The sequence below is a fragment of the Platalea leucorodia genome (assembly GCF_965183815.1).
Source record: "Platalea leucorodia genome assembly, chromosome: 7".
NCBI classification, from domain to species: Eukaryota; Metazoa; Chordata; class Aves; order Pelecaniformes; family Threskiornithidae; genus Platalea; species Platalea leucorodia.
In genome coordinates this window covers 19112296-19172511 of record NC_138829.1, presented here as the reverse complement: position 1 = coordinate 19172511, position 60216 = coordinate 19112296, and the positions used below count along the sequence as shown (strand labels likewise).

General features: G+C 39.4%; 2 protein-coding genes across 2 annotated transcripts; one reads left to right on the top strand and one right to left on the bottom strand.

Annotated features, from left to right (window-relative positions):
• Window positions 1–6601: 6601 nt before the first annotated feature.
• On the top strand, window positions 6602–36245 carry DGLUCY (D-glutamate cyclase; the record flags this gene model as incomplete). The annotated part of the gene is given in 14 exon segments (XM_082317335.1): window positions 6602–6646; window positions 7549–7660; window positions 11136–11191; window positions 11193–11380; window positions 12652–12850; window positions 14476–14626; window positions 16156–16278; window positions 18598–18795; window positions 20911–21171; window positions 21648–21747; window positions 23533–23681; window positions 28585–28704; window positions 30377–30528; window positions 35992–36245. Coding segments are annotated over 14 exon segments (1998 nt in total). The 3' UTR covers window positions 36136–36245.
• Window positions 36246–40621: 4376 nt separating this feature from the next.
• GPR68 (G protein-coupled receptor 68) lies at window positions 40622–41692 on the bottom strand (the record flags this gene model as incomplete). Its single annotated transcript, XM_082317749.1, has 1 exon — window positions 40622–41692. The coding sequence occupies one exon, from the start codon at window positions 41690–41692 to the stop codon at window positions 40622–40624; it is 1071 nt and encodes a 356-aa protein (XP_082173875.1).
• Window positions 41693–60216: the final 18524 nt, after the last annotated feature.

Sequence of the window (60216 nt, the reverse complement as noted above, 5' to 3'; positions counted from 1 at the left end):
GACGTGACTGGGTGTAACCTAGGCGGTGACATACTTATCAAAATAAGCACCTATGGCTGATGCCTTGCAAACAAAGTGGTACAAGTCACTGTACTTTGTCCTGTGGACTTCCACTTTCATTCTGTGTGAGTAAGACTGGGAGGAAAGATTTTCCTCACTTTAGGAATTGTTATCCAGCCGATGCTCATCGCCTTGGCTCCAATGCACAATACCCTGCTACCCTGGGCAGTGCTGCTTTGGGGAGCGGGGGAGAGGCTGACATTGGTGGCCTGCAGGCAAGGTCTTCCTTCATCCTTGGGCTGTCTCAGGGCCAGAAGAGGCCAAGACAGAGAACTGGTGGCTGGACCAAGCCCTGAGAATTGTGGAGCAATTCTAAAGATCATCTGTAGCTCAGTGTAGATTAGGAAACTATATTTAAATGCCACCCTCATGTTTTTTTCAATTTCTTGAAGTTGAATAAGCACTTCTTGTCATCTTATACGAAAACAACCTCTGGTAGATCACTTGCTGTCTCTTCTTACTGCAGCTGGTGAGTATTCCTGTCAGCAAAGTCAAAGGCATGAAAGTGGCATTTTTAAATCTCTATAAAGGTCCTTGTCTCCTCCTATGTGTGTACCGTATCTTGCCAAAAGTGCACGTAAATGAGGTGGCTGTTCTAAAGCTTGTTGGTCATGTGTTTTTGTAAGATGATGGGGCAGGGTATGCAGTTATTAGGATATGACCCAAGGGGTTGGAAGGGTGCAGGAACTCATGAGGCCTCATCCTTTGCAGGATAAAAAAGCCTAAACAACCGAGGTCTTGCAGAGCTTGTGCCCATGCAAGGGCAAGGCCCCGGTGTGAACTATTGTCTAGTCTCTGCCCGTATTTCTCCACCTGAGAAACAATTTATTTTATCCCAGACATGTCACACTAACACACAGCGCTATCTGAAATGGCTGCTTTGGAACTGGTAATTGCTTTCTGTTATTTTTTCTTAATATACTGGGAGAAACTAAACGTTGTATGTCTTTTTTTGCAAGTAAACAAGATTGCATCAAAGATACATTGATTCTATCATCAGTTTCTCATCCTGACACAATCTGCAGGATCTTGAGTATAGGCTAGTTGCTTTAAGCAGCAGAGAGAACACTAATGGAAACTATTTTAAATTTCTGTTTGCAGCCCTCATCATCAGGTGCATAAACTTCAAAGGCAAATACCCTGTATTTCAAATGTACAGTTAAATCTTAATTTGCTGGATGAGCTGCTGTCTGAAAATACACAAAGCACTTCCTCTTTGGAATGATGCACAAAGCACTTCTGTGCTTTGAAATGATTCATAGCAGATGGGGAGAAAAAGGATCATTAATTGATTCTTCAAATAAAACATCACAAGTATAACTGAGACACCTGGTTGGAAAATCAAATGGAGTAAATTTTCAGAGAAGTTTGTACTTTCCACAGAAGTCTCTTGGCAGAATTTCAAATCAGCTTGATGATTAAGCAGCAGGTCATTTTAAACCATATTTGCGTTAACAAACCTCTGTAACTGTATTCATACTAAGGCAAGGCATAGTACACAAAAGGTTTGTTAGATGATAATTAGTTTAGATTACTTTCCATTATGTATCAGTAAAGGCAGCCCGTGGGCTGGCTCATGTTTCCAGTCACCCTGCTGTTCCTGTTAGTGCAGCAGTGGCTTTGGGTAAGCTATCTGCGTGACAGTATCTAGAAAAACCTGCCCAGCAGTGTTAAGTACTGACCTCTGCACTTTTTTGGCCGATGAACCTGTACATGCCACCACCCATTCTTATTATCAAACTTTAAACTGAAAATAGGACAAAAGTGATATAAACAATGCAAGATTGTATTTTGTAAGAGTCTTTGGGCTCCTTGCAAGCAAGTCTCTAGATTACACTTTGAAAAGTCACTGCATTAAACAATATTCTTATTAGTGTATCAGTACCACTGGAGAAACAAACCTGTAATCTGTGACATCAGAAACTGGTATTAACTGCTTTGCAGTCTTCAAGCCAACTTGTTTGTTACTCTTATCAGCAGTACTTTTTACAGGCTGTTTATTCTCAAGTGATCCGTTTTTAAAACCAGAGAAATACTATATGTTTTTAGTTTTATTTCATGAATTTACTTGACACGTGTAAAGGCGAAGCAGTTACACTGACATTTCTGAAGGATGTTTTAATCCTTTTGTGTTATTATATAATTTTTTGATTCATTTTTATCTGGTATGGTTTAGCACAGCGGTATGGACACACCCACTGCATCTCAAAGTGTAATCTTTCTGACACTTAAATGACATTTTTCCATTTTCTTGGGTAATGAATAATTTACAGTGTGGGCCTGGAAAGAATCTATGCTCATATTTAAATATCTCCAAAATTTACAGATTTCACTTTTTCATTTTGAAAGCTCTAAGGTAATACAAAATAATACAAAATGTTTCACTTACTGCACTTCCTTCTGTTTCTCTTAAGAGATTATGCTCTGCAGATTGTAAAAATGCTTTATAAACTATAGCTCAATTTAATGTACAGATACATAACTTTGCAACACTGGTTTGTGGTTCTGCTGTGAAAAATTAAGGAGGAAATAATTAGAAAAACTGTGCTTAATCCAAGCCTATCTGTAATATTAAAAGGGGATCCCTCTCTCTCTCTCTACATGTAGGTGTAGATATTGAGGTCCAGAGGAGCCTGCATCTTACAAGTCTAGGAAACCATTTGTGCGTTTATTGTGTTTTATGATTTCTGAAGTTAGATTATTTTGTCTCAGACTGAGGACAGGAAAAGCTCATTTAAGGTTGCAAATTGAGAGAGAGCTGGAGGTACAACTGAGAGATACAGCAACTATGTAAATTAAAAAGAGCTAGTGAGAGGAGAGAAGACATCCAAACTCCTGTATTGCCAGAGGATGCCGTCAGACAAACCAAGGAAGCAAGCCCTGCGAAGGTCAGTCCTGCTTGGGGTTGTGGAGATACAGGTCTCAACTCAGGGAAGAAAAAGGCAGAGACAGAGGCATACTGTAGACAAAAGAAAGAGGGAGGAACAAGAAATAGCCCGAGACATGCAAACGATAAGGGGGTGCAAAGAGGCTACTCTGTCCATCATACAAGTCCTCTGAAAGACAAGGCAACCTCTTTATTAAATCTTGTCTGGAACTGCATTTTTCTCGCTTCATGTTGGGTTGGAGATCATTTGGCAAAGGTGGATGGTATTGGTCACTTTTTCCAAGCATTACTGTTGAATATTTAACTCTTACCTAGATATACAGTAACTAACTTTGTTACCAGACAAGGCTTAAAGATAGAAACTAGGGAGTCTCTAAGTGATGTGACAGGCAACGGTACACCTCTTGAGAGCAGCAGGGTTTTTTAACAGGATAAAGTAACATTCCTCTCAACATGCCTTTTTCCTAGCATGAGTTGTGGGATTCAGGGGAAATAGAGCACATTCTTTACAATCAGCGATAAAGATGAGGCTTAGAACCAGTCCCATTTCAATCACCTCAGCAAAGGTCAGCACCTCATGGCACACAGTCACCCGTACTCAACTAGTGCACTGAGAACAGCGTGTAGAAATGGTTAATGACTTAGAGCTTCATGTGGCAACAATTGATCACAATTTCTGAATTTAAAAAAATACCTTCCAAATCTAGCCTTCCTGAAAATTGTTGTTGTCTAGGTAATAGGATATTTTGCAAATCAGCTGGGCCAAATTAATCAGGTAGTGTGTATCTGCTTAACTCTACTGGAGTGGTGCTACACAGGTATATACTAAATGGAGATCTCACCTAACAATTTTACCTTACTTATTAAAACCAGACCCAAGATCCGTTTAGGACTTTTACCAAAGCTGGTACATATCTGTATTTCCTGACTGCCACTTCGATGCAAAGAAAATTTTTTTCCTGAATATATATATATATTTTTAACATAATGTCATTTAAATACGATATTGTTTCTGACAAGTTGATTCATTATTCTGAACTACTGATATGGCATATGCCATGGCACCATCATTATCTGATCACACAGCTACTTACATCATTCTTATAGATCATTCTTGTACATTATCATTTCTTTCCAGCTTTGAAGTTTGATCATCCTTGTCAAGATCTGGAAGTGCAGCTCAGAATATGGCAGTGCCCACAAACCAATAGCAGGTAAGTGCCATTTTAATATGTCAGACAGCAAAATATTTTATTCATTTAAGTTCAGTATGTAGAACTCAAAATGCACGTGAACTACATTGAATCTTCATGTAAACCTCTAAAAAGAAAAGTGTTTATTGTGCTTCTAACGTGGAACCAAATGTTCAAGAAAAGGTTCTTTAAGAGTGATCTTGACACTTCAGTGCTACGAAGCTTTACAATATTTGTTGTTGGTATCACAAGTCAGGGAGTCTGATGTGAGCAACCTGACTTAGAACAAGGTTTTTTTCAGACTGGGTGCTTTAAATATGAATTTTGTCATTATGCAGCCAGTAAATGACCTGATTTTCAAATGCTGGTTACCCAGGACTATATCTAGTGTGCTTTAGAGGTTCATTCCATTAAAGGCAACCCAGACTGGAAAGCCAGATCTTAGGGTCCCTTAGTGAGGGGACGCCATATAGGATGCTCTCAGGCACAACAGCCATCTCATAAGCTCTGTCAGCATCTTCTCTTAAGGTTTTTTTAACACTTATCCTGCACCGTCTTATCTGTATCATAATCGAATGTACCCCCATGAGATAACTGATACTTCCTGTTATCTGAAACTTTCTCAGAACAAAATGAAGGAGTTGACAAACCTCTGCCAGGGGACAGATCCTGATAACTGACTAACAGCTGTACCAGGCTGTTTGGTTAGAGTGCTGCTTGAGGGCCCCATGAAGCCAGTCTGTACGCTTCTTTAGGCATCCTGATGGAAGAAAATGGAGAAGATGCTGTAAGACCTGAGCTATCTTGGTGCTTCTCCCCTATCATTCCAAACAGGCCGTGGTCATGATGGCTCTGGTGATTTGCCAGGAGGTCCTAGAGATGGTTGGGGAATGTAAACCTGATGATGCCCCCTAGCATAGAAAAATAACATACTGCATAGAAACTAGCCATTCCTGAGGAACTCAAATAGCAGAAGCTAGGTTTTACTACAAACATCTAACAGTTTTTATCATCTATCCAAATTAGCAACTAATAAAGAAAAACAGCAGCATAATCTGTTACTGATATTGTATAGCAAATACAGCGGTCTAAAGTTATAGCTCAGAATGTTAATCCTATTGGATTTTCCCTATAGTTTTATTAATCACCATAGGAACTTTAGTGATAGCAAATAGTGATAAGGTGAGTTTTATTTCTCATCTGAAAGAGATGAATCAGTCTGCTTTTATACAAAGCTAATGTTTAAATTATTCACTTCCTACCCAGTCATCAACAATATATGTTGCTTTGCAACTAGGGGCTAGGTTCTTAAATAGGATCTACAAGCCCAAGTGTTTCTCTAAGGTACTTACAGCCAACATTTTGGCAGCACTACTCATATTCACAGTCCTGTAGCTTGTTAGCCACTTGCTGTTACATGAACCTAAAACTTTTAGGGCCCTAAATATTTGCTGATAAAATCCCATAGGTACTTCCATTTCTGCTACTGGGCACACACTTTATGAGGGAAGAATCAGGCTTGCCCAACATTAGACCAGGGCATTTGTGATAAAAAACCTAGCTGAAGACAGCTTTTGTCCCAAACTAGTTTCCTGAACTTCAGACTGTCTTTCGAATCCAAGTAAGCTAGCAGTTCTCAAGGCCATCAATCCTATAGATGATTTAGATGGTTTCAAAGATGCTCAGAAATAAAGAAAAACAATCTGAAAGAATCTAATAAACACACCTGGAATTTTTTATTAGGATCACTGTATTTAATTTGAAACCTCTTGAATGAATAATTCCAGACTGGTGTCGGAAATTGTCTTTGCAGTAAGAGTAATGTCTCTAAAATTGACACTTACAGGCCTGGATTAGAGCTCAGCTACATTTCTAAATCTGATTTCTTGTTATCTTTAAAGTGTGTATTTGGAATTGTTCATGATTTTGTAATGAATGCTATTTTTTGTGCAGCATACGGAGTGATAATGTAAAAGCAGAAAAGATGAGAAGAGTTAGAAAGTAGTAAGTTAGAGTTCAGAAGAAAAACCCAGACTGATTTCTTTTGCCTGACAATGTTATATAAAGATTTCAGAATTAAGAATAGATAAAATGCTTACTCTAAATTTCAGTGCACCCAACTTAACCTCTCAGGATTCTGCAAGCTTTGGGAAACATTTTGGACAGACAAGCTACAATGAGAGTATAATTTCAGTCAAAACGTATCACTACTCTTACTTCAAGTTAATTAATGAATGAGTTGCTCAGAGATATACATTTTCACAATAAAGCGTGTCACTTGTATTCCACTCCACTGTGAGAGTGCAACTTTGTACTATCATAGTTATAGTACAAAAACTGTGGACCTTTAACAGAAAAGTTAACTTTTGCTAGAAGGTTGTAACATCTCATTGTACATTAATTTACTGGCATCTTTTATAAAAGGCAGCATAGCTTCTATCGTATTTATTACTTCTTATGAATGACATCAAGAATGGCTTCTTCTGAATTAAAGAAAAACTTGGAGGTTGGTAATTTGATTACTTGGAGGATAGTTCAGTTTCTTTACTTAAAAGTGACCAAGGTTAAAATCATAAGCAGCCAAGTTATTATTTTACCCTGAGCTATCTTTTACTTTTTCCTAATAGTGATATAATAAACCCTTTTTTGTTATTAGTTAGTTTAGGTTGAGGGAAAAACTATGTGTGAACTCTGACTAGATTGCAGAAAAAAGATGTCTTAAATCTCCAAAAGATGTAAAAAGAGTCAGATATTGATATAATTAGTGTACTTATCTCTTTTCCTACTCCAGATTGTATGACAAGTGACTTAAACATCTATATGTCTGCTTTCCCAGTGGAAGAATAGTCACGGGAGTATTCACTTCTACATACTTAATATTTGAAAAGTATAATACGTGTGGAATGTATTAAAATGACATTTTCTGAATATAGTTATTTCTTTACTGCAAGGTTGCATCGCTAATTGTCTAAAAGCATTTTGAACAGAGAAGTAACATTACAGATTATAGCTTGGTAGGTTAATCCATTTGTGCTTTTGCAATTTTAAAGTTACAATGCATTTTGGAAAAGTGAATACTTTAGGAAATGAATATTTATCAGGGAGGAAAGAAATCTGTTTCTTACATTACAGGCCAGCAAAACTTTGCATTTTATCCCGAATGTTAAAGTGCATGTCTCTGGCTAATTTATTGAAAGATTCAGTTTGCATTTAGTCATAAAATGTCAGTGAAATAACCTTTTGACTTTGATCTGCCTTTTGGGTTATAACTTAGAATTTTCCAGTGATAACAACTTTGGTGGAGCACAAAGAGGAAACTTAAGCTAGGTTCTTTAGCAAATCAGAATTTAAAATGTAAAAAAAAAAGAAGTGCTTTGTGTTTAAATTTAAAATTATCTTTCTGTTAAGGCTGAAGAGATGATTTTGACAGGAGGCTTGAAATCTCTCCTTCCCCATGTGCTAAGAAGAATAATTCGATGCAACAGACTCAGTATTAGTAATACTTCTGGAATGGCGGAGGGTAAGTAAACCTAGCAGTTCTCAGTAAAAAAGTGGCTCCATTTTAGATTCATAGCTACGGTTTTTGGTTTTTTGTTTGTGAAGGAGTATAGGAATATCAAAAGCACTGAAGTAAAACAGAAGAAAATGTTAAGTTGGCTTATGTTCCTAAGTCACTTGGGTGTTTTTGAAATCACATTCTAAGCACGTGACACTGTGTTCTTAAATTATAAAGCTACATCAGAGAAAATATATCATCCTACCTGTGTAAAGTACATGGACACTGTGTTCTTAAATCATAAAGCTACATCACAGAAAATGTATCATCCTACCTGTGTAAAGTAGATGGACTTTGTTCTCAAAGTTTGCAGTGCGTCCCTCAGCTCTCAGTTATGTCAGTCAGAAATGATGGATGCAGAAAATATTTGAAAAATCTTTAACCAAATGTAGCTTTTCTTGTATACGTTGTTATCACATTTGTAGGATGACATACTATGTTCTTCACAGAGACCTTGCTTTACTTAGTGCATCAGATACGCTTTGTGGAAGAATTAGAGATATATAGTTACAGAAGTGGTTTTCTGCTTCATTTGTTGTAGAATTTGGAAATTACTGACTCAGCAAGACTGGGAGTTATAAGGGGGAGGGAAAAATAGTTTTGTACTCGGATAACTGAATGCATTCTAGAAAACTCATTTCTGTCTTGCCTCTCATAGCTGGACTTTTACAGAAGCAGAGTCTGTGTCATTGTTCTGATCAACTTTAAAATGTAACTTAACTAAAATTACTGTAGCAAGTAGCTGATGAGCAAAGCTGTGTGTAGTAGCATTGCTGTAACATAAGAACATCGTTAAGGGTCATTTTATAGAATCATAGTAAGTCTTGAAATTATGATTTTCTTTTCCATCAGTACACAAGTGGAAAAATACTAGCAGAAAACATGTTAGAATGTTAATAATTTGCAGTTTGCCCCAACTGTATTTTTAAGTGCTTGTATTGCTGCAGTAGTTTTAAATGTGTTAGTTTTAACATTTGAAAAAAGTATTGTTTGCATACAAAACAAGTTCAGACTTCTAGCCATGAGCATACAGCTCCGTTATGCAAAGACTAAAAAAACTCGGGTAATTGGAATTTCTCAGAAGCCTTAGAATTGTCTTATGTTGTTGGGTGATGTGCTACTAAAAAAATTATTTCTTACTGCCCTCACTGTCATTCACTAAAGAAATTAAAAACTCTTTCTAAACTTCTCTGAATTGGGACATGAGTGTGTTGAATTAATGCATAGGTTGATCAGCATGTCCAGCTTCACTAGCATTGCTTGTGAATATATTAATAATGATGGATACATAATGCAAGTATATATGTAAGCTGATATGGGAAGGGAAAAATATCTTTTCATCTATAAAGAAAGTAAGAATAGTTATCAGGAGCAGTAAAGTTGTCAAAGAGTTTTAACGAAGCTTCCTGAGTGTATAGAATACCTCAAAGTTACCTACAGATTCAGTCTGTCAGCTGTGACTAGCATTTTAAATTCAGTGTTGTCCAAGTTGAATGCACTGACTAAAACCATAATTTTAAGAATTTGTGAATATCACCAGCAAAGTAGAAAGTGCCTGTGGATTTTGCATGGATGGCAGGGAATGAAGTTGAGGGGCAACTGAATGTAGTATTTTATTCAGTGGTAAATTTAGCATGTTTATCTAACAAAAATGTATTTCTGTATTTAGCAAGAAACTGTTTCTGTATTTAGTAACTTTTGCTAGTAATAAAATGAATTTTTGTGCTGAGTACTCCCAAGAGAGCAGTTTGTGGGCACATTCAGTATGCAAATACAGGCTTACCTCAGCCTTTGCTTTGCATTTTTCCATCAGGAATAGAATTTTATCTTTTGGTTTCTTTGTTAGCTTTGGTCAAGAGTAAGATTTGGCTGAATGTCTACAGCCTTTTAAGGCAGACCACTGATTTCAACTAAATGATTGCCTCTTGGATGACAGACAACCTCAGTATTTAAGAAAGTGAGAGCTTCTATGCAGCCTATCTGATATCAGACACGGTAATAACTTTTCAAGACAGTATCAATACAGGAGTTAGGGACTGTTAATTGGCAGTTTTATACTTCAAGACTAGTTGTACTCTAAATTTCTTCTCTGTATTTGAACAGCTGGTATTTACATGCAGGAAAATTAAAATGACATTGGTATTAACTACTACAGTTTAGAAAATAAATTTTTGCTAAATAAATGAATGTGAGCTTTCTTTATTGATACTCAATGCAAAAATGTTGTCTTTAGAAGCTATTGCATGGTAGTATTCAACAACCTTTTAAATCAAAGTGATTCCAAGTGAAGAATGTGTAGCAGTTCTGTTCATTGTAGTTTTTTAAATTAGAAATAGTAGAAATGACTGAGATTCAGTGTGACAGGCAAGAGTTTATTCCTGAGCTGTAATTATGTCTGTTAAATTGCAGCTTACAGTAAAATTCCATAGCCAACAGACTCTAAAGAATGGGCTACATAACGTCAAGATACCAGGAGTTTACTGTTGGACTGGCCATGATTTATAGCTTGGTATTAAATTAAAAAAAAACGGTGGAAGTGTGGTATGCAATAGCCTTTCTTTGGCTCCGTGCTAGCATTTGCAAAGTAAAGCATTTTCCTATAGAATACTAATTTCCCAGGTTAGGTAATAAATTATTGTTGTGGTTTAACCCCAGCCAGCAACTAAGCACCACACAGCCGCTCGCTCACTCTCCCCCCCAGTGGGATGGGGGAGAGAATCAGAAGAGGAAAAATGAGAAAACTTGTGGGTTGAGATAAAGACAGCTTAATAAGTAAAGCAAAAGCCATGCACACAAGCAAAGCAAAATAAGGAATTCATTCACTGCTTCCCATCGGCAGGTGGGTGTTCAGCCATCTCCCGGAAAGCAGGGCTTCATCCCACGTAACAGTTACTTGGGTACTTATTACAAACGCCATCACTTCAAACATCCCCCCCTTCCTTCTTTGTCCCCCAGCTCTATATGCTGAGCATGACATCATATGGTATGGAATATCCCTTTGGTCAGTTGGGGTCAGCTGTCCCAGCTGTGTCCTCTCCCAACTTCTTGTTCCCTGCCAGCCTGCTCGCTGGTGGGGTGGGGTGAAAGGCAGAAAAGGCCTTGACTCTGTGTAAGCACTGCTCAGCAATAACTAAAACATCCTTGTGTTATCAACACTGTTTCCAGCACAAATCCAAAACGTAGCCCCATACTAGCTACTATGAAGAAAATTAACTCTACCCCAGTCAAACCCAGCATGTTTATATATAAATTCATAGAAGTATTTATTAATTATGATGTCTTCATATTCTAGTACTACCTGTGTCTGCCAACTATTTTAGCTGTGAGCTACTTCACATACAGAGTACATCTAGCTATGATTTTAAAAATATTTCAAAAAGTTGTTTAATTTAATTATGGACTTCTGAATCAAAAATTTCTTTGAGGTGATTTTTTGTAGACCGTCTAAAGAAATCTATACAGAAAAGTTACTGTTTCACAAACAAAAAGCTGTATTAATAACCAGTCATTCCTACCTTCCACAATTTCAGGCTATAAACAGGCTAATGTTGTGATTTTGCCCAAGTCCTTGGCTGATGACTTTGAGAAGTTTTGCCATGCAAATGATGGACCCCTGCCACTGCTCTACAGAAGCAAACCAGGTGATTGGAAGTGTCCTTCTCTGAGTAGTGATTCTGATATCAGGTAACTATGGACCAACTCTGTTTCTCAGAGTTCTGCAGTGAATGCTGGTGGTGATTAGGTTTCAGGGAACAGCCTGCTCACTCTATTGTACATTTTGAACAAGTTTCTTTTCTTGGAGTTATACCTTTGAATGAAAACTGTGCATGAGTATAACAGCCTGATCATCTTGTTCTTGAGGAACATGTTATGATAATTGTTGGTATTAGAATCGTAGAATTGTTTAGGCTGGAAAAGACCTTTAAGATCATCAAGTCCAACCGTTAACCTAGCACTGCCAAGTCCACCGCTAAACCATGTCCCTAAGCACCACATCTACACATCTTTTAAATACCTCCAGGGATGGGGACTCAACCACTTCCCTGAGCAGCCTGTTCCAGTGCCTGACTACCCTTTCGGTGAAGAAATTTTTCCTAATATCCAACCTAAACCTCCCCCGGTGCAACTTGAGGCCATTTCCTCTCGTCCTATCGCTTGTTACTTGGGAGAAGAGCCCGCTACAGCCTCCTTTCAGGTAGTTGTAGGGAGCAATAAGGTCTCCCCTCAGCCTCCTCTTCTCCAGGCTAAACAACCCCAGTTCCCTCAGCCGCTCCTCATCAGACTTGTGCTCTAGACCCTTCACCAGCTTCGTTGCCCTTCTCTGGACACGCTCCAGCACCTCCATGTCCTTCTTGTAGTGAGGGGCCCAAAACTGAACACAGTACTCGAGGTGTGGCCCCACCAGTGCCAAGTATAAGGGGACAATCACCTCCCTGGTCCTGCTGGCCATGCTATTTCTGATACAAGTATTTCTCTAATACAAAAGTGATATTTGGTGTAATTTCTAAATGCTTTGCAGTCTGAGACAGCGGAGTTAAATAATAGGGTTTTACCTTTGTTTTATTTAGTAGTAACGCAAGCATGGTGACCGTGTGATATTTGTATGGTCTCTGAAATTTGAAAGATGTCCTCCTGTGGTAAACACTAAAAACAAGACTTACTTAAAAGAGCTCCCTAATTTTTGAAGCCCTGAGACAAGATACATATAAGGGACATTTACCTATAAAACCTAAAAAATACCAAACTCTAACATGTTCTGTTTATTGGCTTGTTTTTGTGCAGAATAAGGGCTTCTGGGGTTTTTGCATGTGTTGGTTTCATTGTTACTCAGAAAGAAAAGAAATGGATAAAGTAGGCTGTATCTTGTGGTTTGATACTGGCTTACTGTCAATTCAAACAATTCACCTTGTTTTCAAAAAATATGATAAAGCTGTGATAACTTCTTATTTCACTAGAACTGACTGCCTACAGTACAGAATATATGAGCACGGAGCTTGTACTGGATCACTGAAAAGCCTAAAGGAGTACTCTGAACAACTTAAGGACATGGTGACTTTTTATTTAGGCTGCAGCTTCTCTTTTGAAAAAGCAGTCCAAAATGCCGGCGTTCCCATAAGAAACGTTGAGCAAAAGTGTAATGTAAGCATGTATAAGGTAAGCATATGCACGCACACATAGTCTTTGTCATAACTTTGCCTTTGAGTATTTGTCCATATTCACATTATGTGCATATACCTATTGCTCAAAATCAGATTTTTTTTTCCGACCGGCATAGTAACTTTAGGCATGTGCTAGTGCTGAGTGCATAAAAATACAGGGTAAAATATGCCCAGCCTCAATTCAGTGCTTTTCTCAACTTTCTGCAAGGCCAATCTGCTTTTTTTATTCATTTATGGTGACAAAGTTTTTCCCTGTGTGCTGTGGCAGCCATTTCATTTAAATTCTGTTCTGGTTTGCCTTCTCTGTTTCAACCAATGACCCATGCACTATTCGGAGCATGCCTTAATACATGTCCTGCTCTCCATACAAGCTCCGGCTTGCAGTAGGAATATTCTTTTTATAAGCCGTGACAGTAGGAGTTTCTTCTTCATGTATGACAGATGATGTTCCCAAAAACTTGAGGCATCCACTGTAGCACTGAAGATTATAACTGTGCTCAGAAAGTTTATAGTGCGGATTTTAATGTTGGCAGAAGTCCTAAAATAATTCTGGCTCCAGTAGGTAGACCTTTTAATATTAAGAACACTTAAGTACACATCTGCATGCCTTTTTCATATAGTTCATGTGCTTTTCTACTAGGCACAGGTTATTGTTGTTTTCAGTGTTATCGTTTCACAATTTTTTTGCTATACTCCTGGTCAAAATGAAGGCACAAATGTATCTCATAAGTGAGTCCTTCTACCAAGCTTAAAGAAAAAAAAATGCAAACGTGTATCTGCTTATAACATTTCAGAATTAGGAAAATGTCATAGTTTATAGCACGTCAATAACGCAAAGAACTGTACAGTGTGTTTCTTCAGTGACAGATATAATGATTTTTATTATAAAGATTGTTAATGAACATTTTCCATGTAGCTCTAGTTGTCTACATATCTTGTTTACGTTCAAATGCAACTTAAATATCAGACATTTTGTTCTAAAAAGCCAGGCTGCTTTATTTCTGAATAGAAAAGGTGCTTCAGGATCCCAGTCAGTGAGGATGATGAATTCCATACAACCTTTCTAGAGGCACAAAAGATTTTGTATGTGTGGAATTGGCATGCGGCTTCTATAGAAGTGGGTGCTGCCAGCAGCAGGAGCTCCTGACCCTTGTGTGCTACAGAACACTGTAGCTCTCCCAATTCAAATAGATTGGATAGAGGACAGATAGCATAGATTCAGACCAAGTAGATTTGTCACTGTGTGATGCTTTTTATTAGCTTTTTCCCTTTCCGTTTCGGGAGCACACAGTTCTTTTCTGACAATATTCAGAATATACTGAGCTCACCACGCAGTACACTGCATGTACTGAAGCAAGAAATGCATAATGTTGAAAGTTTTTGTGATCAAAATGCAGCAGCTGAAGGAGGGAATGTTTCACTCCTGCGCTGCTGGATCTTACTAAAAAAAAAAAAAAAATGGGATGCTAAGAATTTTTTTTAAAAGGATTTAAAATTAATGTTAGCATGCAGCCTTTCTAAACTCAAGTAGGGCACAAAGTTTTAGACTTATTTCTTCTAATGCTTTCGAAGTAGTATTCAATATTCTTGCTAACACCTTGCATTCTTTTAAACTGCCAGACAGCCGTGCAGTGCTACAGCGTTTCTACTTTTTGCTGCAACTTAGTAGTCACAATGAGACCTATTCCTGAAAGCAAGCTGGAAGCAGCCCTGCTAGCAACATCTGAATTAAAAGAAGCCCATGGAGCACCAATTCACATGGGTGACCCTGGTCAGTGCTTTTCATGTTTCACGCTGCCTGCACTTTACTGTGTGTAAAAATGGAAGGGGGAACCATGGGAAGTGGCAGGACTGAAATACCCAGACCGGTATATTTATTATGTTTTAGTCCTTTCTAATGGTCACAAACCTGAACGGGGAGGGGGGGGGGGGAAGGAAAAGAAAGAAAAAAGTAGGTTTTGAATGAGCTGAACACAGAGATTTCTTGGATAAAAGATAGCTGTCTGATGTAGATAAGTTATATGGCAGGGGTGGTTTTGGTAAAAAATGTAATCACATTTTTCTAAAATGTATGCAGTTTCATTTATATGTGAATACTTCCTTGCTGTCAGAGATTCCAGTGACAGGACAGCAATGACTGACAGCATGGGGAGAAGTATGTGTGGATGCATTTTGTGTCTTAGCGGATGACTGAAAGTAAATACTGCATTATTTTTAAAAACACTGAAATAGGATACATTGAGCACAACACTTAAGACAGAATAAATAGAAATATGACAAGAATTTTTTTTTTTTTTTTTTTTAAATCCAGCTCAAACAAGTATAGGCCTATTCTTTGCAAGGGAAAACTGAAAAAAAATATAAAACAGGAGGCTGTTTGGAAAACAAACAAACAAACAAAACCAAACCAAACACCTGTAAGATGAAGATAGATCACAACAATAAAAAAAAAATTCCCCTCTGCTGACAGAAATTTGTCAATCAGTAGACTCATGGGCTGCATACGCAGAAGGATCCCATTGCAGAGTGGAAGGAGATGTCATTGGTAACAGTACACCCTAGTAATGTGTTTGGTCTGAGTGCTTAGATCTGAGGAACTAGTAATAAGGCATTACTTTGAGTAGAGCAACAAGGTGACTGGGCAAGTGAGGATCTCCACTATTCATTTATTTTTAGCAGAAAAGAGTAAATGATTTTATATACAGATTATATAAATGAATTCCAGAAAAGACAGTGGTATATTAAAGCATCTGAAGAATTTAAAACAAGGGAAGAGAGCAAGTGCTTTGAATGACCCAGAATATTACAAATAGGTGTTAGAATAAAGCAAAAGACAATTTAGTGAAAGCTGGATAAGAGTGAGATGTAGTTGTCTAACCCAGAGAGGTAGAAGAGTGGTTGCTCGTTTCTCTAGCTGAAGAATGTAGGAAGCTAAAGCAGTAGAAAACATGTTCTGGAACAAACCCATTTTGCATTGCAGTCATTTATTCTTGTTTGCTAGTGTTATGAATGTAATTCTTCTGTTGATAGAGAAGATCTAGAATATTTTGTGTTTCGTTGCAGAAATAAAGTGAATGCATTTTTACAGATGTCATCAAGTACAAAAAGGGAGAACAAGTCAGCTCAGGTTTTGGGGACATGGACTCAAAGGAAAACTACATATGTCACTTCAGTGGGACTTGCCACTGTTGCAATTCTAGCTTAGTGTCATTGACTGATGATTGGGGTCCACCTCCCCCAGCTTTGCAGTAGTACTGCTTAATGGGAATCTCTCATGATTTCATTTTTGATCAATTCCAGGTCTGCTGGGAATACAAGATCTTTCCAGACCAGATTATGGAGATCCAGTTCACCTTCACCCTGGTGATATTCCAGTGTTTTGGGCCTGCGGAGTAACAGGAGTAGAAGCAGTCATCAACTGCAGTATGTACTATACTTGTAGACTCTTTTTAAATTATCCTTCAATCTCTTTCTCTCTCTCTCTTTTCCTTTTTTTTTTTTTTTTTTTAACATGGACTGAATGAGTTGGTTGATTAGGAGGTTTGATTTTAGGGTGAGCTAAAAAACACCCCAACCACACAACAAAAAACCTTTGGCAGGCCTATTTTCTATTGTGAAATACAGGTCTACCTTCAATGAAGTTCTTGCTTAAATTCCATCACTTTTGTTTGAGTATTTTAAAGGCAGAAATCTAAAGCTCTGGCAGCATCAAAACATCTTTTGTAAGCATTATTAAAAACTAGAAGTTTAAAGGCATTCTTTTTTAAGCTTCTTCCTTTTAAAATATAGTTTTGTATTACACTGCAGTAAAACAATACTAAAGAAATAAAAGAAAAAAAAAACAAAAACAAACAAAAAAAAAGCAGCCAGAAATCTTTCCAAAATGTTGTCAAGAGCTAGCAAATTGATTGACCTGGAAAAGAATTTTACGCTTTTAGGTTTTGTTCTAAAATGAAGTAAATGTGACATACTTCACATAAATGAAGCTTTGTCCTCCACACAGAGCTGTCCTGCACTTTATCCAGTCATTTATAACAGGCATGAGCACGAAGGGCAAGAAAATGCAACTCAGCCATAGTGACAGTATTATATACTGCTCCAAATCACTAGTGTGTAATGAAATCTCATATTTTAGTTCTTACTGAAAAAGAAACTTAATAATCATAGGCAGTATAACTGGGAGAGCCTTGGGAAGTCATCTGCTTCATCCTTCTCTCCTTGCAGGATTTGCTACATCCTTGTGGTTCCTTACAGGTGTTCATCTAAACTGCTCTCAACACCTGCTGTAAATATGTTCAGCACTAGGAGCAGAGACTTTTTTCTTTCTTACATACAACCTCTTTTCTTCAGTCCCAAACCCAAACTGAAAATCCCACTCTTTCCTGTGTTCTCCAGAAGTTTTATTCATCTTCCTCATGCATCCTTGTTGCAGGGAAAGGAGAGAAAAGAATTGCCAACCTCTTTACAGTCTGTTGCTCAAAGCAGCTGTCTATCCTGCCTTTGCCTGGAACTGGCTTTTACTTTTGTTTATTTCTCCATTTTCTGTATTAAAACCAGTTGTCATTAATGCATTCCAGGAATTTTTTGGCAGTTTGTGCCATCTTTCGGTGCTCCTTTCTCATCTAGGTGGTTAAAATGCTGCCATACCACCAGTACCCATACTTAGGATGAATCTGCTAGCTTCTCACAAAAAATATTGCCTGCTCACATGGTTTGGTGAGGTATATTAAATCTCAACAACCATGTTCCCCAGCTGCTTTTAAATTAACTAGTCGTAGACTCCCAACAGATCTAGCACAGATCAAGCACATAGGTACTTATTAAAGAAATATCTATCTCCCTCATTTCACCATCCTAACAAAGTAAGATTTTGCTTGTACCCGTTGTGATTTATCCAACAACATACCAATTTTTCCAAATCAAGTATAATCTAGATCAAGACTTCTGGAATTAGTATAAAGACAGAAAATGTTTTCAGTTGAGGGAGCTATTATGCTGTCAGGTCTAAATAAGCTTATTGTTCACCAGGGGTTTAGATGCTACTCAGATTCCCTCTGCTAAGGCTTACTGGTCACCTTTTGTCATTATTCCTTGCCAGTTTATAGGTCTCCTAGCTAGGTCAGCAAGACACTGCACAGAGATGCTATTCCCCATTTTCTTAATCCGATAAAGGACTACTCCTAGCCAGCAGGCAGTAGTTGACGTAGTTTTGTCCTATCACTGTTACAAGGATATTCAAAGGTAAAAGAGAGACACTATAGCTTCCAGCAGCACTCTAGAACCTAGAAAATTAATTTACCCTTATGGAAACAAGTTCACACAGTGTGTTGGTGATACTAAGCATTAACTTGTTCTTATGTGAACGCACTAGTTTCTTCATGTATGTCAAAGCCAATTTTCAGATTTGCCAATTCCTGACAGAGTTCCTTGGAAGGTACCACTGTTCAGTTTCTAAGTTGCGTCAAGTTTATACCAAAGAGGATATCGTAGAAAAACCTGATCTCAACTATTCACATGAGCTTTTTAAAAGTGAAAACATTTTCAGATGTATATGCATGCATTTCTTTCTCAAAGTGTATGAATTGCTGCAGTGTAATTTAAAATATCACCTGTTTTTATGATATAAGTGTCATCAGGAAGGGACTCTTATTAAATTAAATAGGTTTTTCGGTTTTATCATTCTGATATTTCAATCTATTGCAATAACACTGTGTTCAATTGAAGTTTTTTCACCCATTTTAGGAGCTCCGTTAGCTTTTACTCATTCTCCTGGCTGCATGTTCATTACCGACCTAAAGAATGACGATGTCACAGTCAGGTCCTCAAGAGAAGTCCCACAAGTCCACTGCATTTCTCAAGATCCTCTGCATTATAGTATTGTGTCAGCAGAAGCAGCCCAAAAGATAAAGACTCTGGAGACCCTAATTGGAACGGATCCAGGTAAAAACAAAAAACTCCCTTCCTTTAGTGGATTTGTTATGAGGTAGATATGACCTATCCTGCTTTTTTAGATATTCATAAGGTTCAAGTACACAGTAAGAATCAAAAGGCAATTTTAAGATTTTTAAAAGTCTTTGTGGAATACATTTAGTTAATATAACTAGGTCTTACATTTTCTGTTACCGTATTTAATATCAGAGTCTGGCCAAAACCATTCAACCTTATGGGCAATGGAATATCTAATCTTGATGACTGTATACTCTCAAAGTACACGGGAGCATCGATGTTTACAGCAGACTGGAGAGTCCACAGGGAATAAGAGCTGTTGCTGAATAAGACTGGAATTGGTATGTAAAGCACAGAGCACCTCAGCATGGTGGTAACAGCTACACGGGTATTCACTGTTGAGTAAATAGCACATTTCTTTACATATATTCATGACTACTGTGCTCCTACCAGAAAATTCTAGCAGTTGCATGTGCTTTTCAAACACCCCTCTCTGATGGGTGGAATTACATCAAGCTCTGCTGACATATTCGTCGCTGAGGTGTTGTGTGAGGGACCAAAGCGACCTGATCACCACAGAAGGTTGAGAGGTAGGGCTGCATCTGCGCACCAGGGAGATGAGAGGGAAATAAAGGCAAACTGAATAGCACAACCATTCCTAAAATACACACTGAATTAGTCCCCTCTGTCTGCTGTAAATTCTGATCTCAGTTTCCCATAAATTTTCTGAAATCCTCTGTAGGCAGTAGTGGAAAACAGCTTACGCCCAGCTCTCCCAAGCTCCGGGTTTGGGCTGTGTGCATATGTTTGGGTCTGTTTATTTTTACTCACAAGGCCTCTCCTTTTCCCACTCTCTGGAGTTCAGCTTGGCACAGTGCCATGCTCTGCAGAAATACAGGACCTAACTAAAGAGTTAGCTCATTTTATTCCTAAAGGAGAGTACAGTACTTTATCTCAATTAATAGACCCCACTTCTCAGAGACTAATCTTCCCTGCTTCTGTTACTTTAGTTTTGTTCAGAACTTTTGTCTGTGTCCACTATCTATATATTGCCTGTATGTTACATAGGAGGAACAGAGGGAGAAATGGCAAAGGGGAAATTGAGAACAAAAAGAGGGAAGTGCGAGGGGTGGGGAGGGGGAAGGTGAGAAAGATGAAGATGTGAGGAGGCTAGGAAACAATAGCAAGGACTTACCTCTTGCTATCAGCCCATGAATATCGGCACATCATGCTGATATTTGTGGTTTTCAGGAGCGCTAGCAAATGGAAAGGACTGCGCTGTGAACTTGTGTTTCCCAGTGCCAGGGAAGGGAGAGGGGATAGGAAGTCTGAACAACAGAAGACGTACACAGATAACGCGGTGTTGACTCTTTAGGGACTGACCCATGAGAAGAGACATCTGTTAATATTCACCTATATCTCCAAGGTCAGGTAATGGTTCTCTACTACACGAAGTGTTACAAGAGCTTTTAGCAGGCACCTGGATACCACTATATTAATTGAGTTTATAACGTCCCCAGGTAACTTACAGTGTCTCTGAAACCTCACTTCTGTGATTAATCATTTAATTAAGTGGAATTTATTTGGGAATTTTCCGTTCCCTAAGGGAACAGAGTTAAATAGAGACAAAGGACCAGCTTATTCATCTGAAGTCTGCGTGAAAACTTCTGTAAGGTCTGGGACGCTTGAGTTGCAATCTAGCTTCAGCAGCTAAACATGGTCTAGCACGACTGTCACCACAAATCAGAGGAAAGCAGAGGGCCAAAGGCAAGGAAACAATATGCAATAAGCTCTCAGAAAAAGAAAAAGCTGTTTACACTAATACCTAGAAGTGCTAGGTATAATAATTTTCAAAATCTAGTTAACTGAAGTTCTTAACCTGGAAGCATAGCCCGTTATCTTCATTACTCATAGCCTACACCTTCCTAGGTTTCCTGAGGAAATTACCCCAATTCCTGCCTTGACCAGAGGTTTTCTTTCCCCCCCCCTTTTTTTTTTTTTATTTAACTCATTTTATGTCATTAAAGTATGCAGGTTCACCCACACAGACACTTCAAAAGGAGAACAATATATTGAAGTGTACTGCTCTCATTAAAAACATTTTTGTAGGAGACCGGGGTATAATTCATCTACACCGCCAGGACGAGCTGCTGAAGGCTTGCCTGTCCATCTCCCACGCTCAGTCGGTGCTGGTAACAACTGGATTTCCTACCCACTTCACTTACGAGCCTCCAGAAGAGAACGACGGGCCCCCGGGAGCCCTCGCTATTGCGGCTATATTGCAGGCCTTGGAGAAAGAGGTTGCCATAGTTACAGATCAGAGAGCCATGAATCTGAATAAAAAGATTATTGAAGATGCTGTTCAACTAGGTAAGAAAGACACACGTTTTTCTCAGGTTTTATTTTGCCAATTTTAGCCAAAGTTTGCTTCAGTTAATCTCACTGTCACTTAGTACAGGATTTTTTTTTTCCAGAGAATGAACCGGAGTTCATCCTCTAAGCCCTGATCAGCGTTGCTACGATGACATTTTGTTAAACCCAGCTGGCATCAGGTTAATGCTTACATAGCTGGGCAGTGATTCTGGATTAGCTGTTTGTGGGGAATTCTGAATGTCTGTTCTTATTCTTGTAGACCTGTTTTCTATGTCAAGGTCCCGTTTACTGGCACTAACATCCAAAAGAGTTTAATTTAAAAGACACAGAGACCTTATCAGGAACTGTGTAAAGATATTGAGTCCTTACTATTCTAACTGTTCTGCTTTTTTTTTTTTTTTTTTTTAAGTTACTCAAACATAGATCAAAATGAAAAGGTACGTACTATCTGGATTGTATTTGTTTTCCTGTAGGAATCCTGAAGAGACCGGTCCCTCTATTGAGTTATCAAAGAGAAAGTGCTGATTCAGCTTTAATGTTTTTGTGTGAGAATGGGAATCCTGGAAGACCTAGGTATGTGTATTCAGTTTTTGAGAACGGGTCACACCTCTACTGTGCAAAATTATAATAAAAATAATGACCACGATCTAAGAAGACGTAATGGTTACAAGTAAATCCTTAAGACTTGGAATGAACAGAACAAACTTGGAAGCCAAACACTGGTATTGGAGCACACAGAGTACAGAATTCCATGTTATTCTGCAATTATACATTTCTGGAGTACAAAACAGAGAAATGATATTTCGTATATCAATAGCTCTTTTCCTCTGAAAAATTTCTAAAAGCACTTCAGCTCTTATTCCATAGATATAGAGATATACACACACACACAATTATTTTACCAGTTTTTAAATCAGTGAGAAAAATCAGAAAAGGGAAGTATAACGTCAGAGTCAGTGAAAGAGCGAGGAAAAGAGTTGTGGAGTGCGTTCTCTTTCTAGAGGTTTGGCTCAAGGCCGACAACTGGGGAATCTGATCTGATTAAATAAAGTGTCACGTGTTTGTAATAGTGTGAAAGTGATCATCCTATTGTCTTTAGGCAGCCAGAGCCAAAATTATAGATGTGTACATGCACTTCTCAATATTGATTGGAACTGTTCACATATGGATTGTTGAGCGTACAATGTTGGGCAAAAATTCAGATTTATAGGAAGTGTGTGATTAGGATTAAGGCACTGGAGAATTTGCTAAGTAGCTGTACACACATTTCATTACTCAGCAGGCAACTTACATTTTCTTTAATAGGCATACGTTGCTCATTTTTATTGATCTTCCCTTGTAGAGCATTTTAATGTAGTTGCCTTCAGTTTGTTCTCTTCAATAAAAAGATCTTCCACCCTGGTATTTGCTTCATCAACTTATTCAATCCCTATTTCTTTCCACAGGTTAGCGTATGCTATAATTGTATGCTGTAATAGTATGCGTGATACTGTCTTCATTTTTTGTGTATTGTTTTAAAAATGTGTTTTATAGCTATGCATAATATAATTACAGCCAGTTTCTATTTCAATTGATCCCACAATCCCAAAAAGCTAAAGTAAGTGTTTCTTGAAAGTAGACAACTAACCTGCGTAAGGTCTCTGGAGTCACCATAGATATCCACCCACAAAAACATTAAGTAATTCAGCAGAATTAGTAACCTCTTGACAGTAAATTGGAGAAGCAGAAGCAAAATAACTTAATTCTAACATACAATGGCAGAACTGAGTACTAAAATTCTGCTTAAAACGTTGGACACCTGCAGTACATCTGTCTACTTTCATAACTAGCAAAATAACCATAGTCTTAAAGAAAAATCCGCCAAATCTAAAGACCCAAACCAAAAGACTCTCTAACTAGAAACAAATGTTCATTTGTTAAGCAATGTACTTTAAGCAGAGACTGTATTTACACTAACAAGGATTTAGATGATCATTAATTTGCCACTTTTTTGTTTTCTTTGAAAACAGAGACTAAGATCTTACAAGATATTATGTATTTTAACATGAAACAGAGCAAGGCCAGGTGGCTGACCCAGAGGATTGCTGGTTAGGAGGACTTCAGGAACTTCTCCATTTCTGGGTGGCAAATGTGATTTGAGGGAGTTGCACACAAGCTGTAAAGAAACTAGACTAACCTTTGAAAAGAAACTGTTAGGGAACTACATTCAGAAATAACAAAACAGTATCCAAGTTTTACCTTGAATCCCAAATAGTCGGAAAGCAGAACCAAGCACAACAGGAGGAGCAGCCAACAGAGGAGGTTGTTATGTGAGAATCACAGCTTTGACTCCTCTCTTTTTCACTCATCTCTACCCAGGTTTGATCACCTGATAGCAATAGAGCGTGCTGGGATGGCTGCTGATGGCAATTATTACAATGCCAGGAAAGTTAACATTAAACATCTAGTGGATCCCATAGATGAACTATTTTTAGCTGCGCAAACCATTCCAGGAATCGCAACAACAGGTATGTGTGAGTTTGTGTTATATTCTCAGGAACAGGAGAAGCACAAACCGGGAACTCTTACTGCAAGTGAAGGGGAGCGGGAGGCAGGTGCTGAATAACTGCTGCGGGCTACAGCTGTTTGTCGGGCTTGAACTTCGAGACCATTGCTGGAGGAAAATTAGAGGTTTCTATTGAAGGGTTCTCACAACCAAAAAAAATGGAGTTGATTTCAAAGTTATTTAAGGACAAAAAAGCAAGCCCAGGTATGTGTATTATCTATACATCAGTGTGCATATATACGCTTCTCTAAGTGTAGTTTTTGACCCTGACTTCATTCTGTATTTTATGTGTGAAAGGCAGCATAGAAAGCAAATGACTACTGAATGGAAACATTACATATTAAAATATTATAGGTATTTTTATGATTGTTACACCTGTGTTAAAACAGCAGTCTGGATAGAATCTTAGTTTATATTGCCTTTTAGCAGTACGTTCTCTTGAGCAGGGATTGCATATTTGCATCTATTATAATAGTGCCTTCTCTAACAAAATATACATATACAGCAATAATCTTTAAAGGATTACATTGCCCTTCCTGCCAAAACTACATTAGCGTTGGCTAATACGTCTAATGAGAGTGCTGTTGTCAACACGGTGCTCCTCTCTTTTGTCGATAATCCTTTTTTTCCTGAAAACTGACTTGTATGTGGTTTTGAAAGAATATGCCATAGATCAAGGATTGCCAGATATATATGAAGTGTTGTGCAAAGTCCTTGTAGAATCAAATGCTTTGTGCTACACTGTGTGGCCCAAAATGGAGTTAGGAGATTTATAATCTATATAAATATTAGAAAAAAAATTAGAAGTAAATGTCCCAAAATTAGAAATAAGTGTCCATGCCAGAGTGATTTCAGTCACATCAGAACATGTCTGCTGATCTGGCTTTTTTTCTTCTTGTACTGCTGTGGACTCCTAAGTATTACCAAAAGCACTGGAACTTTGACTTCTCGCTAGTGATGTTTTTCAAATGTTTGCACAGAATTTAGAGAGCTCCTGCAGAGATGATGCGTAGTCTGATTTCGCTGTATTGGAATCATTTAAAAGCTGTGTAGCAGAAGAGTTAGTTCACTGGTATTTTTTATATGATCTTAAAACTTGTAATACATTTCACTTAGATTTAATTGAAATTTTTGTCCTATTCCTAAGGAGTAACTTTCACCACTCAAAAAGAAGCACTCTAGATGGCACTCTGTTGGCAATCTAAGCAGAGAAGCCGAAGATTGACTGAATAAGGATAGAAAAAGCTCTCTTTCATAAAGATGTTTAGCAAAATGCCTCAGAGCTTTATCTGCTGCAGTTAATTTCAGTTATTTTGTCCCTGATTTTAGACTATTGGTACAAGGACTTGGTCTCCCCAGCTACTTGTGTAACATCACATCCTGATTCCTTTAATAAAAATACCCTAATCTCTTAAATATCTCCCAGAGCAGCTCAAAGTATATTGTTGATTTGGCGGAGTTTGGAGTGTTCTGCACAGTGGGAATTTGAATCTGTTCAGCAGAATTTAGTTTGTTTTAAACATTCTCTGAATATTCAAATATACTATGAAATGTCATTAATTAAAAATACCATGAGCTTGTGAATAAGAAAAGAAGCAGTTATCCAGCTTCACTTGGCCCCATTGCTGTGAATTTTCTCTAAAGAGAAGTCTGCATAGAAAATGATTTAACAAGTCACAGGCTTCAAAAAAACAAGGAAGGTATCTGCTCTGATCTCCTATGGAATTTGAGTACCTGCGTGTTCTACGCTGGAGAACTAATTGAGTATCTATAGAAAAACAATATGTCATTTTTTCTTACATCATTGTCTGTTACCTAGTTAACATTTCTTATTTTGCTTATCACACTAACTTTTTGTGTCTGTTTTTTAATTTGATTACAATTTCTTGGGATGGCTGTTGGCTTTTTCAATGTATTTCTGCAAAGCCTGGCTTAACAAGGCAAGAATCTGGGCTGTGGCCTTTGCATCTTGTCTCTCGTTACTGATGATAATGGATTGCTACTGATGATGATAAATTTTTCTGGTGGGGCTATCTTTGACTTTCTTCATAGTCAGCAGGAATTTGGAGGTGTACGTCTAGTTCCAAAATAAAATGCAAATATTGTACAGCACCCATTAGGGCGGAGTACTCAGGTAACTTCATAGACTAGAAAAGGATACTAGAAAGGTCAAGTTTTCAGCCTTACAGAAGTCTTTATATAGTGTGCTCAGTGGCAAGAAGTACTGTGTTAGTAGGTGGAGAGGGGAAATATTAGAACATTTGTTACATGCTGATTCCTTGCTGTCAAGTTTTGCATTTAGAACAAGATCTGTGCTTAAAAAAACCCCCTGATCTAGGAGTCTGTCCACAGACAAATCATGAACAATGCCTACAGTTGTTTGGGTACCGGTATCATAAAAAGTCACGGAGTAAGCAGCAACCTTCAGGAATATACAAAATAAGAAGACATGAAAGACTGAGGTTGGAAGGACTCATTTTCCACAAAAGATCAAAATAAAAGATTAAGAGATGTTACCGAAACCACATGCTATTTTTTTCAGCTATCATACGATTGACATAGCTATATGCTATTTATAGGGAGCTAATGAAAAGACTTCCTAGGTACTGCATGAAAAAATGCAGTCACACTTGTTTCCCCTTCATACAAATGATTTTTAGCACAGAAGACTGACGTTTCCTGCATTTTTCATGAATGTAGTTTCAGAAAACAATGTAGTCAGTGAAAACTTGCATGGGAGATCCAACAGAACTATTTTTCCTCTGCCTGGAAAGCACTCAGGCCTGTAGGAGAAGAGGATTCATCCTCTCTATTTTCAGACATCTCTGTTTGAGATGTCCGCCTTGGGGCGAGATGAACTGAATGTTTGAAGGGTCTGTTTCTCTCCGCTGACTTTAAAAGAAGTCTAGCTGAGTAGCTCACGTGTAGATGGCTGCATTTTGTCAAGCGAATCTCGCTCTGGAAATCGACAGTAAAATGCAGTCCTCTGCTGACGTGGAGAGGAAGAAGAAAACAGATGGTACAGGAAAATTTTCGGTGCGGTGTTTTTTCCTCCCAGTGCAATGCTAATGGGATCCATCCCCAGCAGCAGATCGACTAACTGCGTAACCATCCTGGTGGCAGGACTTCCGCAGAGGCAAGCAAAAGCAAAGCAAGGCTGATGATACAAAAAACCCCCGAGCGACGGATTAGTATCTTTCAGTTAAAGAAACTGTTGATGAGCTTCAAAGGACAAGAATTCAGTTTAGCCTTTTTAAAGAATATTAAGAGCAAAATTTTGGATTTTGAATATAAGAAAAATTAAAACATTGTGTGGATTCTTACAAAACAGTAGTAACTACCAGATTTATATGTCATGATAGAGGCACCATGATTATGTCATTACCTATTTGAAAAGCACTACCAACAAACAGATTTTAGAAAGCACTGTTAAATCCCAACACCAAAATAAATGTGAACAGATTATTAAAGCAGCTAAGAAAAAAGATTAGCTGTTTCATGGCAAATCCTTTTATGTAATTTATGTGTCACCCAGTTACACTCCCCTTGACTATTGAGGCTTAAAGATTTAAATAAAAAATTGCTGCTGAGAAATAACTTCCAATTTCACTTAAAGAAGAAATTTGCTACAGACTTATGTGAGATATTTATGCAGTTACTAAAAGTGTTAAATTTATCAATTTTCAGGGCTTGAAGTGTAAATTATAAATACTATAATTTCCCTGCTGTAACACATGCTATGCATTAGAGCACAGTCACATTTCAAATTCAAATATGATACATTGCACTGAGGACTTGGAGCGCTTCACTGCTCTGTTTCACAGACATTAAGTAGGATTTTTCGATAAAATCTTCAAAAGTGAGAAGATGCCATTTAGGTTAATTTCCATTTATATAGAGGGATTTTTTGGTGTGTTTTTCAATGCATTGGTAAGAGATTGAAGGGACTATCCAGCTTTCTTGTAAGCTGCTAGTTTACGTGTTATCCTCATCTCCAGATGGCTGAATGACATCTAACAATTTTATATCCCAGACATAGGGTTGCCTAGAATTTTCCTGAAAGGACATAGCTCCTATTGATATTACCGAAATCAGAGACAAATACATAGTGTTTCTACTTGACCAACAAAAATCAAGGCCCCACACCTTGAATTTATGAACACTTAAAAAAAAAAAAAAAGGAGACTAGCTATATTTTTCATAAATTACTAGAAAAAATGAAAAGAGGAATAGTACACAGGGTTGGGCTCTTTGTACACTGTGGCACAATGATAGTGATCTGTATCAAACAGGTTGCCATTGCAATAAGCCCTACTTCTGCCAAAGTCCTTCCGTATATTTTTGCTTATCTTTCTGCAATAATTGCTGCTTTTAATCTCTTTTTTTAATTAAAGCTTTTAACAAACTGAAGTTTTCTATGCTTCCTTTATTTTAGAATCGTAGACTAATTTCTCAGGTTTATTTTGGATTTGTTTTTTTATCTTCTTTCTCTATTTGTGCTAATGTACTTATGATAATGCATTATATAGAACACTCATTTAAGGCCTTCCATGAGCAAAGTTGACTATCTTAATTCTGTCTGCAGTTCATGAGCACTTGATAATTTTGATTTCTTTTGCCTGCACCGGTACAGCATATATTGCATCTATACACTTACAGGTTAGCATGTGATAGGTGATGCTTTCAGCTATTTCATTCACAGTCTCTTCTGTTTTTAGACACTTTTGGTGAAAAAGGATAAATCGTCTCGTATGGAGCTATGAACTGTCACAGAGACTCTGGGGAAGACACTGGATGCTTTCTGAATGGATTGTTAGTTATGTGCTGGGTTCATACTCACTTGGTCTTCTTCTCTTTTAATAAAGGTGTTGGAGACGGAGGAAATGAATTAGGAATGGGCAAAGTGAAAGATGCTGTAAAGAAGCACATAAAAAATGGAGATGTTATAGCTTGTGATGTTGAAGCTGATTTTACTGTTGTAGCTGGTAAGGGTTTTTTTGGGGGGTGGGAGAGTTGTTGGTGTTTGAGAATAGAATTGACAAGAAAACGTCCATCTTTCCAGCTAATTTGTATTGGCCCCTTCTTTGTATGACCATGTCATCATTAGCAAACAAACCTGTCTCTGTATTATGGCCATTTTCTGAATAGTTAAGCAACTATGGTTCCAGCAGGAATGACTGAAAATTGAGGATGCTCCATGAAGAAAGTGCATTTAATTGGAAATAATTGGGCAAATCCTGAATATTCTTGAAAAATCACCCCTTAAATAAAATAACAAGGAAGACTGCAGAAGCGATCTGTGTGGGAATTAAAATGTCTATGCACATATGAATTTTCAGTATAATCGTTGAGCTTCTGTGGGTGTGACCGTGTCGGGGTCAGCAGTCATATTGCTCTTACGTGAAGAGGCGACGGAGTCCTTTCAGCAGCCACTCCAGGACAGATGTGCCTTCTTCATGTACGACAAAAGTTGAATGCTGTAGTTAAAATTCTCTTCTACCCTAATTTCTTAACCAGGATGAAATAAAATTCGCAGTGAAAGAGATGTGTTCAGCAAGGACCAGTTTATGAACTGAATGGTCCATATTGTACTTAGGCTCAGGTTTCTAGGTTTCTAACCTAGGTATCTAACATTTTTGATACTAAACCAGCAATTTTGGGGGAGAAATGAGAGTGTGGCGATAATTACATCTACTTTTTATGGCTGTATGTATATAGTATCTGCAGTGGCTTTTTTGGTAATTCTGATGATTTTTACTTTGAAAGCAACTGTCACACCCAGCCCCTGCAAAGGGAGGCGAGGCGGAGGTTTGGACATGTTTAAGTGTGGAAAACTACATGCACTAAAACAACTTCCACACTTCTTGAAAATTTTTCTATTTTGCATCTCTGGAAAAGGTATCAGGTAGCAGAGCTAGCTTCTGACAGCAAGTTTCAAATCTAAGGATCTCCAATACAGTCTTGACAAAGAAGCTGCCAAACAAGACTGTGTGGACTGATTTGATAACAGCATACAGAAAATTTATGGATATTAACTACGTTAGAATATCTTTTTGTATATGATACTTACACCAAGGACACATCATCAAGACACAGACAATTAGTTTCGCTATGGCTTCATATCTTATAAAATACCTGAACTCTTTAATCAGTCATCATTTGTGACCGAAAAGGGATTCTCTGCAATGGTACAGCATTCTGTTATAAAATGTAACGCTGGTGAAAATTTGCCTGGTTTAGGATACTTTATCAAAACCATGTACCTCTGTGTGGTAAAAAGCAAAAGACACGGGGCTGGAACGCAGCTCCTCACAGTTCGTGGGCTTCACACTAAGCCAGGTGGAATTGTGTTACGGACCATGCCCGTGTGAGTTTTTCCTTTGTTGGAAAGACAGACCACAAACTAAGCTAGATGGAAACTTGCAGAAATTCAATCTGAAATACTACTGAAAAACATTCTAATATGTTAAGCAATTGTGTATTTCTGAAATAAACATTCCAAGTTCATGTCAATATTTAATTCATATCCACTTTCCACTTCACCATCGCTACGCGAGGCTCAGTTGTATGTGTCCAATGACATGCAGGTTAGGTATCTTTGCAATAACTATTGTTGGGTTTTTTACAATTTGGTTTCACGGTGACGTTCTTTTGCAGGGGTCTCTAACTGGGGAGGCTATGCCATTGCTTGCGCTCTGTATATTCTCAGCACTTGTGAAATACACGACCGCTATCTGAGGAAAGCTGTTGGGTTTCCACAGTTATCAAAGAAGATGGTCTGGCTATCGGCACTTCCATCAGTTACCAAGGTAATTTCTGTAGGGCCAAGGAGTTGTGACTTGCTTGTGACATGTGGATGGAATCAGCTACCAGCCGCTAAATCCTGCCTACTCCAGGTCAACAGCTGACTTTCACATGGTCTTTTGGTGACTTTTGGGAATCCCTGGTGAACGAGCAGCCACACTGTACTTAGAATATTCCACAAAAGATTCAGGACAGATTGAACGTAAAGAGCCCCGAAAATGAACGCATTCATGTGCTGCGACTTCAAGCACAAGACAGGCGACACTTCTATGGGCAGTGCAAGAAATCCATGTATTGCGCTACAATGATTAAAATTCCCTGTTCACTTCCTTAGCATCGTTCATGATTTTCTAAATCTCTGCTGTATCTTCCGTTAGATGTCTCTCTTCCAAAATCAAAAGTCACAGTTCTATGCAGAAGCCACTCCATACTTCTGATCTTCCCACCTTACTTCTGATCTTCCCACCTTTTCTAGTTATGTTAGAGCCTTTCTATTATTAGTATTGACTGTTTCTAAATTTAAGTTGGAGAAAGACTTGCCGATGAGTAATTTTAAATGTTTTGACTAATGCAGCTCTGAACAGTGTGATATTCTGGGAATGCAAAGGTTTCAGACAGAGAAAAAGTAAAATAACTGAGAGGGGTGAGAAATTACTGTGATCTGTGCTCATCCTGCTAAGCACGTGGCTCTATTTTTGACTTGGCAGTGTTTAAAAAAAAAAAATATATATATATACACCCAATGATCAAGTAAGGTTTGTTCCACCATATTTGTAATAACTTAGGAACTTGAAACTTTGGTTTTATTGGCAGAGTACCTCTATAGAGGCTTGGAGAAAAACAGTAAGTTTGTGACCTCCAAGAATGCTAAGGAAAATGTAATCCGTCTACCATTGATGTTGCCCACAACAGTGGAGTATTTCTGCTGAAATGACAGTACGTTCCCTGTGAAATTCCAACAAAGCACCTCTTAAGTATTTTAGAGTAGGTCTTGCTTTTTTTTTTAATTCTTGCTATTTTGATTTTTCATCTAAAGGTCATAAAACTGAAACTGATCCCAACGTTTAGCATAGCCATATAGCCACTTATCCTTTGACTCAACAAAGCATATGGCACCTTTCAGTGCAATCTTTTCCAAAAATAGATTAATTACTTTTCACTTTTCCATGGTTTTTTCCAGTTACATCTACTGGTTTTGCCCTTTAAATTAACATATCCTAAAAACTACTATGATCAAAATTCCTGGTAATGAGATACTGTAACTAAATGTGATACTGCGTACAGGAAATCCTTCTTGTTTTTGTTTTACTAAGCTATGCAGCTGGGAATATTCATAGTGGTCCAATAATGGGCTATTGAAAGTGCTCTACTAAAATCTATTGAGAGAAAATTAATGGAAACAGTTTTGCGGAGGAGACAAAATTACAAAATGTCTGACAAGAGAATATGCTATCTTTAATTATAAATCACACAACAGTAAACAGTGCAGAAGATTGAACACATTAGTGTTCACATACTCCATTAGCATAAAAAAAAAATTCAGACCATTTACGTGTATATGGCTACTTTCTGCCCAGTCCAGCTTCCTTTAATGCTACAATAATTACCCTAGTAAGATAAAGAGCACCACCACACATCCCCACCTTGGTGTTTGTATTTGTCTGTTTGTAACTGGAAAAAGGCCATTTGAAGGAGTGCCTAAGCACCAAACAGCTCTCTTATCATGTGTTTTATTTGTCTTCCAAAAACGGCATTCCTTCCATGAAAACTATAGATCATAATTACTAAGTGAAGACTTCCCCTGAAACACAAAGGTTATTCCTCTGCAGCCTGGTGTTCAGGCAGTGTCAGGATTGCACTGCAACAGACCACAGACCTGTGGAGCCCTCCATTCCCGCTGAACAGAACGCCAAGAGCGCTCTAAGTGCGTGGATTAGTCTTTACATATATTTTAATACGAGATACTGCAAAGCGCTTGTTCCTTGTTGAGAACTTGATGAGCAAGAACCAATTTGATCTAAACAATCTTTACTTACCTTTCAGTTGTGGAGTTGAATCATAATTATGTTGGTTACTACAATATTGGTTTGATTTTTCAGATGCTTGTGGTGCTTTTTACCACAGTGACTGTAGGGAAAATATATTAATTCATCCATCACCAAACGTGGCTAATGCTGAACATGTAATGTATCAGGCAGTTGTTCTTTTACTGAACTCTTTGTTAATGGTAAGAAATGAACTGTATAGTATTTGTTTTGAAATTATGACCCATAAGAATACGAATTACTTTATAAATGAGTAATATGTAAAGATGTGACATTTGGTTTAGTATTCTTTATCAGCTTCGTCATTCATAAAAGAGGGGTTTTTTTCCTGAAAAAAGTGCAAATTAACAAGTTCTTTTTGTATTAATTTGATTATTTTTCTGGTTACCTCACTCCCAACATAATTATTTAGTAAAGGGAGAACTGTGAGCAAATTGGAGCACTTTACAGCTAGGGAAGCGTACTGTACTTTGTGTGTGTTCCTTACAAATGGAAACAGTAGCATTTGATGATAGAATACGGTTTATCAGGGATAGTTATATAGTATTAAACACACAAACCTTTTTTCCCCATGTAAGCAGATCAGAGAGCTCTAACATGTAAATACGTAGGAGAAACAATCGAAATTAGAGATGACATTTTGCGTATCCGATTCAGGGGTCTCTTCTGTGACACCAGAGATCTGCTTTGCCACTTTGCATATAGATACTCAGTGCTAAGAAAAACCTCTCTCATGCAGAAAGATCAGGTGCTTATATTTGCATTCATATATATGATCATTCATATGCTATAAGCTGATGTATATTTACAATTTTATAAATTACAAAGTAGCACTTTCTATGCTACCAATCTATCCAGATAATTTCCTTAAATAGCTGTATCAGTGCTGTTTTGTTACATGATGTCAAAACTGACACCATGTAACTGTGCATATTTTTTCTTTAATAGAAAGCCGGTGCCTCATTTAACTTTGTTGCAGCTAAGAACTAGGATGCAGTACCAGGAAACAAGACAAGTCTTTATAAAGTGCCTATAATTTATAAATTCTCTGCTAATTGACCGTGCAAGGTATGCTTTAATTCTTTCAGAAATGTTTATATTTTGGCCATACACTGTGTTATGTAAAATACAACCATATTGTGTCTAAATTCAGATCTAAAGCTATTGTAGTCTTTATGGTTTAGAAGTCTTCCTAGAAAAAAAAAATCTAACATTTAATAAGAGAACATTAGACTATTTAGACATTTTGACTTTATTTCCTGGACACAAATTAATGATGAAAAAATTATAAAGGATTTTGCCAGAGGTTATTGTATGGGAATATCAAACAAGAATTTAAACCTATAGAACTGTTTGTCAAGGACACTGGTAGGGCTGTCTCAGTGATTTCTGTCAAAGCAGGGTCTCACACAAATCAAAACAGAACAGTAGACCAAAGACCAGAAAAGGCATTCCTAGCAAAGAAAGGGAAGAAAAGATAGGTATGTGACTATTTCAAGGTCTTACGTAAATTACCACGGGACTGGGGCAGAGGGAAGCTAAGACGTGACTAGGCTTTTTATTTTTCTTAGATTTTTGTGAACAGAATTAGGGAAATAAATTCTCTTTATAGCAAATTCTAAGACAGTAGAAAGAGTTTTACTGTGTACATTTCATGTCAAATGAAAAGCAAAGCAGTTTATGCTAGACATTCGCCCATTTGAAACCAGGTCTTCTAATTTCACTGTTCATAGAACTATTGTTTTTTCAGAGATGATTTTATCCTATCTTTTTACCTTGCAATGCTAACTGGCCCATAGCTCACAACCGAGGATTTTGTTCCCTCTGTGTACTTTAACAGCTCAGCTTGGAACATTCTTTGTTATTTGCTTACATTACTGTTAAGCAAGAAAATAACTGTTATAAACATGAAATTGAGTTGCAGTTCTAAACAAAGTATACGCTATCTTGTGTACACTAATCTGGACACGCTGGATCGTTGGGCCGGGACCAACTGTATGAGGTTCAACAAGGCTCAGTGCCGGGTCCTGCACTTGGGTCACAACAACCCCATGCAACGCTACAGGCTGGGGAGGAGTGGCTGGAGAGCTGCCTGGTGGAAAAGGACCTAGGGGTGCTGGTCGACAGCTGGCTGAATATGAGCCGGCAGTGTGCCCAGGTGGCCAAGAGGGCCAATGGCATCCTGGCTTGTATCAGGAATAGTGTGGCCAGCAGGACCAGGGAGGTGATAGTGCCCCTGTACGCGGCCCGGGTGAGGCCGCACCTCGAGTACTGTGTTCAGTTTTGGGCCCCTCACTAGAAGAAGGACATCGAGGTGCTGGAGCGTGTCCAGAGAAGGGCAACGACGCTGGTGAAAGGTCTAGAGCACAAGTCTGATGAGGAGCGGCTGAGGGAACTGGGGTTGTTTAGCCTGGAGAAGAGGAGGCTGAGGGGAGACCTCATTGCTCCCTACAACTGCCTGAAAGGAGGCTGTAGTGAGGTGGGGGTCGCTCTCTTCTCCCAAGTAACAAGCGATAGGACGAGAGGAAACGGCCTCAAGCTGCACCAGGGCAGGTTTAGGTTGGATATTAGGAAAAAGTACTTCACTGAAGGGGTAGTCAGGCACTGGAACAGGCTGCTCAGGGAAGTGGTTGAGTCCCCATCCCTGGAGGTATCTAAAAGACGTGTGGATGTGGTGCTTCGGGACATGGTTTAGTGGTGGACTTGGCAGTGCTAGGCTAACGGTTGGACTTGATGGTCTTAAAGGTCTTTTCCAACCTTAACAATTCTATGATTCTATTTCAGAGAATCCCAAGGAAGCACAATTTCAGGGTTTTCTTTTTTCCCCATCCCTTTCCTAAGCAACCAGAATTCTCACAAAATCAATAGAAAAAAGAGGACAGAGAGCAAAAGGCACGCAGAGATCACAGAAGATGCAGGAAAGGAAAGTGATAGTGCAGCCATTCAGGTACTCTCTGTAACCTTTTTTCCTGATGGATCCTCTTTCCCTTCTGTTCTTTTTCTTTAAAAATGCATCTGCAGCCAGCTGCTACGCTAAGGAGATGACAGGTAGTTTTTTGAGATACTTTGGGTGGAGGTTCCTCTCTTTCTCATTTGTGCAATATGGGAACTTGAAACCAGGCAAAAAAAGGATTCATGTTTCTGAATCAACACTAATGTGCTGTTTGAGGGAGTGTGGAGAGCAAGAATATCATTCAGTAATTAAATAGCAGTCAAGAATATAAGCCTTTTGACACTCCCTAAGTTCCAGGTGCTACACATATTCTTTGGCACAAAGAAAAAAGGGTGTTAGCAAATCGCTGTCAAAATAAATATGGAGGATGTGGTCAGTCTCTGCTAGAATTAAAATAAAGATCTTCATGAATGCTCTTGTCTGACTCCAGATTTTAATTATATTCTATTTCTTTGGGTTTTTTTTTTAAGGAAGAAAAACTTTTGAAAGCACTTGTGCGGCATGGGGTCCGCAGTGGAAAAACTGCCAGTCTAGAAATGGAAGTGGACGGGCTGCCCTTCTACAACACTCATTCGCTTATGATCGAAAAACTGCTGCAAGAAGCGCAGCAGTGACTGCCCCTGATGATTTCTGTATCAAGAGTTGCTCCCATGCTGTTTTGTTATTCCCTAGGCTCTCACAAGGTATAAAAGATCACAAAAAGATGACTTTTCATCTCTGCTGCCTTGGCCATGCACAATCTTTCATTTCTTTTACCCTTACAACATCTCTGTGAAGCGAGAAGGGGATATCATCGTGATGATTTCGTCTACCTCTCTCGTCTGTCATTTTACAATGGATAACGTATATTAAATGATATGATATACTAAGAGGTGATCTGGCTTTTACAAAGAAAGCTTGTCATTAAATGAAATATTACTGCCTTGCTGTTCCTGTTTTACTAACCTCATAGCTGCAGCAGGAAGTGACTCTTGTAGCAACTTGGATTTAAAAATACCTTGTGGTGGGGAAAACAGCTGCAGTGGAGAGGGGAGAAATTCAAAACAAAACAAGCCAGTAAGGGTTAGAGTAGTGAAAGTTGTTAAATACAGCTCCTTTGCACACCTCCTGTAGCCTCTCTAACACTGCCTTCTTATGGTGGTGGATAGTTTGTGGAAGTGTGAGGAGATAGGGGGAGAGGTTTAACTGAGCTGATGAAAATAAGGGCAGCGTTGCAGACCTTCCCTGTAAAGGGTGGGCTATACCATTCGCCTCCTTCGTATTAGTTGTTTGCCATTTATATGTTTTGTCCCTTTCTGGGTAATACAGAAAGGTTGTCGACATTTCAGGGTATCCTGTTGTTCAGAATAAATGAATTAAATATGTAAATAGTGATTAAAAATTAATGCTTAGAAATTAAAGCATGATTAGAAATTAAAAAACATTTGCATTCAGTATGAAATACAATTATGTAAATGAAGATTTAGATGAATTCCAGTTATAGAAATTCAGCTCCTGATGAGACTAAGTGAAGCAAAATTAAATTATATCTCAAAGGCCTACTAATGCCAAGCCAGTACATGACAAATTGTTGTGAATTGCGCCTGACTTTTGTCATTTAAAGCTGTGATTTTACTTTAACTCCAGAAGAGCGTCAGGGCTGAAGTTCTGCTGGTTGTCAGCCCTCGCAACAGAGGGGACAGGGTATATTTGACACTGCACCTCTCAGGCACTGATGCTTTAGCTGTCATAAAATGATTATAAAGCTACAAAAGGCGGGCACCAAACCATCGTGCTTTAACAGGATGAGAATGGCAGTTGTGTTTAGCCACTGCTTTTTCCAAAGGACAGTGGACTTCCAGCAGCCAGCAACACCTTGTATCTACTTTTCTTTCTGGCAGGTGAGTTTTATTTTCCTTCTCTTATGTAAGAAAGACAAACACATAACTTTTTGCGAATGAGAAAAATCAGCTTGTACCACAAACACCAGCATACTTTGAACATTAATCTTCTGAAGTCCTTGAGGACACACATCCTTTAAAGACTTAAAACAGTTGAACACATGTGAGAGAAAGAAATCTTAACACCAGACTTGCTGCTAGACATTCAGATTCACCAAACCTCCCAACGTTTATTTTATGGATCAGTCATTTTTTTAGATTCATTTTATTTAAAGCCTTCTTGAAGGACGTTGCAGTGAAACTATCTTTGAAGTTTCACAATTGGAAAATAGATCCTTTAGAAGTCTCCAAACTCTCCAAACTATAACTATTAAGTAAAATATTTCATAGGAATGCTTGAGCTTTTTACCAAAGCCTGTAACCCTGCAGGATGGCATATGCTCACATTTCACAAAATGAAATTGGCATCGTTTAAAAATGTCTGTTTGGGAAAAGAGGCCACTGATTTCCTTCTCTGTGTGCTATGTGCTCGGTAGCTTACTGACATACTACACCAACAGGCACAATGTATGCTATTCTTTCCAAACACTAACTTTTGTCAAAAAAACCCTTCATTTAGTAAGCTTTTACTCTTTTTTCCCTAAAATACAAATTTTAACAGTCAGATTTCCTTAAGAAATATAAAACGTAATTATTTGTCTTTTTCTCTAATTTTTTTTTTAAGTCCCTTCTCGTGTGCAGTCCCAAGCACTGTATTTAATCCAATAGCAATGTGTAGCATTTCTCTAGCAACCATAGCAGGACCCTTGATTGGCTATGTTCTGGCTGAGATGGAAAGAAAAGCTCAGACTGAGAGTTACCTTCCTCCCCTATTGGTTACAGTTCTGCAGCCTAAGCCTAACAGTTACAATATAGAAAGAATTGATAAAATATTGACTTCAGAAAGAAAGGAAAAAAAAAAAAAAATCCTTCCCTTCTCTTGTGGGTTAGCAGGTTAAATGTTGAGAACTGTAGCAGAATGCTGAACTCTGTGACACAAGTTTCCATCTGATTTTAAACTGCAGCAGCTGACCAAAAGCTGACCACATCAAATTACCAACTCAAATAAGCCTTAATCTCTCAGATGACAATTCGATGTAATATGGCACGCTCTGCGTTCCAGCTGGCTAATTTAAACAACATGGGTAACTGTAAAGGAGTAAAGCATAAACAGAACAACAAATATTTCATCCTAGAACAAACCACGTGTGCGTCTTACAGCCTGCCAGGTCACGGGAGTCCGAGTAGTTGGCTCGGTGCTTAACAACATACAAGCACGGCGTTGTGGCAGTCAGCAGTCCCTGCCTGACGACCCCCTTGGTAGAAACAGAGGAGATTAAAGATTAGGAGAAAGTGAAGCTAAACAGCACTAATAGTCAGAAGAAAAAAATGCATGTATGAGGTAATTAATCCAGCTTGGTGAGTGGTCTAAGTATAAAGAAATGTAAAATAATTAAACAAACCAAATGTTAACCTAAGCAAACTTAATCCCCTCCTGGGAGTGGGGACATGAATCCTTCCTGCAAGAGGAGGGAGGAGAGGACCTGTAGTCTCACAAATAGAAACTGTGGGCCAAAGCCATAAGACAGTTATTTCAAACACAGAGTGAACAAAGATAGGAAGAAAATAATAAAAACATTCTTTATTAAACACGTCCCCTAATTATTTCTACTATTGCACTCTCAAGGTGGTTTCCAGACAACTGTTATCATATATTGCCTTTTAGAAACTGATGACAAGCAAGGCTGTGTTACAATGACATACTTCAGACACCAGGAGTAGACCATCTGTCTAGGGAATCTTTTGACATTTACAAAAAAAAAAAAAGAAACAAAACTGATTATAACTGCTGGAAGTTATCAGCTCCAGGTTGCAGAGAGAGAGGTGTTTCAAGAAAGGTTTGAAACCAGAGAAGTGAAAGGCCAAGGCAATATTCATGGTGTAACAGTTACAGATACAAGAAGGTATGATGAGCAGATCACAAAGTAGAATCATACAGGATTCATTAGTATAATAAAGAAAAAAAAAATAGAGAGGAGGTGGTGGTAGAAACAATGCTATAGAGCACAACTCCCACATCTTTACCTGCCATTATCTCCATTTGTTCCTGTATTTCATTTCTCTCTAAGTCAGGAAATGTAGATCATGCATACATCATATTTCTGATATAGTATTTACTGAACAATGACCAAACCCTAAGCTGTAGTATCTGTGGGAGACAACAGAGTTTAAATAGAATCCATTTAACAGTTTCCCTGACAAATGCATTGTTATTTAATTGCCTGCGTTGTCTATGCTGGACAAGACGCACAAATTGCGAAGGACGCAATCCAAACCTTAGCAAGGTTTAGTAGAATTTACATGTAATTAAATTTGTCTTTGAACACAGTGACTCAGAGAAGCGCATGGGTTCCAAGCAGCTCACATACATACTACCAAGCTCCTGTTCTTTTCCAAGTCAACAGACCAAATTATTTATCCCCATCAGAGCCAAGAGATTGATCTCATACCTCTGGAAGTCAATGGGAGCCTTATGATGAGGTTCAACAGTCTGAGATTTGACAGTCAATCAACAGACTGAAGGTCTCAGCGGATGCCGAGTTCCTTGTGCACATTCTCCCAGAACATCTCACGTTATTGGACTGGTTGTTTTAGGAGGTTGGTTCTGGCGCGGTCTCTGCAGGCCTCGAAACTGGCTGAAGGAGAAGTTATTTCAGAGAGTTACAGAAATGTTGCAGAAATGCAATTTTTTTTTTTCTTTTTAAAAGTACATATGGGGACATCTAATTTGTTCTGTCTCCAACCTTTTCAACAGATGATGACAGCTTGTAGCAATTATTTTCTCTAGATGCTACAGGGGCAAACAGAAAGCAGTTAAAGACAAATCCAACAGAACCACACGCCATGAGTACTAGCTTATTCTAGTCAACGCAGTCAACAAGACAACAGGTTTTGAGCAGTACCACAATGACAACAGACACGTAATTGTAACTGAACTGACTTAGCGTGCACTTTCCTCACTATTGCCAAGGTCCAAGCACCTCCAGAAACAACTTCACCCTACTGCACTGCTAATAAGTCTTTGGGAGGTAACACAGTTGTAATACATGGATAAACCAGATGAATACACAAACACGGCCATAGCTGCAGATTTTAGATTAATGTCCTTTTTTGATGAATGCTACAGGCTGCCCATGTCAGTTGTGGAGGAGTCCTTCATTCCATCATGTGATTTTTGTAATAACTCTGGCTGTTGCTTATGCTGTGGCCTGTTGGGAGTTTCTGGAGCATTCAGCAGATAGGATTCGTTCGTCTCAGTCTTCAGACACCCTAAAAAGGTTAAACAAGAGTCTCGCATCTTGGCAAAGTTCTGGTAAGTGCTTTCACTGGAAAAACAGTACAATACTGGATCAGCAACACAGTTAAAAGTAGTCAACAGGAGAGAAACATGGTAAATATTAAATATTTTCGCAGCAAATGAGCAGTTGTTCTCCAACAAGCTGCGAATCACAAGTAGGATGTGGTATGGTCCAAAGCAAACTAAAAAAATTAAAACAGTGCTTGAAACCAGTCGTTCAATTTGGATTTTCTTCTTCTTTTGAGTGCCGTGACTCTTGTGGACAACTCGTAAAATCCCACAGTAAGAGAAGGCCAGCAGAAAGAAGGGGAAAAGAAAGCCAGCAGAGAAGCGGTAGTAATTGACATTATGCTCCCATTCTTTGATGGGGTAATGCTCGAAGCATACCATGTGGCTCTCAGCATCCATACTGATCTCCCCGTGCGTAAAGACAAAGCAGCATGTCAGTATTTCTTTGGTCCAGATAACAACGCTCACAATCGCAGCAGCCTTCATTGTCCGAAACCGTTGAAACCGAAAAGGGTACACTACTGCGAGATAGCGGTCAATGGAGATGCAGCAGAGGAAGCCCACACTGATATAGATATTCTCATACAAGAGGATGCCACAAATTTTGCACAGCAGCTCATTGTAGGTCCAATTGTCATGCTGTAAAACATACTGAAGCCAAAAAGGCAAAGAAAATATGTAGAGCAGGTCTGCTACAGTCAAATTGCAGAGGTAGATACCCAGTTCGTTTTTAGCCTTGATCTGTAAGTACCCATAGTACAGTGACAGGCAGTTAGCTGGCAAGCCTAGTATAAATACAAATATGTATACCACAGGGGATAACGTCTGGTGGATATCATGATTAATAGTGCAGTTCTCACTTGCATTCGCTGTGAATGTCATCATCTTCTATGTCTCCCCGTATATCACTCATCAGGGTCCCAAATGAATGGATGTAAAATTTAATTTCATCCAGTTTCATGTATTGCTTATTTCTTCCACAAAACCTTTAGGCTGAAGTGATGACTTGCTGCAGGATGTTAATAACCTGAAGGTAAAACACATGAAAATCTTCAGAAGGGATATGATTGTCAAATAGATAGTACAGTTTTCAGTAAGCTGCCTTTTCCTAGCCCTAAATTTTCTTATAGTTTTTGATAGATGATAAAGCCTGTCTGGGAAATCACGATTCATATAAGTAAGTCCTAGTACAGAAAATTTTATGTCCAAGAATTCCAAAACAATTTACAAACATTTGTCTCTTCAGCTTTATGAATATCTAAAAAGCAAAGAAATATCATCTCTGTTTTACAGATAAGGCACAAAAGCAGTAATCTGATTTGTCCAAGATGGAAAAAATATCTCTGGCAAACCAGCAGTCCACTCAGACTTCCTTAGAGGATGCGGGGTGCACAAAATGGTTGATTTTTAATTTCTTAAATTCCCTTTAGGTAAAAGATACCATGGAATATGCAGTTCAACCCAACAGGATGAAAAAATGGAATTTTTAGCAGTCTCTCTTACAGTTACTTGTAAGCACAATCTTGAAAGCAAGCTCTCTTTCTCTGTTGGAAGGACACTGTAAAAATCTGGTACGATGTATCCCCATGGTCTCAGTCCTACAGGATATGCTATTACAGATACCATATTTGCCATCAACTCTCGAAAACACTCATTTACTGTTACTATCTATACATTTGTGTCTTTACTTTTCATCTTCATTGAATATGAATATAATTGTTTTCACCTGAAGAATCTTCTGTAATCCAAGCACATACCCATAACAAGGCATTCCTATACTATACTATTAGTATTTAAGAGACATAAAAATAACTGCTGACAACAGGTCAGCACTCGGTTCAATTAGGACGAGCATTCAGCCTTGAGCCAGCTCACGGTGATTAAACCCTAGACTAAACGAAGTATCACATTCAGCATTTTATCACTTCATGTGATATATTCCCATTGGCACAAATGCTCAGCACTGGAAAACAGCGGGGCAAGCTGTGCCCAGTCTGAAGGGGCTGTACGTTTTACCTGATGATGCAGAACAGCGAGACTGTATTTCTTTCAATCTCTTCCCAGAAAACGCAAGGTTGTAGTGTATACTTTTGTAAGGTGAACAGTTTGCGTACACTTCCTACAGCTTCAGTCAATATGGATTCAAAAGACAACAGCACTATGAGGGACAAAGATAAGGCCTTGTTGCTTTTTCCTGTTTACTGTCCTAATTTATATTTTTGCCATCATCTTTTGACCTGTCTAGGAACACACAGGTTTTTTCCGAGGCAACCCTTATGAAAACACGACAATGCTACAGTAAAATGACTGTCAGCTGCAGCATTTGAGGATGTTACTGTCCAATAATTTTTTTTAATAAATGTTTTTTTAAATAGTGGTGGGCTTTACTCCTGTAAAAACTGAGAAGAAAATCACTTCCTTTGGGCAAGAAAAGAATTGCCTGGCTGAAATAAATGACCAAACCTGCAAAGACTTTCAGTGTTTAGCTTCAACCAGTGCAGCACAGTCCCACAGAAAACACAGCAAACTTAAGGACACATGTAGATATTTAAGAATTATAATGTGTTTTTCATTCCTTTGCTTTTCCTCTTTTTCTTACCAACAGACAGAACATCACCCCCAGTTTTGGTGGAAGTATTCTTGGGGATCTCAGATACCTTCAGTCATGAAACAACAGGCCAACATAAGCTCATCTCTCTCAAAACTTCTAACTTCGTTGTTCAGTGCAACTTGTGTGAAAGACTGGTCAAGTCTAGCACAGCGCAAGCTCTGCTCTCCTCCTCTCACTCTCACGCAGCACCTTTGGGGGTTAAGAGACTCACACCCTCCACTGTGAGTGGCATAATAGTTATAACAGATAAATCAAGCACAGCAGGAGAAATGCTGCTTAAGGGACACAGTCGCATTTACCTATGGTTCAGTTTGAAGTTTGCTCCAAGAGACTGCCATAACCTTCCCACAGAATAACGATGATAATGTTAGCAGCACAGACGTGTACAGCAGAAATCAATCACTAAAGTTATGTACAAATTTCCCAAAGGACTGTTACTTAGGAGCCATTAGCTCTCCTGTAATACTATCCAGTTTCTCAACGGCTTCAAAACCACCATGCGGCTCTTCTGTCTGCAGGAGACCTGGCTCCACACCCGCAAGGACAGCGCACAGAATCTTTGCCAAGGCCGGTTTGATAATGTACTTACCCCACCCCACCTTTTCCAATCCAGAGCTCCAGGTCAAGTTTGAGTTTGTATTTTATACCATTTCATTTCTGTATAATAATTTGGTTACTTTTACATGTAAGAGTTTGCCTGCACAGCATGATTGGCACACCTAGTTATGGTGTAAAATGCCTAAAAATCTGGGATCTATCATCTAATCTACCAACTAAAAGTGCTCAGTCGGTGCCCATCCTGCTGATGAGGCAAAATAGTAATTCAAAAGCTGTCAACAATTTTGAAAAGTCAGAACTGTCTTTGTATGTCTAGCATAGTTCAACAGTTCTGAGTTTCATTCAGTGTTACCCAGTGAGTCAACATGGATCACAGTATGAGAAAAAGCAGATGTACTCTACAGTTGCACTGTTGTTTGAGGATGCTTCTTTTCCTCTAAAAAAACAAAATGTTTTTATTAAATTATGTTTATGGCATGGAGAACATGATTGTAAAAAATCATTTCTGTTTAGCTTAAAAGTCTTGCCAGAATGCAGAATGTGAAGGAGACAGCAAAAGTCTTATTGATATGACATTATGCTAATATAAGATACGCTTACGATTACAGCAACATTTCCTGCTCCCGGAGGAAGCTCTGGAGCAGGCTGTTTCAGGGGGCAGGAAGAGAAGGCTGGCTGCTACGAATCTCTTTGCCTTGTGCTAACAAACCCTCCCTGATTTCAAAGATTGGGATGAAAAACAAAGGTCCAGATTCTTGCTTGTGCAATAGCTGCTCTTCTGGTCAGTGGCAGCAGCGAGCCAGGAAATCCTTCCCTCGTTTCAGCCTCCTCAATGTGTAGACTCTGGGGCATCTTTGTGCCCTCAGATGCCTCGTGCCTGGCTGCTGACAGGCTCAGCAGCCAAATGAGAAATATAAAGGTAGTCCACCTTTTCCCCAGCACCAAGTATACTAAACATAGCTCTGCACCGGCCAGGGAGTGAAACTGTATGATTTTTCAACAAACCTGGTATAAAAGCACTGCAATGGCAGTGTTAAACAAATGGGTGCGGAAAAGCTCACCCTGTTATTAAGAACATAATGCACAATACCTTACAAGCTGTCTGGAAAAGTAGAAACTGAAGGAAAGATGATGCAGGGTATGGGAGAGAAAAGACACATAGCTCCTTCCTTACTTACTGACCTCGGCTGGGTAGGGGGAGGAGAAAAATGAAACAAGTTGTTGTATGGAAAACATCTGGGGTGCAGAAAATCACAAAGCTGAAAGCAGTTACAAGCAGGAACACACAGGCATTCCTTTTAGACAGCTTTAATATGGAAATAGTGCAGCTGTGTGATTTTTTTAGAGAATAGTTTATGTAACACCTTCAGTATCATGAGTCTGCAGACATTTCCAGGCAATATTTCTCTCTCATATATGCCCACATCTTTTAGATGATACCCATCTGAGCCCAAGCCTTGGAAACAAACTAGAAGACTCTCGCCATCTACATGAGCTCCAAACAATTCTCTTGTTCCTGGATTAAAAATAAAGCCAAGGATCCCTGGGCTTCACAGAGCCTCAGTTCTCAGTTTAAACGAGCCAACTTTCATTACTCACTGGAGAGTTCAACAACAGGTTCTTTTGTTTCCCAGCTCCTTTGTGCCTTAACTGTTGACAAAAACATGACTCCCTCCTGCACTGGGAGCCATGGAGCAGCTCGCATGTTAAGCACTTTCTGCTGGCGACGGCACAGGAAATAGCTCGGAGCCACTTACACCACCGGCCTCTGCAGCTCGGACCAAGTACTAGCATGGAGCCTGGGAGGGTTTTTTCGGTTTCAGTGAACATTGCTACACTTTTCCTCGTAAGAAATCCGTCTGCAATTAGACCTACACATTTTTAGCAAAGACAAATGGGACTACGCCAAAGGACTTCCTTGTAGGAACTTGCAAAATTTGTGCATGCAGCTGGTGTCATCCGCAAAGCACTCGTTTCCATGAACAGGGAGCGTAAGATGGTCATGTGCCTTTACGTGACAGTAGCTCTCTTGCTGTTTAATCTGTCCCTGCACCTGTCATACACCGCAGACAGGCCTGAGTCACTTGGCTGTCATAGCAGGACTTCAACTGTGCCGCATATCTTGGAACCAGAAACCTGAGGTTGTTTCAGTGTAGGATTTGGTTCAGATCATTACCTACACAAACACCAGCCCTTAAATTCACGCACTAAGCTTCCCGCAACACTTGAGGGTTTGTCAGCTTGGTTTGATCCTGGTTCACAAAGCTTGGAAGAATAAGGTCAGGTAAAGAGACTGGGAAGTGATGATCAGCAGAAGAGACTAGGGACCAGTCGAACAATATAAAATGGACAGAAACTGGCTAATAACCTTAGAGCAGGTTTGAAAAAAAATGTAGAAGAAAGTGGAAATCGGGGTGCGTGCTGAGTATGAGGAAATGGCACAATGATGCTTGGATTCGTTCAGAAGAATTATGATGTAAAAGACATGGACCTGTTGGAGCAGGTCCAGAGGAGGGCCACAAAAATGGTCAGAGGATGGAACACCTCTGCTATGAAGGAAGGCTGGGAGAGTTGGGGTTGTTCAGCCTGGAGAAGAGAAGGCTGGGGGAGACCTTATTGCAGCCCTTCAACACTTAAAGGGAGCTTACAGGAAAGATGGGGACAGACTTTTTAGTAGGGCCTGTTGCGATACGGCAAGGGGTAATGGTTTTTAACTAAAAGCAGGCAGATTCAGACTAGATATAAGGAAGGAATTTTTTACGGTGAGGGTGGTGAAACACTGGCACAGGTTGCCCACAGAGGTGGTAGATGCCTGATCCCTGGAAACATTCAGAGTCAGGTTGGACAGGGCTCTGAGCAGCCTGATCTAGCTGAAGCTGTCCCTGCTCATTGCAGGGGGCGTTGAACTAGATGACTTTTAAGGGGCGCTTCCAACCGAAACTATTCTATGATTCTAAAAGTGTCACAAGTAGAAAGAGCCATAAAAGGCAATGAAGGATGATTCTGTTAACACACAAGAAAAGGAAGGGTAAAGAAAGACAAGCACATATGAGGCATAAACACAAATTATAGATCTAAACATAGCTGAAATATTTGCTGTTATTTTTTATTTTAATGTTTAGAACCAAAACTGTGACCCAGCATCTGCCAAAATGTTTTTAACAGTAGGATGGGGGCATAGAAAACATAGATAAGCAAAGGCTAACTGATATTTTGAAAGTCTATGTGAACTCCGAGGGAATTAGCTAAAGCAATTTGTGAACTATTGCGGATGATGTTTCAGAAATGATGGTGGATTGGGGTAAAACAGGCATAACACCTGTCTTGTGAAAAGAGTAGTTGGAGAATTATACACCAGTCAGCCGAGCTTCAACCAGAACAAGTCATCAGACAATCAATACACGTATCCATGCACTTACAGAAGTGACTCACAGCTGCGGAGACTCACCCCAGGTGAGTCCTGCCATACTTCCAGAGAAGATGAAGCTGGGCTGGGGTTGGCAGCTGCACTTACTTCACACTCTGCCTCGAAAAGATGGGAGAAGCTCCAGCCTCAGTCCTAACTTCTTTCTGTAGGAGGACTGGCGCAGGCATGGATGGGCCCTATTTTCCCTGCATCGTGCAGCCTTATCAGGCTGCAGATCCTGTTGCTGCTCCAGTGAGCAGAAAGCAAAGGAGAGTTGGAAGGGATAAAGGACAGTCGTGGAAGCTGGTCTCATCTCCCCTGATTAATCCATGAACCTGCTGCCTCCCCTCCCTGCCAATGGTCAGTCCTGCCCCACACAGCATCATACCCAAATATCACCCCAGTCATGTCAGTACCCCAGGTCCCCACCTGCCACAGCTTAGTGCCATCCCTGTCCTCATAGCCTCTTCAGCCTGATATCAGACATGAAAACCTCCTTCTCAACAGCTTTCAGTTCCCGTGATACCTGAACAATTCCTTTCTCACACAGAGCCCCCATGCACCAGGGCTATGGGTGCACAGGGGGAAGGCAGGACTTGAGGGGGAATAGAGTCAGCACCTGCATTTCAGGGCTCGTGAAAGCCAGGGAAAGAACAGGGGGGGGAGACACAGAGGCAGCAAGGGCAGCAGCGCTGCATCCAAACAGCTTGGAAGGCTGCTTTAGAGATGCTGCTGCAATGAGAGAGACAAACATTCCACAGGAAACGGTAGTGTCAGAGCAATCTCATTTCCATCTTCAATGAGGTACACGGCTGAAGAGTTAGGCAGGAAGCAACAAGTGTAATACATCTTCATTTTATGAAGACTTTGGACACATGCCAATGTACATTCTCATTAACACCTGGGAAATTGTAAAGGCATTAGGTACTGCTGAACGTGTTACACAACCACGCTCAAAAAGCAGCCACCTGTAGTTCCCTCGATCTGGAATGATGGACTGAGTCAAGCGTGTAATAATCTGCCCTTTTCAGGATGCTAGTCAGTATTTTCATCTATTCATAATTTCATGATTTATATCCCATTCAGAAAGGGATAGAAAATGCACTTAATAAATCAGCAAATGACACTGACTTGTGAAGGAGTATATAACACAAACAGGATTTAAGATGATCTGGGTCTGAAAACAAAACAAAATCCATTGAGGGCAAATGCAAAATTACTGTGCTTAGAAAGAAAAAAAATCAGATTGTCAGTATGCAATGGGGAATATCTGGCTATGCCGCAAGATGGATAACAATGCACTTAGGTTCACTCTGTTACTGCTGAGAAGAAAAGAATTACACTGGGATGCAGTAGGGCACAATGTCATGTGTCCTCTCTACTCATCACCGGTAAAGTCTCTGGAACCTTTTGTACTCTAAGAGATACACAGGCAAATTAGAAAAAGTCCAAATATTTTGGGCAACCAAACTATATAATCCCCATTTCTCTGTCTTCACAAATTCAAAATTATATTCCCTTACAGACAGGAGTTTCCTGAAGGTAAGTTGATAGTGCTTGTGAAGCACTCAAATGTCCTACGAATGACTGCTGTAGAAAAAACAAACAAGTAGATGATAGGCACATGTATCAGAGGTGGAAACAATTCTAGCGAATAAGATATTTTATCCTTGTTCATCACTTGGGACAAGGCAACATATTACACAGCTACTCTTAGGGGCACAATGCAAAGCCATGGAGATATATGCAAAGCTAGCACTGACCGTTATTTCGGGGACCAGAAACAGCAAAGCTGCAGCCGTGTGATACTTGGCCCGGGAGATCAAAGAAAAAGGGTGCAGGAAGAAAACTAAGGTAATTCCAGTCTACTGCGTTATGTTTCTACAAGAAAGGTGCTCAGATTTGGCTCAAGCATCTCAGCAGGGCACTGGTTTTGTTGAGCTCAGATAGAGTTGGCATGGCTCATAGTGAGACAAAAGTCCAGTAGAAATAATGATTCTACCCATTAAAGGTCATAGCCTGGTTTAAATATGCAAGTGGGCTAAAAATTAGGTTGCACTAGAGACCTTAAGATTTCTGATTCCTGACCCCAGTGTACTTGACCTTGATGCTCACCTTCTTTTAGTGCAGCTCATTTTATGTGCACCATCAATGTACGTTTTCAGGGCATGGGATTAATTTCTCTACTGACCATACCATGTATTTTTTAATTGGATCAGTTTCTAAACCATTCTCAGTGAATCTGGAATTAAACATATACCACTTTAAAGACAGGTACATGGTCCCTAAGAGTATAACTTATAAGTCACTAACAACAGAAAGCACACAGAAATTTTGGTTTTATCAAACCTCTGTGTGAAGAGCAGTTGGCTGCAAGGAGTTTTGTTTCTGTCTTCTGCTGGTTTTGTTGTTTGTAAAGCAGAAAGGCTACCTCTCCGCTATACTTACTTTCATTTTTTTTCTGTCTGCTTTTTTGCATTAGAAGAACAAACTCTGTATGTCCTTCTCTTTGCAAGAGAGTCCTACTGGAGTCACACAGTAAAAAAAGGACTGTATCTTTTTAAACCTCTGAAACCATCTTACGTAAATTGGAAAAAAAAGGCAAAAACTCAATTCCTCCTTAAACCAAATTCCCTTCTGGAGTTAATTTAGGTCTATACACAACCCATTCAGTGTTTGTTAACTTGCAAGTGGACCCTTCTAACATGGACCTCTGTGTACAATAATTATTACTGTGTATATCTGTTTCAGTGGGAGGAAACCATAAAAGTATTCTGTAAATTACGAATCACTTTACTTTTGTCATTATTGTATGACTCCACTTACAAACCTATTGTCAAAGAAGGAAACCGGCAACATTTTTTCAGAACCCACATAAACAAAAGACTAATTAGTCACCGATGTCCAGTCTTCCCTAACACAAACATGCAATTATTCACAGCATTGGGTAAATCACTCCATTTGCTCGAACTTTGGTATCCTGGGAATTTGTCCCAACTTCTTCATTTCTGCTTACCAAATTTCTCTGAAGTCTGAAGTAAGCTAGTTACGTTAAATATTTCATCGGTAAAACTTTAGACACCACCTGGCCCACAGTGATGGGATAGTTGGGGGTTTCATACCCTCAATGGTAAATTTTTCATTAGGAATTGATCATGTGGATTTGAGTAGCAGGTTCATGTTAAAATACTTGAATCATGAATCTTTTTTTTCTCATAGTAAATTTGATGCTTGTTGAAAGCACTAGATTGGACATCACCATAAGCTGAGAAATTTGACCTGTGCAGCCTAACATAAGCAGTGCGGGCTGATGAATGCAATGTGGCTAGAAGCCAATGAAGATAGCCCATGTATATTAGCCATGTCATTAATTCAAATAATTTCATTTAGACCTCTAAATGTAGTTCCAATGGTCATTTCCCATCAGTAATGACATGGTAATGTAGTTTAATCTTACAAGTTCCCTGGCCCACAGATCACGAAGCTCTGTAAGGAATAGCTGAAACAGTATGGATCACAAACCTAAATGTTCTATATTCAACCCACTTCATAAGTCAAAAAAACTCATTCGCAAGTAAGCAGGAAGCCACCTAGAAAGCAAGCAGCTGAGCACTTCTGAATGGCCATAAAAGAGCTAAGGTACCACACACCAGTAACTTGTATTAACACATTACCCTGTAGGCTACACTGGGAGAGGTCACAGGGAGGACTTGTTGAAACACAAAATTTACATTCCTGGAAAATATCAATATTGCAGAAAAGAATGCCCTGAATAACCCAGGAGATGATCATCCTAGGCTCACATCTGTCATTTTAATTAGAGCACCGAGTATCCAGCTTCTTTCTTACCTGCTGTGTAAACTGCTGTGTACAACATATTACGTATTCCACATGATACGAGAAGTCAGTAATAAAGCATACCCTATTTTCCAGTAGAACACTGGGAAGGATGTGGGGGTTCCAGGGGTCACATACTGAACTGAAGTCAACAACACCCTTTTATAGAACAACACACCCCACCCCCCCATATCACGCTGGGATGTCTCAGCAGGCTGTAGGTACTACCCCTCCGTCCTGTGCACCTCTGTAAGGATCTACAGAGGTGCATGGATCCTCTGGGATCCGCTGGCTGTGGTCAGGAGAAGTGCAGGGGAAAGGTCAGAGGTCTAGCAAAGCCAAAGACTGAGGTAGTTGGGCTTGTTTAGTCTAAAGAAGACTAGACTGAGGGCAAACACAGGAACAACCTTCAGACATGTTAAAGATTGCTGCAAAGATGAGAGAGGTTGGGTTAAACACCATGTAAAACTTTCCACTAACAAAGGCAAGTGGAGCACTGGGATAGATGGTGCATGGGATGTAGGGCTGTCATCATAGAAGGTCTTAAATTCTGGCAAACAACTTGAGAATGGTTCAGCTGATGCCCCTTGAAGGCAAAGAAATGTTTGGGGAGCTCTCAGGACCTTTCCATTCTGTTCTCCACTACTGTTTGCCAGGTGACATGACACAACTCATCCCTCTCAGCAACATGCAATAGCATGGAAATAAATTGTATAAATCTGACACAAAGTAAAATAATTTCCACAAAGAAATTTTGTTTTGAAGCAAATCATCATTTTCCAATGATTTTTTATGAAATGTTTTTCATTTTGAAAGTTTTTCCCTGGAAATTAAAGCTATATTGAAGTGAAATCTGTATGACTTCACATGCACAAAAACTAATATAAAAAATCCATGTTCTGCTTCTGTACCATTTTATTTCAGGTTTTTATGACTTTGGACTTCTTACATGAGGCCTGTACATATGAAGGACAAGTTGACATGAGGGATAAGGAAGGCAGATAAGATAATAAGCACAGTTAGTCCAATATCTCAGACGACTACTTATTCTTTATCTAGGATTAGGGCCTTTTTGCCAAATGCAAGGTCTGAACAACTGGCTGAGAACAGGGAAGTGATGAAAAGAAACTACACTTTGGAAAATCCCTATTTATGGTAATAAGAAGGTTATACAATGTGTAATTTCAGGAAAGCAGTCCAAGTGGTATCAGGAAGGTGAATCACATAACAGGAATTAGTCATGCCATAGTTGCCTCAAAGCTTTTAAAAATGACCCTCATCTGCCCCCTCCTTCCCACTGTTAAAGATCAGCCAGGTGGATGACATGACCCTCCAAATACTTCACTGCTGAGCTATTGTGACTAGCTCCTACCCACAGGGAACATCTCTCTGAGGCTTCGTGGATGACTTGCGTGAGTGCAAGAGAGTGGGTGGAGGAAAACACATCACACCGCTTTCTGCAGAAATCTCAAATCTCTGTATTCCTCAGAGAACAACTCCAAATCTTCCTTTCCCCTCAACTAAAACCTCAGACAACTCAACCTCCCTCTCCCCCGCAACCCTCCTTGACACCGAAGCCAAAGCACTGTCCTGTCTCTATTGCACAGGCAGCAGGCAAGTAAGTAATGATGAATCATAGACAACAGAACTGCTTATAATCCTCAACATGTGCGTTGATCCTCATTTAAAACAATAATGCAAGAAAAGCCACGATTATGCAGGTCTTACTGATTAGAAGCCACAAAAGACATGATCAACATGCAATATTACCAGTAAGGAACAAGGAATGGAACAACTGTGTTGTAGCCTGGGATTGAGAAATAGGAACTTCACCTTTCTGAACTAAATGAGTTCTGATTCATTTTATCATCTACAGCCTTGGGGAAAATCACTCTCTGATTCATTTTCCCAAACTCTGTATTACTGCCTCTTTTGATGCTGCAGCCTGCTCTGACACCAGCACTGTGGTCCATCAGGCAACGCCAGATGTCTTGCATAGAAATCAGTGACTTAAGGTTTAGGTCATATCTGTATTGCATTTCAATGATTTTTGCCTTCCTTGGTTTGCCAGCGTGCCCCGCTACCCCTGGCACAGCCATACAGCCCACAGATTTCTCGGCAGCCTGTGCACGGGTCACCCATTTGCAGCAGGTGGGCCACAGCACACTGCTGGCATCCTGTACCAGTCAGCATCCAGGCACCAAGGCCAGGCAGAGCCAGTCAGATATTAGCCTGTATCTTCGCCCAGATGCTTATGGCCCTATACAGACGTAGTCGATGTGTATATTGAGAACAACTTGCTCTCTGTACCCATATGCTCCCACAGAAAGGGAGAGGGGTGCCAACAACACTCAAGAGAGTCCCTTCTGTCGAGCCTCCCCAGCATCACTCACTGGTTACAAGGGAAAACTTTTGTTCAAAAACTAACAAGTTGGAGACCAAAGCAGGGACGAAATTCTCTTCCTGCTTGCATCTTTTATAATGCCAATGCCTCCAGACAGAACAAGGTATAATTAAACCCAAGTATCAGCACATCATGCCCTCCAAACAGAACTATCTCATTAACTGAAAGTAGTTTGGAAAGCAACCAAACATCCATCTGTACAATTTTTGCTCCTTCTTTACTGATAGTCCAGTGGATAGAACTGATTTTGCAGTGGTGCTGACAAGCAGTAGCTTGGGTCATCAATAATCAATGTTTGACTAATAACGTTTAACAAATAGCAAAGACTGAGAGAAAAATTTTGCTTGCTAGGTCTAACTGAAATGTGTTTGAAACTCATCTGCGTCTGAAGAGATTGAGCACATCTCCTGTTCAAGGGGAATGTTAACATTTTCATTATTCCATGCATCAGCAAATAATGATACATTCAATAAAGTCATCTCTCTTTTAAATGCTATTTTTTGCATATAGGATTCAGTATATGATTCATTTTGTACAGCAAAAGTTTTAAGACATGGTAAAGTGAAAAGCTGTTTACAGTTTTTGGAGAGTTTTTGCTTCCTCCCCTCATTTTGCTTTGACTTTATTCTTTTTCTTCTGTTTGGATTTAGTTTAATCAAAGAGATGAAATTCGACATAGGATAGAAGCCTGTTCAACTGAAGCACCTAAGATCGCGTGTACTGTCACCATTTGAAACCGGAATAATTCTTTTGTGCCTTTGTACTATGTTTGTGTTTCTGGTTTACACTGATCCCCATTGTGTGTTTCAAACATGTTTTTGTTCTAGATCCAATTCTTTCTAGTCTAGCACACCATCCGCCCTTCCACACACTGCTGTTTAGCTGTGCTCATTTCCTTTCAGACTCGGTTGAGTCTTTTTTGCCCCCTGTTCTGTATTTCTGTATTTCTTCCTTGGATACAGCATCGGAGGCGAGGCGTGTGCACATGCATTTGTGCATCTCTTCAAATAGTCCCCCTCTAGCCTATAGAGATATAACTCTTCTAAGATATCCCTTTTTGCTGCCTTTAATTAACCTTTCTCCTTTTTTGCAGTTTCCCTTTTGGAGGTTAACCAAGTTGCCTGTCAGTCTAAGTCAATATTCGCATGTAAGGCTTGTTCTCCAACATTATTTCTCAGACTTCTCACAATTGTGTAGGAGCACCGCGCCTTGCAGGTTTTCCTCTGTGCTCTTTCCCTCGTTGTTGCTCTCATTCCCTAGATGACTATTGAAAACTTCAATCCTTTTTTTTTTTTTTTTTTACTGGAGGATACAGGACTCCAGCAACCTAGTCCCCAAAGGATAAATCATTCTAAACAAAGTGCTGGCATCTGTATCTGCAGGCTTGCTTATGTTTTCATTTCCTGAATTTTCATTTCCTCAATTCATTTTCATTTTTTCATTTAAAAAATTCTTCTAATACTCACATGATTTTAAGTGCTAGTGTCTTGCTTTCATTAAGATTTAAACAAAGTCGGGCCTTCCCTTACTCCTGAGTGCCCACATTTCCCAATGTATATGAGCCCGTCTTCCCTCCTCCATTTTCTTTGTCATACCTTGAAACTGCCTCTCTCTGTCTGGCCTTGCATGTGCTGTGCGAAGCCTTCCTCAGCACAGTGCTGCTGAATTCCTGTACTTCAGTGTCCTAAGAGCCTAAATGTTCTTTCCAGCACCTCTCCATCCCACCTTTGGATGACACTGGCATCCGCACAAGCAGTGGCTGCCCGCTTCCCCTGTGCCAGAGCCCCGTAAGGTTTGCCACCTCTCTCCTGGGAGACAAATCCCAGCGTCCTGCCTGGAGGCACAAACTCAGCCATCCATATGCTTGAAAACTGACTGACCCTTCTCTAGTCTTCCTTTAAAGAAAATTGGGAGGAACGACCTGCCCACAGTAATGGCATTAATCTGGATAAAAGAGATTCAACAGAAAAATTGAAAAAATAGTTGAAGAACCATGACCTTACAGAAATGAAAGAAAAACTTCTTTTATAGTACCAGAGAAGCAACTCAGAGCAAAAGCAACAACCTTACTGTAAACCGTTCACTCTTCCCAACATGCATCGGACTAGAGAAAAGGGAAAGAATCAAATAGTCATTACAGGGAAGTTCTGATGAGCTCTTGGGTGGGAGATGGAAAAGTTGGCACAGGAGATGTGGGATTCCAACTCAAGAGCTGTTCAGAAATCCGGGTCCTGCTCTGGGGTGGAGGTGTAAGACCCCCTCTGAAATTTGGACACAAGCTCAAATTCCAGATAATAATGTCCTGACATGATAAGTTAAGGGATCTTAGTTTAAGCCTCTTCCTACTTTAAAAAAAGTACTAGTCTCTTTCTACTTTTGAAAGCTATATCTGATCACTTCTTAAATGCGAAGCATAAACCAGATACATCCTCTAATTAGATATGTGCGTAGACACTAAATCATTATCCGTCAGAGTAAAAATTCTCCTTCTTCCTTTGGCAGATGGAAGACAAAATGTTTCCAGATATAAAATGATCAAATTCTAATTGTTACTAAAATATTGAGTTATAAGAAAGCCAAACCAAGAGATCTCTGTAATAATATTTCCATTCTTCCCTAGTGATGTTGCCCCTTTTAGCATTTTATTCAGGTGTCATTAAAGTGACTTAAGTTTGATACTTTGATTGCATTTGCTTTTGTAATGCATTCATTTTTTATCTCCCCCTTCCTCTGTTAGCTATCTAACTTCTCTTCAAATCTCGTGCATCTCTACTGTCAACCCACAGCAAACAACGTGAGAGAAAGGAAGTTTGAAAGCTTGTGGAATAAAGCAACGATGTTCAGAAATGAGAGGCTCAGTTCATCCTAGCAGCAATAGCTGTCCGTAGCAATTTTTGAGTGGCGAATGTCAGGAAAATGTCTCTCGTGGAGGAACAGTAACAGCAGTAGAGAGCCTTCTCCGTTACCTGTAGACCACATCAATTTTGTATTTCTATTCACCTCTGGCATGGTGGCAGATCTGAGCATAAGCAACCCCAGATCAAACTCCAAGACAACCCAGCTGGAAACAAATTTGTTGCCACAGAAACAATTTCTGGCAAGAGGGCTCCATAGAGAGGAACAGAGTATACTTTCAGGTGAGCCTGTTTCTCAACTTCCCTCTAACAGAGTGTTTTAGACCTGTTAATTAGTCTTTTTTCTTTCTCAGACAGATTAGCTACAGCTTCCGGATGAAGTGCCTAAAAAGTTCTCTTTTTGCTACCCAGTAGATTAGCAGAGTTCAGAGTGTGGTTTCCAGTGGAGAAAAAGGAATTACAGTGAATGCATCCTTCAGAGAATAAACTGCAATGTTGTTCTTAGCTGCTGCTGATTACTAATACCTTTACTTAAAATTATTGGCCAGTTTCTTCTAAACATTAAAGCTGTTCTGTGTCTTTTCGAAACCAATTGCCATCAGCTGTCAGGGACAGCAGCTCTGCAAATGCTTCAGCTGGCAGAATAATTCATAACAAGCATTAAAAGCCACTCAGAATAAGCTTTATAGGAAAAACAAACCTCTTAGCGGAGACATTCAGCTAATTATAAGGTAATGAGCCTTACAGGCCACCATGTCTGGAGTTCTCTTTCCACAGTTCTTCGCTTACAAATAATTAGCAAGTTGCATAAATGTCCTTGTGAGTCCAAAATTACTTTTTCTTTGGTTATCCCCACACTGACACAAGAATAGTCAGTGGGAGTGAAGCCCCAGGGCAAAACAAATGCACCCTCAGGTCAGATCTAGAAAAACTGGCAGGGAAAAGATTTTCTTCTCCTTGTGCTGTTTAGCGGGATGCCAAGAGAACTTGCGGTTCCAGCAGTGACAACATCCACAGGGCTGGTTAGGGCAGGAAAACGTACATTAATGCCCGCACCTTTGTACACCTGGCCCCATGCATCTGTGCTCAGCCCCAGATAAGAAGTTTCCAGTCTGTCCAACCTCAGGAACCAGCCATCCCCCAGGCTCACTCTATTTGATTGCACCTACTATGATGACACCTATGTACACCTAGTCCAGCTGGGACTCATTTTCTCCCTTCTCTTCCCTTTCCCCACATCTCCCTTCTCTCTTTTCCCACTGTCTAGGATTGCTTACACTCCTCAGGTCCCAGAACAAAGGGAGTCAATTTTTGTCCACCAGCCACAAAGTGAGGTAAATACATTTCACTGCAGATGTCAAGTGAGATGCAGTTTTTTAATGAGATACTGGAACTGCCACATCTTTCTTCATTTAAAACTGTGATATTCAAATCGCAACACTGTAATGTAGATAGACATTGTCACCCGCCCCCGGCTGTGCCCCACTATCACAGAACAACATACTGGTCTCATCCTATAAACCCAAAATTTTCTCACAGTGTACACCCCAGACCCCGGAAAGGCTCCTAAAACTTTGGGGATGTACCTTCTATGTTATCATCTAAATTACAGCTGTACAGCATCAAGTGTAAAATGAGCTGGAAACAGCTACCTTCTGCCTCTTCCCCCACATAACAGAAAGACCTTACAATTGCCTGTGTAGAAGCAGCATGATACAGGGCAACAACAACATACTAGCAATAAGATGGGGATGCAGGAAGGATAGGGGCGAGGACAGTAAAAAATTTTGTTTCTTCAGAACAGGAATGGTGGAGTGGGTGCTAAATACACAGGACTGACTCACTTCTTACTGGTTTCTTGATTAAAGAAAACTTGAAAGAAGAAGTGGTCAGACACGGTACTCTTCTGGAGCCGGCATGAACACAGGGTGCTCATGTGGAAAAAGTCACGGAGGGAGCTGATTAACAGACTGCTCAGAAAGTCCCGTAATGCTCTCAATGACAGTGTCATGTCTTATGAGCCTACATGTAGCTATTTTTTCTTGCCTCACTGTTAAGTTTCCTTAAATTGTTATTAATAAATATCTGTGTGTGTTCTGAACAGAAAAGGGCGAGACAAGGCTGTTACATTTTTCTAAATTCTCTCTTTCTCAGCTCCCCTCCTCATGCACACATGAAGCTGATTGCTCAGTGATTTACTTTTCTTGTTGCTTTACAAAGACTGTCAAGAACCAGAAAAATGTGCTTGTAACACAGGCAACCTACAATAATGAACAAAGACTTTTAATCCTATTAAAAAAAAAAAAAAAAAAAGATTCATTTCTGACCAAATGGATTTTGTTTCACTAAACAAACCTTCACCTTTCAAGTTTCCCAAGTCAGGTTCTGTACAGCAGCAAGAAAAGTGGCTTACTGTTTGGAAAATACAGTAATGACATGCTTTTGAGATACAAAGACAAATCTACATAGGTGTACACAGGGCACCCGTACCCCAAGATATGTAGTTTAGCAGTTTCCTGTTAGGCGTAAATTTTGGCTTGTGTTCTCAGGGGAAATGAAGTATTTAAATCACTTATTAGTCATTCAAAATAGCTTATATTTAGTAAACTTATACAGTCCTACTAAGTTCTCTGAAAATGACTACTGGAATTTATCTACTGCCTATTGCTCTGGTTCCCCGCTACGAACATGAAACATTTTCTCGGTTTATCTTAACAATTCCCTTTCATTAATACAACTTCAACATTCAGCTCTCCTTGCGCCTAAGTGGAACTCAAGAAAGTTTTTTTGGAAGAACTTTTGTTCAAAGTTCCCACTAATGGGAACTTGCCAAGGAAATTAATTTTGAAGTTGTGCATGTTTTTGGACGTTGCTTTCGTTGAGTCCTTGGACTGCGTCATTATTTTAGTTTAACAGCCTAGCCAAAAAACTGTCCTGCCACCTTTCCAGGGGTCATAACCTTGTATAACCTGCCTCAATGATCAAAAATTAACTTACTTTTAAGAATGAATAGATAAAAAATGAAACTCACCTGTGAGTAGAGTTTGTGCAAAGAGGTTTTCCCTGCAGTGTGAAGAGCACAAAACTTCCCTTCTGCCAGCTCCTGCTTAGGCTGCTGGTGAGGCTGTCCTCCTCCCAAGTGTGAGTAAGGCTGTCGGTGAAACAGCGTAGGGAAGGAGGAGGAGGAGATTGTGTTTCAGCTCCTGTGCTCTTTATGGTTCAACTGCGAAGGAGTCAGCCCAGCCCAGCCCTCTCCTCCCTCACCCACTCATTCATAAATGAAAGACATGAGAGTGCCAAAAGCAGACACTAAACACGGAGATGGCAATGCACACAGAGGAGTGTTCACGCCCGTACCTACTGTCACAGACACGAACCAGCAGATAACTGCACTATGATCACAGCAGCTGGTGCAAAGCCCAAATACTGCTGCTTACAGCTTATCTAAACACACACAGATGTTGCCTCGTGCAGGTGTATTACAAAGTATACAGAGCATTAGTGTTGTTATTAGTATTATTTACAGTAAGTGGTTCCTAGAACTTGCTGAGATCAGAACTTCATTATGTCCAAACACAGCAGAAGCTGATCTCTGCACAAGGGAGCATCTTCTCTGACCGTACAAAAGTAAGGGCTCCAAGGCGGGGTTTCCTTTTCCTTTCTCTCTTGTCTACACAGCAAGACAGACAGGCATAAACAGATCAAAGGCCTTGTCCAAGGTCATTCAGGAAGATTGTA